The sequence below is a fragment of the Salvelinus namaycush genome, chromosome 15 (assembly GCF_016432855.1).
Source record: "Salvelinus namaycush isolate Seneca chromosome 15, SaNama_1.0, whole genome shotgun sequence".
Classification (NCBI taxonomy): Eukaryota; Metazoa; Chordata; class Actinopteri; order Salmoniformes; family Salmonidae; genus Salvelinus; species Salvelinus namaycush.
This window is the reverse complement of record NC_052321.1, coordinates 599892-670552: the sequence shown is the minus strand read 5'-3', so window position 1 is coordinate 670552 and position 70661 is coordinate 599892. Positions and strand designations below refer to the sequence as shown.

Sequence of the window (70661 nt, the reverse complement as noted above, 5' to 3'; positions counted from 1 at the left end):
CATAAAACACGATTCTGGAGTCTCCATAAAACAGGATTCTGGAGTCTCCATAAAACAGGATTCTGGAGTCTCCATAAAACAGGATTCTGGAGTCTCCAAAAAACAGGATTCTGGAGTCACCATAAAACAGGATTCTGAAGGCTCCATAAAACAAATGAAATCCTATGTGTGAGTGATGTGCGAGGGTTGCCTTCCTTGCACCTGAACACAGGAGATAACAGTGTTCCTGCCACTGACTGTTTATCCCAGTTAAGTCCAGATTCATTCTTCTTTAACATCAAACTCCTCTCCCACAACCTAGTTATTAGGAAGTTGAACTGCCTTCCTATAATCTGGCGTATCTTTAATCTCTCTTGTTCAGATATGCCTGTATAAATGCCTTTATAAATCTCGGTATAAATGCCTGTATAAATACAGCGCCTTCGGAAAGTATTCAGACCCCTTGACTCTTTCAACATTTTGCTACGTTACAGCCTTATTCTAAAATGGATTAAATACATACTAATCCTCAGCAATCTACACACAATACCCCATAATGACAAAGCAAAAATTGTTTTTTAGAAATTGCTGCTAATTTATTTAAAATAAAAACAGATATACCTTATTTACATAAGTATTCAGACCCTTCACTATGAGAATCAAAATTGGCCTCAGGTGCATCCTGTTTCCATTGATCATCCTTGAGATGTTTCTACAACTTGATTGGGGTACACCTGTGGTAAATTCATTTGTTTGGACATGATTTGGAAAGGCACACACCTGTCTATATAAGGTCCCACAGTTACAGTGCATGTCAGAGCAAAAACCAAGCCACGAGGTCGAACGAATTGTCCGTAGAGGTCTGAGACAGGATGGTGCCAATGCACAGATCTGGGGAAGGGTACCACAACATGTCTGCAGCATTGAAGGTCCCCCAGAACACAGTAGCCTCCATCATTCTTAAATATAAGAAGTTTGGAACCACCAAAACTATTCCTAGAGCTGGCCACCCGGCAAAACTGAGCAATCAGAGGAGAAGAGCCTTGGTCAGGGAGGTGACAAAGAACCTGATGGTCAATCTGACAGAGCACCAGAGTTCCTTTGTGGAGATGGGAAAACCTTCCAGAAGGACAACCATCTCTGCAGCACTCCACCAATCAGGCCTTTACGGTAGAGTGGCCAGACGGAAGCCACTCCTCAGTAAAAAGAACATGACAGCCCACTTGGAGTTTGCCAAACAACAAATCTTTTATATCACACTTCATGTTGTAATGACTTTTGGTTCTAAGTGATACAGTACTTGACATATGTGTTCTTCATGAATGCCCTATAAAGCCATTATAATGTGTTTAGCATGAATGCCCTATAAAGCCATTATAATGTGTTTAGCATGAATGCCCTTTAAATCCATTATAATGTGTTTAGCATGAATGCCCTTTAAATCCATTATAATGTGTTTAGCATGAATGCCCTTTAAATCCATTATTATGTGTTTAGCATGAATCCTCTATAAAGACGTTATAATGTGTTGTTTGGCGTGATAGACTTTAAAATGTCCTGTCCCAGAACTCTATAATAACCAGCCTGTTCTGATTTAAAGCATCCTCCAATGGGTTACATTGTTATGAAAGGGAGAAGGATCTCAGCCAACCTCAACAGGGCCGACATCAAAACGATGACCAAACAATGGTTCACTCACTTACACGTGTTAACGGTGTGTCATTAAACAAGTCATAGTGCAACAGCACATTGGCTATGCTCAGTTGCATTTTATGACGGGCAGAATATATAGTCTGTGCACCGCCGTTCACTGTGCAGACATATTTGACCCACTTTGGTAATCCACAGTGTTGCATACATTTCCATTCATTAGTCTGTACAACAGACTAGGGTTGTTTCTCAAATGGCACCCTATTCCCTTTAGTGCACTACCCATAGGGCTCTGATCAGAAGTAGTGCACTACCCATAGGGCTCTGATCAGAAGTAGTGCACTACCCATAGGGCTCTGATCAGAAGTAGTACACTACTCATAGGGCTCTGATCAGAAGTAGTGCACTACCCATAGGGCTCTGATCAGAAGTAGTGCACTACCCATAGGGCTCTGATCAGAAGTAGTGCACTACCCATAGGGCTCTGATCAGAAGTAGTGCACTACCCATAGGGCTCTGATCAGAAGTAGTACACTACTCATAGGGCTCTGATCAGAAGTAGTGCACTACCCATAGGGCTCTGATCAGAAGTAGTACACTACTCATAGGGCTCTGATCAGAAGTAGTACACTACTCATAGGGCTCTGATCAGAAGTAGTACACTACTCATAGGGCTCTGATCAGAAGTAGTACACTACTCATAGGGCTCTGATCAGAAGTAGTACACTACTCATAGGGCTCTGATCAGAAGTAGTACACTACTCATAGGGCTCTGATCAGAAGTAGTACACTACTCATAGGGCTCTGATCAGAAGTAGTACACTACTCATAGGGCTCTGATCAGAAGTAGTACACTACTCATAGGGCTCTGATCAGAAGTAGTACACTACTCATAGGGCTCTGATCAGAAGTAGTGCACTACCCATAGGGCTCTGATCAGAAGTAGTGCACTACCCATAGGGCTCTGATCAGAAGTAGTACACTACTCATAGGGCTCTGATCAGAAGTAGTACACTACTCATAGGGCTCTGATCAGAAGTAGTACACTACTCATAGGGCTCTGATCAGAAGTAGTGCACTACCCATAGGGCTCTGATCAGAAGTAGTGCACTACCCATAGGGCTCTGATCAGAAGTAGTACACTACTCATAGGGCTCTGATCAGAAGTAGTGCACTACCCATAGGGCTCTGATCAGAAGTAGTGCACTACTCATAGGGCTCTGATCAGAAGTAGTGCACTACTCATAGGGCTCTGATCAGAAGTAGTGCACTACCCATAGGGCTCTGATCAGAAGTAGTGCACTATATAGAGGATAGGGTGCCATTTGGGACGTTGTCGTACTCGACCGAAAACGTGGGTCAAAGATAATCTCGTTGAGTAAAATGGTGTTATCTTACAATGGCAGCCATTTCCTGAACTACCTGGGCAGAGAAGAGAGTGACTCAGGTTATCCCCAAATGTAAACAAACGACAGAGCTAAAACCAATGACGTGCCTTCAGATAGTATTCACACCCCTTGATTTGTTCCACAATTTGTTGTCTTACAGCCTGAATTCAAAATGGATTAAATCGTTTTTTTTCTCTCACCCATCTACCCCATAATGACAAAGGAAAGCATGTTTTTAGAGATGTTTGCACGTTTATTGAAATTGAAACACAGAAATATCGATTTTACATAAGTATTCACACCCCTGAGTCAATACTTTGTAGAAGCACCTTTGATGCCGATTACAGCTGTGAGTCTTTTTGGATAACCTGGATTATTCTTTTTTAAATTCTTCAATCTCTGTCAAGTTGATTGTTGGTCATTGCTAGACAGCCATTTCAGGTCTTGCTGTAGATGTTCAAGCAGATTTAATTAAAAACTGTAACTAGGCCACTCAGGAATGTTCAATGTTGTCTTGGTAAGCAACTCCAGTGTAGATTATTTATTTATTTATTATTTTTGTTTATTTCACCTTTATTTAACCGGGTAGGCTAGTTGAGATACAAGATAAAGCAAAGCAGTGCGACACAAACAACAACACAGAGTTACACATGGAATAAACAAATATATAGTCAATAACACAATAGGAAAAACAGTCTATATACAGTGTGTGCAATCGAGGTAAGATAAGAGAGGTTAGGCAAATTTGGCCTTGTGTTTTAGGTTATTGTACTGCTGAAAGGTGAATTTGTCTCCCAGTGTCTGTTGGAAAGCAGACTGAACCAGGTTTTCCTCTAGGATGTTGCTTGTGCTTATAGCTGTATTCGGTTTCTTTTTATTCTAAAAAAAACTCCCTCGAGTGCCTTATTGCAAACAGGATGCATGTTTTGGAATATTTTTATTCTGTACAGGCTTCATTCTTTTCCCTCTGTCGTTTAGGTTAGTATTCTGGAGTAACTATAATGTTGTTGATCCATCCTCAGTTTTCTCATATCACAACCATTAAACTCTGTAACTGTTTTAAAACCACCTTCGGCCTCACGGTGAAATCCCTGAGCAGTTTTCTTCCTCTTGGAAACTGAGGAAGGACGACTGTATCTTTGTAGCAACTGGGTGTATCTACCAATCAGTGCCTTTCTTTGTGAGGCATCGAAAAACCTCCCTGGTCTTTGTGGTTGAATCTATGCTTGAAATTCACTACTCGATTGAGGTACCTTGTGTGGGGTAGACATTCAAAAATCACGTTAACCACTGTATGTCACGTCCGTCGTTGGAATGAGACCAAGGCGCAGCGTGGTAAGCGTACATCTTTCTTTATTGATGAACACCAAAAAACAACAAATTATAAACTAGCGTAACGTTCTGCAGGCTACACAGTAACTGTGCAAATAAACAAGATCCCACAAACTCAGGGGGAAAACAGGCTGCCTAAGTATGATCCCCAATCAGAGACAACGATAGACAGCTGCCTCTGATTGGGGAACCATACCCGGCCAACAAAGAAATAGAACACATAGATTTGCCCACCCAAATCACACCCTGACCTAACCAAATAGAGAATAAAAAAGGCTCTCTAAGGTCAGGGCGTGACACTGTAATTGAACACGGAATGAATCCATGCAACTTATTATGCAATTTGTTGAGCACATGTTTTTGTCTTGAACTTAATTAGGCTTACCATAGCAACGGAATTGAATACTTATTGACTTAAGACATAAAAATTCTCTACAAACAAAATTAAATTTTTACATTATGGGGTATTGTGTGTAGATCAGTGAAACAAAATCTACCTTTAATACATTTTAAATTCAGGCTGTAACACAACAAAGAAGCTATGAATGCATTACTACGCATGAGGAATTTATCATGAAAGGACATTTCTTGAATTAATGTTAACATATGGATTGCAGTCATGTTGCCAAGTTTGTGGTTATGGTTGGCCTTCAATCAGGAGCTTAACTGGCAGGTATACCTTCCTTGGACTATAGCAGAAGAATCTCACACCATCCTCTCTAGAGCCACATTTACACCATGGGCTAACATGTGTTTCCTGATCTGATCAATATGATACAATCCCTATCTGATCAAGGTTTGTTGTGTCTACACGTTGTATTAAAATGTGTCTCTTATCCATCCACTGTGTCAACATCGTGACCTGATAAGTTGGTGCCTCTGTAACAGTATAACTTTAAACCGTCCCCTCGCCCCGACACGGGCGCGAACCAGGGACCTTCTGCACACATCAACAACGGTCGCCCACGAAGCATCGTTACCCATCGCGCCACAAAGGCCGCGGCCCTTGCAGAGCAAGGGGAAACCCTACATCTAGGTTTCAGAGCAAGTGACGTAACTGATTGAAACGCTACTAGCGCGTACCCGCTAACTAGCTAGCCATTTCACATCCGTTACACTCACCCCCCTTTCAACCTCCTCCTTTTCCGCAGCAACCAGTGATCCGGGTCAACAGCATCAATGTAACAGTATAACTTTACGTCGTCCCCTCGCCCCGACACGGGCGCGAACCAGGGACCCTCTGCACACATCAACAACGGTCGCCCACGAAGCATCGTTACCCATCGCTCCACAAAGGCCACGGCCCTTGCAGAGCAAGGGGAAACCCTACATCTAGGTTTCAGAGCAAGTGACGTAACTGATTGAAACGCTACTAGCGCGTACCCGCTAACTAGCTAGCCATTTCACATCCGTTACACCTCCCTGCACTGATGTAGACAAGTCACTAAACCTTGAGTCAAGTCCCAAGTCCCTAGTGTTCGAGTCTGAGTCCAAGTCCTTTATACTTGAGTCACAAGTCGAGTCACGAGTCCCTTGGTAGTGCTAAAAGTTGTTGTCCAACCAAGGTGAATTTCATCAGAGTGTTGCACAGGTAAATAGATAATACAGCTATCTAACATTAGCTGCTTCAGCTAGCTAGCATGTTGAACTATGCAAAAGAGAGATTTCTAGTAACACAAGTGTCAGAGTCGTGTGCAGGGAAGTCAGGCGCAGGAGAGTCAAACGGAGTGTAAATGGAGTCTTTTAATATATGTCCACTTAACATGCTCCAAACACGAAAATGTACATACATAAAATAAACATGGGTACGAGGACCCGTCGCGCACCTATACAGCAAGAAACAACACTGACATAAAACAATCTCTGACAAAGACATGAGGGGAAACAGAGGGTTAAATACACAAGAGGTAATGGATGGGATTGAAAACAGGTGTGTGGGAAGACAAGACAAAACCAATGGAAAAATGAAAAATGGATCGATGATGGCTAGAAGACCGGTGACGTCGACCGCCGAGCACCGCCTGAACAAGGAGAGGCAACGACTTCGACAGAAGTCGTGACAACAAGTTACAACTGGTCGGGGGTTTCGAGTCCAAGTCCGATTCCCCGGTGGTCAAGTCCAAGTCGAGTCATGAAAGTCTGAGTCCTGGACTCAAGTACCATAACACTGCCTCTCCTGTATGCAAATTGTTTTACAAATATTATTTATTTATTTTATGACAATTACTGATGTCATAAGTAAATGGTGCTACCTGTCAATGATTTTAGAGGCCAGTACAATGATGATTTAAACAGTCGCCAATCCAAGATCTGTTTATACTTGGATCTGGATTCAATCTGTACCGCAGAAGTTCAGCGTTACAGCGTGATTGAAATTGAAAGGAAATGTTCCCACGTTAGAGGAGACTGCACTCACAGTAAACGCTGTTGGCTCAATCGGAAACGCTTCAGTGATACAGATTGAATCGAGCCCTTGATTGATATCCAGACACAATGCGACTTCCTCCGGAGGTGGTCAGGAAAATCTCATTTCTTTTGACACAACTCCTCTTCCATTTGACTGGTTCGTACAATATGTAACCTACTGAACTTTGACTGTGCAACAGGAATACTGCCATTTTGGGGACACAGGTCACACACATAGTAACCCCTTTCATGAATATCTCAGTCCACAGCCAGATATTCAATGTTTGTTTCTTTTTACAATCATGTAGTATGAAAAATGAATAACAGAAGTCGTGAGGCTTCACCAACACAAGAAGCTAGTGTAGCATTCACACCAGAAAACAAATAAAGCATTTGTTTCTCAGTCATGCTTACTTTCTAATGATGTCTGATGTTTGATCTGAGCACTCTGAATGATTATTCCTGCCCTGTCTTGAGAGTACTTTTTTTTTTCAAATTACACAAAATGAATAATGTATCACGTCAAATATTATCACAAACATTTGTTGGAGCAAGGTGTATTATATTTATAAAGAAGTCCATCATACATATGTCCTTCTGTTCATCTCCTTCTGTTCATCTCCCAGAGGAGGATACTATTAGAACCTAAATTCAGATGAATTATAATTTATTAATTGTATTTCTCCACGCTTTGAGTGAGTTATGAAATAGGAATGCTGTCTCTTTGTATTTAAGGGTCTTTACCCCAACATTCCTATCCTCCAGTACAGGCTTAGAAAAAAAGTGCGATATACAACCTCAAAGGGGTTTTCAGCTGGTTCCAGGTAGAACCCTATTGGGTTCCACGAAGAACCCTTTCCACAGAGAGTTCTACATGAAACCCAAAAGGGTTCTACCTAGAACTAAAAAGGGTTATCCTATGAAGACAGCTGAAGAACCCTTTTCAAACCCTTTATTCTAAGAGTGGGGTGCTCTACTCCAGGGCTGTGCACAGACCTTTCAGGGGGCAGATGTGTAAAAATGTACTGCTGTACTGTTGATATTTAAAATAGTTAGCTTGATACACACACTCGACCTGTGACCGCATCTCAAGCCATGCGTGTTTGGATACCGGGCGCGCGCAATCTCTGTACAGGGCAGACTGGGTAAAAGGCACAACCGGGCGCACGTGTGCTCCGTACAGGGCAGACCAACGGACTGGGAGGGTTGAGAACTTGACAATGTCACAACGACTTGCGGGTTCAGAACAACGACAAAAACTGTATACAATTTTGTTTTTATAATACCACCATCCAAGCCCAAAAGGGCACGTGGCGAGTGAAAGAGAGAAGAGGCAGGTAGGCTCATTATCTCTCAACTCTGCCAAGCTATCTTTCGCAGTTCCTTCAACGAGTAGGCTACAACTCTAAGAACAAATTGGGTACGACAATGATAACATGACCAACAGTATCCATTACAAAGACAAATAAATTGATAAACCAATGAAATGCCATTTCTATGTTATCATGAGTTTCCAGCACTTCACAATCAAAATAAGAATGGATACTGTCAGTAGGCCTTTAGCGAGCCATCCGCGTGCATACAAACAAGGCTCATAGATTATTTAAGCCTTATTTATAGTGTTCTGAATTACAAATGTAAGTAATGCATCATATTTGTAAAGTACATTGGAAGCTATCCTCACACAAAGCACTCTGCCACTTTGCATTTGTATTCCGTTGCATGTTTGTGTAAGCATTTTAGTGGTGGTGCAATACTTCTCAGTCTGAACTCAAAAAACATTATTAAATACAGTATGGTACAGGCACATAGGTTAGCGATGCTATAGTTAAATGCTGAATATTTCAAACTATTATGCCTTAATTTGTCCGATATATTATTTATGTTCAAATCAATTGGCGGTCCGAAAATAATCATTAATTGCCTAACGGAATAGTGCCATATAGCCACTTTAATGCTCTTGACTGGTAAATCGCCCAACAATGGCCAGAAGCCTCTTTTTCCATAGGCCTACTTCTGTTTACACTTTGAACAAACTTTAATGTAGAAACATTAACGTTAGATTGGGAAGTATTCAAAGTATCCTCAACAGATTAATATGACATACTAGCATGTTCTATTTGTGTATATATGGGAGAACATTTTGTATTTTATCTAAAGCTTTAGAAATCAGTCATTCTGGGATTGTTTGCAGTCTGTATTTGTTTGGTTTGGCACCAGTTTGGTTTAGCACCACGTCATTGTGTACATCGTTCCTCTGGGATTGTTAAACCCAGCTCTGCATCCACACCACAGGTGGCCAGAATAAAGTGGATGAAAATATTTGAAGAAAAAAACGAATGACTAAATGACCATCACAAAAAAACTAAGGTTTCTCCCATATATGCACAAATAGAAATTATACTATTATAAAATATATTGGTTGTGCCTTGTGAATTATGAACATATTTAGTGACTGAAGAAAACGGAAATTGATAAGCAGTTAATTTAGTTGATGGGCAGTCCTTTGTTGCCAACAATGGAACTATTTGCACATTTGAATTTTGCTATTGTTGATTTCTATAAGTTGGAAGTTGCCTCGCTGTGAAGATGATTGAACAAATTGCTTGTGCCAAATTCTTCACTTATATTTGAGCTATACATTTAGTATTTTAGAATGTATTAATTAATGATGCTCATATTGTCAGATTTTCAAGCTTGTGCTGCAAATTATCTGTGACCTTGTTGAAAATATTTATGTCTGTGTTAATGTTGTCTTTTAAAGAGCTCAAAATGCGAAACAAATTGCAGAATAAGGCCAATAAAATGAACTGATAAATCAGATGTGTGGGCTTATCTGAACGAGTCATTTCTGTTCTCTCCTGTGCCTCATGTTGTGAAGACATTTTGTCTCGGTGACTACCCCACAGTGTGATGGATGGTTTGACCTTGCTGAATGCTAGATATTTCAGAGCTTCAATAAACCGTGAAACTCAGAGGGGATTGTGCCACATTACATTCAACCCCTGTGAAACAAAAACTAACTAACCTTTACAATGAACTTTGAACTTTTTTTTAACAAAGACGTGGAGAGAGTAGAAGCCCATCTGAAGAGGGCGTTCATCTTCTGAGTTTGCATTTAACAGCACGGTGCTTGTTTCCTTCTATCAAACTGAGTGGAACTACACATTTCAGACAAGATTGTAGGTGCAATTCAAGGTTATGGGTTGAATTCCTACAGGGATCACAGACACATACTAAAGATGTATGCACCATTTGCTAAGTGGTAAACATTAGTGTTATACGATGATTCTAAACAGCCTGAGAGCAACATTGCATTCTAAAAGAGCGTCAGTCCTTTATGACCAAATAGTCAGAATGACGAGTGCACGCTACAGGTAAATACGTCCCAACTTCTGATCACAATGGCACGTTGTGGGAGGGTGAACTACCCGATAAACTACACATCTGTGGGTGACAACAAAGGTATCGAAATGAGAAGTGTGCATACATTTGTTCTTCATTTCACTTGTCAAGGCACTTCCTAATTCAATTCAACACAGGTAGGATATGTGGAGGGGTATGCAGCTTTTGAAATGCAACTCTCTGGACCATCACAAAGTTAGCAATGCACAGTGCTCCAACAGGCAACAGGAAGTTATTGACAGACCGACTCTTTGCCATGTGTTTACTGCCCTCTTGAGGCAACACAGTAGAAGACGGCATGAGGTAACAATCACTGGAGACTCAACACATCAATTCAATAGTAGTTGTGTTCAACAAGAGAGAGCTTTCAGTATTTCAACTGTAACATGTTTCTTTAATCAATCATAAAACTGATAAGCTAATTGTATTTATCAAAAAAAGTTGTTTTTGTACACAATCATTTATTCTGTTTAACCCAATCAAGGGTACACAACAGATTCAAACAAAAAGTATGGCATAAAATGGCTGTTCCTGTGTTATGAACTGTTTGTTGTTTTGCTCTATACAAAGAGTCTGACTACTGACCTCAGAAGTATTGACTTACCAAACGTCCTCATAATTTCAGCTGTTTCCTTATTTTGCATCAGCCAAGTTGGCATCGCAAACGTACCTCAAATGATGAGCAAGCAGTTTTGTATAATTTCAAATGTTAAACATGTGCTGTTGAAAACATGGTGAACAGTCTACCAGTGTTCACTTCCTCTTAGTCGTAATGTTAGTAGTGAGTACAGTAGCAGGTTGTGGGATCTCTCGGGCCCAGAGAATGGATGATTTGGGTTCTGTGGTTGGTCAGGACCTGCAGCTTGCGGATCAGCTGCAGAAGGTGCGGACTAAGACTGTGTGCATCAAGGATCTCCAACTGCTCCAAATGCTTCAACTGTTGGAGGCTCAAGAACTCCCTCTCTGGTACATTATAGTGTCTGAAAGAGTGGAATAGAAAAGTATGTCAGTATATCTGCTTGGCTTAGATTAATGAGTCAAACCTTTGGAAAATGTGCACATTAGTCACTTAACATGTAGACACTTAATTAGGAGTTCACCAGTAACTTATTACTACATCTGGGTTCATACCACAACACAGAAGTCAGATGTTAATATCTCACCGCATTTTAAGGGTCATGAGCTGGGGGAATAGTTTGGTGATCTCTCCGATGCTGCTGTTATAGCTGCATGGATCAAAGTGCAGATACAAGAGGCCTGAAGCCTGTTTCCCTAGAGCCTTCATGTCCATCTGCTCCACCATCACCTGCTGCAGAGTTAAACTGGTCACTGTGTTGGGAATGGAGTGAGCATAAGCACTGACGGGATGGCCTTCTGGAAAACAAAACATAGGACAGTCAAACATCTCCAAATGTAGCCACAGGACAGTCAGGACTCCATACTGCTGCCCCGTAACCCCACCAACTGTCAGACTCCATACTGCTGCCCCGTAACCCCACCAACTGTCAGACTCCATACTGCTGCCCCGTAACCCCACCAACTGTCAGACTCCATACTGCTGCCCCGTAACCCCACCAACTGTCAGACTCCATACTGCTGCCCCGTAACCCCACCAACTGTCAGACTCCATACTGCTGCCCCGTAACCCCACCAACTGTCAGACTCGTAACCCCACCAACTGTCAGACTCATAACCCCACCAACTGTCAGACTCGTAACCCCACCAACTGTCAGACTCGTAACCCCACCAACTGTCAGACTCATAACCCCACCAACTGTCAGACTCATAACCCCACCAACTGTCAGACTCGTAGCCCCACCAACTGTCAGACTCGTAGCCCCACCAACTGTCAGACTCGTAGCCCCACCAACTGTCAGACTCGTAGCCCCACCAACTGTCAAGACTCGTAGCCCCACCAACTGTCAAGACTCCATACTGCTGCCTCGTAACCCCACCAACTGTCCGACTCGTAGCCCCACCAACTGTCAGACTCGTAACCCCACCAACTGTCAGACTCGTAGCCCCACCAACTGTCTGACTCGTAGCCCCACCAACTGTCTGACTCGTAGCCCCACCAACTGTCTGACTCGTAGCCCCACCAACTGTCTGACTCGTAGCCCCACCAACTGTCAGACTCCATATTGCTGCCCTGTAACCCCACCAACTGTCCGACTCGTAGCCCCACCAACTGTCAAGACTCCATACTGCTGCCCCGTAACCCCACCAACTGTCCGACTCGTAGCCCCACCAACTGTCCGACTCGTAGCCCCACCAACTGTCAAGACTCCATAGTGCTGCCTCGTAACCCCACCAACTGTCCGACTCGTAGCCCCACCAACTGTCCGACTCGTAGCCCCACCAACTGTCAGACTCGTAGCCCCACCAACTGTCAGACTCCATATTGCTGCCCTGTAACCCCATCAACTGTCCGACTCGTAGCCCCACCAACTGTCCGACTCGTAGCCCCACCAACTGTCAAGACTCCATACTGCTGCCCCGTAGCCCCACCAACTGTCCGACTCGTAGCCCCACCAACTGTCAAGACTCCATACTGCTGCCCTGTAACCCCACAAACTGTCAAACTCGTAGCCACACCAACTGTCAGACTCCATACTGCTGCCTCGTAACCCCACCAACTGTGTAACCCCACCAACAGTGCATGACATGGAAAATGCTAGTTTGGCAGCTGGCGAATCACATACTTGCAATGTTGAGAATTGCCAGTTGAGGGAGTTCCCTCAGCCATGTTTTCAGGTGGCACCTGCTGGGATCCACATCCCTGTCTCTGTAGTCCACAGCTAGACTCTGCAGGGAGGGGAGGCACTTCAGCGCCTCTTCAGGTAAGGTGGGGTCCATGTAGTCAAGAAGCTCCAGACTGGTCAAGCCAGGTTGGCCGACCTGCGGATCTTCTAAAGACAGATTTTGTCATTGCTGAATTTAATAACTTAAAATGTATGATGATATAGGCTAGTACAGACATGTAACCATATATCAACATGGACTTCACACACTAGCTAGAACATAGGCCTATGGAGTAGCCTAATCAGCTTGTGAAAACCATGTGGTAGGCTATGCTTAGCTAATCATTCACTGTTTCACCAATGTTTTGTATGAGTAGTAAAAAGAAACTCAGGTACTGTACAATCAAAAGCTGTTGTCTTGCGTTGTAACTTTGCAAAGTGCCTCACCTGGAAAGCCATTTGTTTTAGAAATATTAAAATAATCATCTGGGAGAGAGCCATGTTGTGTTCCCATTTTCAAAGACAGATGCTTCAGATGTGGCAAGCGGTTAAGCATTAGGTGGAATATCTGTCTTGGGATAGGATGATTGCCTTCGTGATAGAGTAGAGACGTCAGATGGGAGAGCTTTGAGACAGCACTAATAATATCTGATCTTGGAGCACAGTGCATCTCGCACACACTAAAATGAGTCACTTGCTGCAGAGGCACAATTGCATCAGACAGTCCCTGGCCATAGCGACACCTGCGAATAGCCAGCCTCTTCAAGTTATGAAATTGCTTGAGAATTTCAAAGGCTTTCACGTCGAAACAATGCTCCACGGCTATTGTGGTGAGCCAAGGGAGTGATAGGGCAAGCTGTTTCCATTCTTTCAAACTTGCCTTCTGTACAACAACTGAGCTGATTTTCCTGCGGCGAAGAGTTGTCCAGAACTGCGAGGTGTAGGCACACAGCTTTTTAAGCACCACTGTGTTGCCTTTCCAAAGGGACCAGTGGTCAACCATCTTTTTGAAATATTTGCAGCATGATCTAATGTTTAGTTTGTCTGTCGTTGACAGATATCCAAACACGTGGACCCATACCTCCGAAGGTAGTTGTGCATCTCCAACCGTACGAAATGCCATATCTAAGCAATTGCTTCAATGTTGTTCTTCTTTCCTGCAGGCATTCGCAGGAAAAATCGTTTAACAGTAAACATCCCACTACATTATACAACTATATGCGCACATTTTGTTTTTCTTTTTGGCAGCACGTTCTAAGGCCATCTCGGTGAACGGAAGTTGTTTGCGGAAGTGACGCATTTGAAATCGCCGTCCAATCACAGGACATTCGAGGGAAGTTCAAATTATGGATCTCTGCGGTGAGTAACGTTAGTTAGCGATTTTACAGTTTATAATCAATGCATACATTCACAAATAGTATGTAATATAGAATACATATTGAGTAAATCCGGAGTAAGCGCCAACCAAATAATTTACCTTTGAAACGGCATATGTCATTTTAGCAGCAAGCTGGCTAACGTTGTTAGCTGGTTATCTAGTCGTAGGCTTTCAGTTTTTAGCTAACGTTAGCTAGCTAGTTAGTAGCTTGCTGGGTAAACTAGCTGCTGGTCACTTTGTTACTACCTCGTAATTCAACGACACTACGATGTAAGCTATAGCAGCCAGCTAGCCTAGTATAACCAGATTCCAGCAAATAAATAATTATCTTCTGTTTCCCCCCCATAGAAACCAGCAATCAATGGACCATTTTGAAATGATCAGATCGTGGTTGCATATAGTTAGCTAGTTTACTTCAGTGGCTCCAGTTGACATTCCTCTACATATCGTAAAAAACCGATGGTGAAAAACATGTTTACTCCGTCAAGACACAACAGAGAAGCAACTTATTTTCATGAAGAAGATCCAGTTGGTAGAGACCGAATTATTTTCCCTGCATTGAAGGCTTTTGGGACAAGCGAGCTGATATCCAGGGAACCCGTTGAAAGCCCAGCCAAGGTATTTGCGAGGATGAAAGCTAGAGTACAGGCAGAGATAATACCGGTTGAGAACGAGAAGACCAAAACGCCTAACCCCGTGAGAGAAAAACATGTCAGAGAAAAGCGAATCCAAGAAGAACATGGTGGAGTAATAAGCTCGCCTAGAAAACGACATCAGCATTGGGTGAACTATGAACAAAAGGAAACCGAGGACCTTGAATTCACTTATGAGGCAGAGGCTCTGACCCTTTCACCTTTTCAATCGCCAAGCAAGGGTTTGACACATTCACACTTTATGGTCCACCCACAAGACCTTCAACGACAGTCACCGTTGAAAGACATGGGTAGTAGTGCGTTCAAGCCAACCAACATAAATGCACAAAAGCAAGGCCCAGCTCTGGATGCTTTCTCAACAAAGTCCCAAAGGAAAGCTTTGTCATACCCGCACACTCTGCTCAGCTCAAATGACACCCAACAACCAGCACCCCTCAAAGACTTCAAACATGCCTCCCAGACAACCAACATAACTACACCAGTGAAAAGGTTGAATTCAATGGAAAAATTGGAATTTGGGGCACACAACATTGTACACGATGAATCAGTTTTAAGTAAGTTGTTTCAATTATCCTAAATTATTGTGTCAATCAAGGTTGCTTGGTTGTCAGAATACTTTAATTTATGACTTTGAGAAGTAAAATGATTTGTTTCTGTTTTCTGCCCAGGGTCCGAAGTTGTTTTGGATAGACTGCCATGCCTGGATTCTAGAGCAAAAACGTTTGCTCTTCTGAAAGAGAGAAGACTAAAAAGGGACCAACAAGACGGCTATCAAGTGAGCAGCCTGCAGGATCCCATGAAAGGTGACAGCTAGAAATGTAGAGTAGGGACTGTTATTCTGATTCTAATGACTCAAGCACCATAAGTGAACTGTTATCAACCTGTGATGTCGACTCAACAAACAAAATATCAACCTCTTTACAGGATGTGAGCGCAGCGTGTCGACCCCTGCACAACCCGCCGGGGGCACCGGAGAGGACACCAGTGTGAACGTGACCTGTAGTGTGCCCACTGGTCTATCAGAGACCAGCATTCCATCGAGGCCAGATGCCGGCCTCAGTCAGTGTGAGGTTTACCGTGACAAGCCTCCCCCCAGGCCCTTCCCAGACCTGGTGCACGACCCCCTCCTGCAGGTCTCACCGAAGATATCCATCCCCAAGAAGCAGGAGGCTGTATTCCAAGCCAAGCACATAGCAGAGTCCACTGGATCCAATGTAAGTAGATGGTTTTGATGATGCTGCTTCCTTTGGATTTGTAGGCTGATGACTGATGCTGTTTCCTCTGAGTTCATTGCTTTTAGCTTTGTATTTTTGCTGGGAGGTAATGTTTTCTTGTATGGCACTTAAGTTTTCTATCAGGACTTGCATAACCATAGATATCTACCTATATAACTATTTAATGTCTATTGCTTGATAGGTTACAGGGATTCACCTTAGACACTGGCTCCTGAAGAGTAGGAACGACATGTTTTATGTGGATGGTGTCCGTGAGTAAGTAGAATTTGTTTCTCGGAATCATATGAAGTTCACTAACACATTATTTTTGTAAAAGCAAACATTGATTCACTTACTTAGTATGCCTCTATGCTTTCCACCAAGGGACAACAAGATGCCCTGGCACAGCAACCTTATTGCAAAGCGAATCTCAACAAAACACCTGAAGACTACTTCTGGCAACATTTACGTCCTGGTGGGAAAGATGACCCCGGATTTCAGCGGAACTGGTAAGTCAGAAATAATCCGCCATTTTGGAATATTGGGAAAGTGAGACTCCAGAAATATTGGGAAAGTGAGACTCCAGAAATATTGGGAAAATGAGAAGACTCCAGAAATATTGGGAAAGTGAGACTCCAGAAATATTGGGAAAGTGAGACTCCAGAAATATTGGGAAAGTGAGACTCCAGAAATATTGGGAAAATGAGAAGACTCCAGAAATATTGGGAAAATGAGAAGACTCCAGAAATATTGGGAAAGTGAGACTCCAGAAATATTGGGAAAGTGAGACTCCAGAAATATTGGGAAAGTGAGACTCCAGAAATATTGGGAAAGTGAGACTCCAGAAATATTGGGACAGTGAGACTCCAGAAATATTGGGACAGTGAGACTCCAGAAATATTGGGAAAATGAGACTCCAGAAATATTGGGAAAATGAAACTCCAGAAATATTGGGAAAATGAGACTCCAGAAATATTGGGAAAATGAGACTCCAGAAATATTGGGAAAATGAGACTCCAGAAATATTGGGAAAGTGAGACTCCAGAAATATTGGGAAAGTGAGACTCCAGAAATATCGGGAAAGTGAGACTTCAGAAATATCGGGAAAAGGAGACTCCAGAAATATTGGGAAAGTGAGACTCCAGAAATATTGGGAAAGTGAGACTCCAGAAATATTGGGAAAATGAGACTCCAGAAATATTGGGACAGTGAGACTCCAGAAATATTGGGAAAATGAGACTCCAGAAATATTGGGAAAGTGAGACTCCAGAAATATTGGGAAAGTGAGACTCCAGAAATATCGGGAAAGTGAGACTTCAGAAATATCGGGAAAAGGAGACTCCAGAAATATTGGGAAAGTGAGACTCCAGAAATATTGGGAAAGTGAGACTCCAGAAATATTGGGAAAATGAGACTCCAGAAATATTGGGACAGTGAGACTCCAGAAATATTGGGACAGTGAGACTCCAGATATATTGGGAAAGTGAGACTCCAGAAATATTGGGAAAATGAGACTCCAGAAATATTGGGAAAGTGAGACTCCAGAAATATTGGGAAAGTGAGACTCCAGAAATATCGGGAAAGTGAGACTTCAGAAATATCGGGAAAAGGAGACTCCAGAAATATTGGGAAAGTGAGACTCCAGAAATATTGGGAAAGTGAGACTCCAGAAATATTGGGAAAATGAGACTCCAGAAATATTGGGACAGTGAGACTCCAGAAATATTGGGACAGTGAGACTCCAGATATATTGGGACAGTGAGACTCCAGATATATTGGGAAAGTGAGACTCCAGAAATATTGGGAAAGTGAGACTCCAGAAATATTGGGAAAGTGAGACTCCAGAAATATTGGGAAAATGAGACTCCAGAAATATTGGGAAAATGAGACCAGAAATATTGGGAAAGTGAGACTCCAGAAATATTGGGAAAGTGAGACTCCAGAAATATCGGGAAAGTGAGACTCCAGAAATATCGGGAAAGTGAGACTTCAGAAATATCGGGAAAAGGAGACTCCAGAAATATTGGGAAAGTGAGACTCCAGAAATATTGGGAAAATGAGACTCCAGAAATATTGGGACAGTGAGACTCCAGAAATATTGGGACAGTGAGACTCCAGAAATATTGGGACAGTGAGACTCCAGAAATATTGGGAAAGTGAGACTCCAGAAATATTGGGAAAGTGAGACTCCAGAAATATTGGGACAGTGAGACTCCAGAAATATCGGGAAAAGGAGACTCCAGAAATATTGGGAAAGTGAGACTCCAGAAATATTGGGAAAGTGAGACTCCAGAAATATTGGGAAAATGAGACTCCAGAAATATTGGGACAGTGAGACTCCAGAAATATTGGGACAGTGAGACTCCAGAAATATTGGGAAAGTGAGACTCCAGAAATATTGGGACAGTGACACTTCAGAAATATCGGGAAAAGGAGACTCCAGAAATATTGGGAAAGTGAGACTCCAGAAATATTGGGAAAATGAGACTCCAGAAATATTGGGACAGTGAGACTCCAGAAATATTGGAACAGTGAGACTCCAGAAATATTGGGAAAGTGAGACTCCAGAAATATTGGGACAGTGAGACTCCAGAAATATTGGGACAGTGACACTTTTTTTTTTTTTGGTTCTGTACTCCGGCACTTTGGATTTGAAATGAGATCATGACTATGAGGTTAATGTGCAAGCTCAGCTTTCATTTTGGGGTATTCTCATCCATATTGGATGAACCATTTAGAAATTATAGCCATTTTTGTACATAGTCTCCTAGTTTTAGGAGACCAAAAGTATTGGGACAAATTCACTTATGTGTATTAAAGTAGTCAAAAGTTTAGTATTTGGTCCCATATTCCTATCAGGCAATTACATCAAGCTTGTGACTCTACAAACTTGTTGGATGCATTTGCTGTTTGTTTTGGTTGTGTTTCAGATTATTTTGTGCCCAATAGAAATTAATGGTAAATAATATATTGTGTCATTTTGGAGTCACTTTTATTGTAAACTGAACAAAAATATAAACAATATGTAAATTGTTGCTCCCATGGTTCATGAGCTGAAGTGAAAGATCCCCAGAAATGTTCCATCATCGATGAAAGATGAGGTGTTGAAATCCTAAAATGGTGTCCAGAAGAAATAGGTGGGATGAGCCGAGGGATAAAATTACAATCAAAAATAAACATTAAAAAAATGATGTCACTAAAAAGGAAGGGTGTTACATCCAATGCCTGTTTGGGGTATTTTGTGTCGATGCCCCATATGCTGATGCCACGGAAGCGCTCACACACACACATGTAAAAATAGTGGCACACACAGTTAGCCTTGCTGTTTTAATTTGATTGATCTTTGATGGCTTTTGTTTTATATTGTTATTTTGTTGTTCTTGCCTATTTCTCTCTCTTTTACTGGTGGTTGGCACATCAGGTGGGTAGTTTGTTTGGGTGGTGATGGTGGTTCGGAGGGGGACAATACAGTGAGCTCCAAAAGTATTGGGACAGTGACACGTGTTGTTGTTTTGGCTCTGTACTCCAGCTCTTTGGATTTGAAATGACACAATGACTAAGAAGTTAAAGTGCAGACTGTCAGCTTTCATTTGAGGTACATTTTTGTCCGTCTCGGGTGAACCGTTTAGAAATTACAGCACTTTTTATACATAGTCCCTAATTCGAATCTATCTAATCGAATATAATCCGCTGATTCTAAATTGAAGATAAATACTTTTGCTAAGAGTATTAATATATTATCGATTTACTGACCAGTCTCTCCAAATCTCCTAACAAAGCTATTTCGAGGGTTAATTTTTATATTAATGTAATGCTTTTTCAGCCATTCCTGAACCTGAGACCAGAAGCAGGCTACCTGAGGGCAATACCAGAACAAATGGTCTATTGATTCTGTATCCTCACAACAAAATCTGCAGAGCTGCGATGTTTGTATTTGAGTTGAAAAGCATAGTGTGAAATCTTGCGTCGTTTTATATATCAGCAGATACAGTATTCATACCCCCTTGACTTTTACCAAATGTAAAAATAAATTTTTATTTTATTTATTTAACAAGGCAAGTCAGTTAAGAACAAATTCTTATTCACAATGATGGACGACGCTGGGCCAATTGTGCGCCGCCCTATGGGACTCCCAATCACGTCCGGATGTGACTCAGCCTGGAATCGAACCAGGGACTGTAGTGATGCCTCTAGCACTGAGATGCAGTGCCTTAGATCGCTGTGCCACCTGGGAGCCCGTTGTTGCATTAGTCTCAATTCAAAATGGATTAAATCAAGTTTTTTTTTTTTTTACTCATCTACACACAATACCCCATAGTGACAAAGTGAAAACATGTTTCACTTTTGGCAACGATTACAGCTTTTTGGGTAAGTCTCTAAGAGCTTTGCACATCTGGATTGTACAATATTTTATTTTTCCAAATTCTTCAAGCTCTGGCAAGTTGGTTGTTGACCATTGCTAGACAGCCATTTTTAAGTCTTGCCATAGATCAACATTTTAAGAATAAAGTCGGAGTTATATTTCAAGATTAAAGTAGGGGATTTGGTTAACTGTATGCCTCCCTGGCTCCCTGTTGCTGTGTGTGCCACCATTTGAAATGCCTGCAGTTAGATGACCTGGTGAAACTATACTTTAGAATTGGCTTTACTTTCTCTTCTAGCACAAAATAACCATATTATTAGAGGTAGGACTATTAGGACCTGGAAGAGGTTGTACCACTGATTATTTTCAGGAGGAGGAACCACACGGATGAGGTAGAGACAGGTTGCTTTTGTATGTATGTGGTTGGTGGGGTCTAATACACTTGTTCAAACAGGTGTCACACACATACACTGTATCCCCAAAGCAATACCGTTCTAACAGCCATGGTGCGTTGTCAGACTGCAAAGAGACATGGAGTTAAGTGTATCAGTGTTATGTGCCCTTCGAATTCGCTACAATGTTATCCTCAATCCCCTGCATATGCCAACACCGTGCATAGTGTATTTGAGAGAGTAACTGCTAGGACAACGAAAGGTTAACTTATAAATGTGTGCGTAATGGCATGGTGTTTTTATATAGGCTCCACCTCCAATGAAGCAGTGTTAGAGGCCTGTGATTTATTATCTTGTTAATGTAGGTCACGGATTGTGTAGAGAAGGATTGGTGCGTCGCCGTCGGGCTCAAGGGCTGCACCCAAACCCCAGTCATGCACTTTCCATACGCACGGGGCAGGGGTTTGGGTAAAGCCCCGCCCGAGTCGGGTTATAATCATGAAATGATTATGACTAATAAAATGACTAACAGGCAACTGGTCTAGCCACTAGCCTCCTATAAGGTGAACCAGTGGTAGCCTAAATTAGTGGTATAGCAGAGACAAATAGCCTAGAACGGAGACGATGCCCCTGTTTTGGGATATGCATCCTTGAAGACATCACTGATAGATGGATAGTGAAAGGAGATATTAGGCTTGGCTACCAACCAAGTTAAGTCAGATCAGTGATTTATTTCTTTATAGCCTATCATCATTTATCTAATAGGCTTATATTTAGACCAATGACTATTTCAGGAACGGGAGAATCCATCCATGAATATATTCAAACAGCGTCTCAGATTAGCTGGTTTGCGCATGCAGGAGTGGTCCTTGAGTTGCCTTCTCCCACAGTCACTTGTGTAAAACCCTTGTTCGTTCCTCCTGCAGCGGTTGGATAGGTACTTTCACTTGACCGCTGTAACGTAAGATTAGCCTACAGGTTAAGGTACTCAATCGAGTGGTCTGCTATAGGTTTATAGTGGTGTTTAAGTGAATCTGGAGAGCAGTTTGACATGGGACACATACAGTTAAAGTCAGAAGTTTACATACACCTTAGCCAAATACATTTAATCTCCGTTTTTCACAATTCCTGACATTTATTCAGAGTAAAAATGTCCTGTCTTAGGTCAGTTAGGAACACCACTTTATTTAAAGAATGTGAAATGTCAGAATAATAGTAGAGAGAATGATATATTTCAGCTTTTATTTATATCATCACATTCCCAGTGGGTCAGAAGTTTACATACACTCAATTAGTATTTGGTAGCATTGCCTTTAAACAATTTAAACTTGGGTCAAATGTTTCGGGTAGCCTTCCACAATAAGTTGGGTGAATTGTGGCCCATTCCTCCTGGCAGAGCTGGTGTAACTGAGTCAGGTTTGTAGGCCTCCTTGGTCACACACGCTTTTTAAGTTCTTCCCACAAATTTTCTGTAGGATTGAGGTCAGGGCTTTGTGATGGCCACTCCAATACCTTGACTTTGTTGTCCTTAAGCCGTTTTGCCACAACTTTGGAAGTATGCTTGGGGTCATTGTCCATTTGGAAGACCCATTTGCGACCAAGCTTTAACTTCCTGACTGATGTTGCTTCAATATATCCACATAATTTTCCTCCATGATGCCATCTATTTTGTGAAGTGCACCAGTCTCTCCTGCAGCAAAGCACCCCCACAACATGATGCTGCCACCCCCATGCTTCACGGTTGGGATGGTGTTCTTCAGCTTGCAAGCATCCCGGTTTTTCCTCCAAACATATTGATGGTCATTATGGCCAAACGGTTCTATTTTTGTTTCATCAGACAAGAGGATATTTCCCCAAAAAGTACGATCTTTGTCCCCATGTGCAGTTGCAAACCGTACTATGGCGGTTTTGGAGCAGTGGCTTCTTCCTTGCTGAGCGGCCTTACAGGTTACGTCGATATAGGACTAGTTTTACTGTGGATATAGATACTTTTGTACCTGTTTCCTCCAGTATCTTCACAAGGTCCTTTGCTGTTGTTCTGGGATTGATTTGCACTTTTCGCACCATAGTACGTTCATCTCTAGGAGACGAACGCGTCTCCTTCCTGAGCGGTATGATGGCTGCGTGGTCCCATGGTGTTTATACTTACGTACTAAATACCTTCAGGCGTTTGGAAATTGATCCCAAGGATGAACCAGACTTGTGGAGGTCTACATTTTTTTTCTGCAGTCTTGGCTGATTTCTTTTGATTTTCCCATGATGTCAAGCAAAGAGGCACTGAGTTTGATGGTAGGCCTTGAAATACATCCACAGGTACACCTCCAATTGACTCAAATGATGTCAATTAGCCTATCAGAAGCTTCTAAAGCCATGTCATAATTTTCTGGAATTTTACAAGCTGTTTAAAGGCACAGTCAACTTAGTGTATGTAAACTTCACACCCACTGGAATTGTGATACAGTGAAATAATCTGTCTGTAAACAATTGTTGGAAGAATTACTTGTCATGCACAAAGTAGATGTCCTAACCGACTTGCCAAAACTATATGAGTTTTAATGACTCCATCCTAAGTGTATGTAAACTTCTGACTTCAACTGTACACATGGTCTCCAGGATCCCAAGAGAATTTCCATTATGCACAGATTTTTTGCAAGGTGATCGTCTAGGCTACACAGCAGAGCGTTGTAGTGAATTCTGAGGACAGACTGACAGTGACTCCTGTTTGAACCAGTTTATTAGATCATTACATTGTTGGCCATGTTTGTTTTGCTCCTACTTTTTACCCCTTTTGAAAAAGTCGAGGGGTATGAATACTTTCTTTAGGCACTGTACACACTGTGCCATGGAATCGGTATATCAAAAATCTATTTTTTTTCAATCAGTGTGGCGCAGCTGTAAACATCCTGATCCTCAAAGGAAACTGGTATACTTTCTATTTATGGTATTTTTATTCCTCAGCCAGTTTTGATCCTTTATATTGTACAGACAGACCTGTTCCCTGCTTCCTCCCCCTGCCACTTGCCTCCTCCATTTTTGGGGTAGTGCTGTAACCAAATGGTTGTAATCTTGGATTGAGCAGACCCTCCCAAACATTTCCGATAACTCCATGTAAGACATAACTCTACCATTCCAATTTACAATTTTAATTTAAAAACTAAGTATCCTTCTCAAGCATATTTTCCATAAATACAGGTCTTTCATCAAACACTACATTTGAGTTCAACCATAATATTAGTATTTTCTGGGTGATTACATTTTAATTGTAACCAACTCTGTATTGCCTGTTTCAGAAAGAGATACTTTAAACGAGGTTTCATTTTCAATGAACCCGAAAATGAGAACTGTCAATCTGCATAAATGCTTTCTTGTTTTTTGTGCCTTTCTCCTTGACCAGAACTTCCAAAATGGCTGTTGAATAAGTTTCTCTTTGGCTTTCCAAAGGATTGGAAGAAATACCTTGAGCGCTTTTTGTCAGAGCCGAAAGGGTAAGTTGTGTCACTGTGTTCCGGGCCGTTTGTATCAAGCGTCTCAGAGGACAAGTGCCGATCTAGGATCTGGTCCCCCTGTGACCGAAAAGGTAAAACTGATCCTAGATCAACACTCCTCCTCTGAGACGCTTTATACAAATGGCTAATGATGGGGGGGGGGGATAGGTAAGTTACTTATGATATTGTTTTCAACTGTATCCACTATTATTTTTGCGCTAGTCAGCTGTACCTGCACCAAAACTGTGAGTAAGACCATTAAATAGGTCAACATTCACAAATCCCAGGACCAGACAGATTACCAGGATGTGTACTCAGAGCATGTAGTAAGACCTTTAAACATGTCAACATTCACAAAGCCCCAGGACCAGACGGATTACCAGGATGTGTACTCCGAGCATGCACTGACAATTTTTAAGCTCTCCCTGAGCCAGTCTTTAAAACCTATATGTTTCAAGCAGACAACCATAGTCCCTGTGCCCAGGAACGCCAAGGTAACCTGTCTAAATGACTATCGCCCCGTAGCACTCACACCTGTAGCCATGAAATGCTTTGAAAGACTTGTCATGGCTCACCTCAACACCATCCCAGAGACCATGGACCCACTCAAATTCAGATACCGCACCAAAAGATATTAGCAAGACAAAGGAGCTGATCGTGGACTACAGGAAACGGAGGACCGATGTGTTGTTACCTACCCTTACCACGGGAGCTTCAAGTTCCTTAGTGTCCACATCACTAAGGTCCTATCATGGTCCAAACACACCAACAGTCGTGAAGAGGGCATGGCAATGCCTATTTCCCTCTCAGGAGGCTGAAAAGATTTGTCATGGGACCTCAGATTCTCAAAAGGTTCTACAGCTGAACCATTGAACATCCTGACTGGTTGCATCACAGCCTGGGATGGCAACTGCTCGGCAAAATTGTCAAAATCCAGCCACCCAAGTCATACACTGTTCCCTCTGCTACCGCACGGCAAGCGGTACCAGAGCGTCAAGTCTGGGACCAACAGGATCCTGAACAGCTTCTACCCCCAAGCCATAAGACTGCTGAACAGTTCATCAAATGGCTATTTGATGGCTATTTACATTGACCCCCTTATTTTATTATTTTTTGCACAGGCTCAATGTACACTCACTGGATTCTAACCACACACACTCACTGGATTCTAACCACACACACTCACTGGATTCTAACCACACACACTCACTGGATTCTAACCACACACACTCACTGGATTCTAACCACACACACTCACTGGATTCTAACCACACACACTCACTGGATTCTAACCACACACCCTCACTGGATTCTAACCACACACACTCACTGGATTCTAACCACACACACTCACTGGATTCTAACCACACACTCACTGGATTCTAACCACACACACTCACTGGATTCTAACCACACACACTCACTGGATTCTAACCACACACACTCACTGGATTCTAACCACACACACTCACTGGATTCTAACCACACACACTCACTGATACTTCAACACACACATGGACACACACATTCACATTCCTTCACACTCTTCATACTCTGCTGCTACTATGCATAGTCATATTAGCTCGACCTACATGTACATATTACCTCGACTAACCGGTGCCCCCGCACATTGACTCAGTACTGGTACCCCTTGTGTATAGCCTTGTTATTGTTATTTTATTGTGTTACTATTTTTCCTTTTAGTTTATTTAGCACATTTTTCATACTTAAAAAAAAAAACTCTACATTGTTTAAGGGCTTGTAAGGAAGCATTTCACGGGAAGGTCTACACCTGTTGTATTCGGCGCATGTGACAAATACATTTAATTTAATTTGAAAGCTCCTTTTCTTTCATAGCTTGTTCTCCATTTTATTTTAAAAGCAAATCTTCTCCCTTCGGGCTACTCAGGTTTAACACTGTAGTCATATCTGTTAACATCCAGTCTTTCTGTTGGGTCTTCAAATGCAGTTCAGAAGGTAAAAAGGGGAGCAAGGGCCTGATAACACCCCGGAACCAAAACCACCTCTCCACCAAGACACAGGACAACACATCCCAAAAGCCAAATGCCACTAAGAGACGTGAGTCCAAAAGTTGGCATCACAAATGCTCACTGTATTTATACTGGTAGTACATGTCTGTTGTTTTCATCAAGATTCGATTCATTGGTATTTCTCTGTAGAGACTTTCTTCCTGTTTCTTTAATCTTCCTGTTAATGTTTAATCTTCCTTGTCCTGCAGCTACTCGTTGCAGTGCCACCGGTGCGGTGAGCAGTGCTAATGTTTCCCGGAGTGGCCGCCTTATCAAAACCCCTCTGGAGTACTGGAAAGGGGCCAGAGTCATCTTGGATTGCGACATGAACGTCACCATTCATGCGGGTTATGACAATTCGTCTATGCTTTACTCTGTAAGCTGCTGTTCCATGGTCTTTTGCTTCAATTAGTCTTCTGTTGTAGAGCACCGTATCCCCAGCCATTCCACCTATTCCATGTATTGCTGTTCTAACACACCTGAGTCCACTAATCACCAAGCCCCTTCATTAGTTGAATCAGGTGTTCTAGTTGTGGAATACATTCAACACGTGGAACAGCTGGGTGTAATCAGGTTGGTCCTGGTCGGTTCCTGGATGAGGGCCAGTAGGAGGCACTCTTTCCTCTGGTCTAAAAAAAAAAATCCCAATGCCCCAGGGCAGTGATTGGGGACATTGCCCTGTGTAGGGTGCCGTCTTTCGGATGGGACATTAAACAGGTGTCCTGGCACTTAGTGTAAAAGCAGGGGTGTTAACCCCGGTGTCCTGGTTAAATTCCCAATCTGGCCCTCATACCATCACGGTCACCTAATCATCCCCAGCTTCCAATTGGTTAATTCACCTCCCCTCCTCTCCCCTGTAACTATTCTCCATGTCGTTGCTGTACATGAGAATGTGTTCTCAGTCAACTTACCTTGTAAAATAATTCATTGATATGCCATTTCCCTACTTTCTCAGCAAGTCAGCACACCTGTAGCCAGAGTACTGTTAGACGGATCACCAAAACCGGCCAAGGTTTTCTTACCTCCAACGAAAGGTATGTTTAAAAATATATATATTTATACATAAGCCTTAGGAATGCATTTATCCTCATATTCCAGCTGCAACAAAGATGGGGACTACATTGTATTTGACAGTGTTATGTTGTGTTCTACAGAGCGGCTGCGAGGTGACACTAGTGAAGAGGAGACCATGCCTCTGAGAAAGGTGAAGGCTTATCACAGGCCTTCGAGGTCGAAGCCAGAGGAGAGCTCCCCTCACAGGGCCCTCGAGTCTCGGTGGTGTAAGGCTGAAGACAACGCCCTTTCCAGGGTCCCCAAAAGGCCCAAGAAAGCCAGCCCAGAGCCTCACAAGTCCATGTCTTTGGAAAAACCCTCTCACAGGAACCGAGGAAGACCCAAGAAAGCCAGTCCAAACTCTCAGTGGTCTAAGCCTGAGAACCCCTCCACCAAGGGTGCAGGCAGGCCCAAGAGGGTCAGCCCAGCATCTCAGAGGTCCAAGTCTGAAGTGATCCTCTCTCCCAAGCTCCAGGGATGGCCCAGGAAGACCGGCCAAAGATCTTGGAGTGCCACAGCGCCGGCCACGTACGCAGACCGTGCCCCACAATCCCCGACCCCTCCACATCGCTATCTCCAGGGCGCTAACAAACAGCGCAATGACGACTCGGACAACGCCAATACATCCTCAGAGCTGTTACCAGGGAAACAAGTCAAGCGTTCAGAAAAAGTAGACCCTCCGAGAGTGCTTGATTTTCCAAAGACGAGGGTCCATCGTCAGATGCTCCCAGCGAAAATCCGGGATGACATTGTGATGGCGAGGAAAGATACGGGAAAACCTGCACCCACCAAGACCAACCCACAGAGGCTGACGCGGAATAGGAACGCTCAGTACAATGGTCATAGTACTGCCGGAGAGTCCCAGTCTGATGACGACTTCACACAGAAGATAAAGCCCAAGGCAGTCAAAACGGGACCCATAAAGCCACGGCGTACGATGACACGTGGAAGGGTTCCGGAAGATTCTCAGACAGCATCGGGTGGTTCGTCGACTTCCCAGGACGACTGTGAGAGGAAATTGAGTAAAAGGGACGGCCCACGGACACTGAGAGGAAAGGGCAGCAAGTTCCTCAGGGTTCAGCAGAGAGAAAAGGAAGAAAATGGAGATCAGTGGACAGAGGCAGAACTGTTGAGACTACATGAGTAAGTTTGCTACAGTTATCTACATAGTGGTATTATGTACAAACATATGGCAGTAAAGCAGCCAAATGACTATAATATAGTAGACGAGAAAGTATGTACTCAACTGAAAGTATGTACTCAACTCTGGTTAAACAATAGTCTCCTTTTATAATGTACAATGTTGAAGAAAAGTTTGAAATTAGCTAGCATGTTTAAAATGTGTGCAACGTGCCTTGTTTATACAGAAACGTGTATGTCAACTTCCTGTGTGTACGTTTGGCTTTCAGGGCTGTGACGTCACTTCCTAAACACAGTTCTGACTTCTGGGTGAACGTTGCCATGGAGGTGGGCAGCCGTTCAGCTGAGGACTGCCAGAAGCAGTACAATGTCCAGGCCCCCACTTTCTTGGCACCTTCCAAGGCCACCAAGAAAAGAGAAGTTCTGCAGAAGAGGGAGCCATGTAAGTTACCTTGTCTACCATTTTTATCCTTAATAAATCAATCAAGGCATCTTGATGTGTATTAGTGTAGGTTTCCCATCCCAGCTATAACCATGACAACCCCTGCTTAGCTTCTGTGATTTACACATTTATTTTTAAATGTTAAATCACAATCTATACAATCTGTCCATTCAATAAGAATTACAGAGAATGTATGTATTTGTATTTATTACGGATCCCCACTCTTCCTGGGGTCCAGCATAATTAAGGCAGTTATACAATTTTAAAACATTACAATACATTCACAACAGATTTTACAAACACATTAAGTGTGTGTTTTCAAGCCCCTATTCTACTACCACATATCTACAACACAAAATCCGTGTGTATGTTATTTTGTGTTTGTATGCATGTGCCTATGTTTGTTGCTTCACAGTCCCCGCTGTGACAATGTCATTATATTATATTTGAACTGTAGTGGTGGAACCACCCCGGATAACCGCAAGGAAGGGCACACTGAAGCGGAAGCAGCAGGTGCGAAACCTCCTGGACCACATGCCCAAAGACGACCACGATGACATCTTCAACAGCTCGCCCATGCAGAACAAGCGGGTGAAGGTGTGTTTCCGCCTGGGGTGCACCATTTCAACCACTCAGCAATGTTGTCGTTTATTGAAGTTCTTTTGGAAAATATTGCTTATATGCACATTATGTGGTGCTGGAGGTCAAAGAATACATTCAACAAAATTCAAAGAAGTCTCTGCACACATTGTAGAAAAATAGTGAAGACATCAAAACTATGAAATAACACATGGAATCATGTAGTAACCAAAAAAAGTGTTATACAAATAAAAATATATTTGAGATTCAAATAGCCTTTGCCTTGATGACAGCTTTGCACACTCTTGACATTCTCTCAACCAGCTTCACCTGGAATGCTTTTCCAACAGTCTTGAAGGAGTTCCCACATATGCTGAGCACTTGTTGGCTGCTTTTCCTTCACTCTGCAGTCCGACTCATCCCAAACCATCTCAAAGTCGGGGGATTGTGGAGGCCCGGTCATCTGATGCAGCACTCCATCACTCTAATTTTTGGTAAAATAGCCCTTGCACAGCCTGGAGGTGTGTTGGGTCATTGTCCTGTTGATAAACAAATGATAGTCCCACTAAGCCCAAACCAGATGGGATGGCGTATCGCTGCAGAATGCTGTGGTAGCCATGCTGGTTCAGTCTGCGTTTCATTCTAAATAAATCAGTGTCACCCGCAAAGCACCCCCACACCATAACACCACCTCCTCCATGCTTTACGGTGGGAAATACACATGCGGAGATCATCCGTACCGCGTGTCACAAAGACACGATGGTTGGAACCAAAAACTCAAATTTGGACTCATCAGACCAAAGGACAAATTTCCACCGGCCTAATGTCCATTGCTCATGTTTCTTGGCACAAGCAAGTCTCTTCTTATTGGTGTCCTTTAGTAATGGTTTCTTGGCGGCAATTCGACCATGAAGGCCTGATTCACGCAGTCTCCTCTGAACATGAGATGTGTCCGTTACTTGAACTCTGTGAAGCATTTATTTGGCCTGCAATTTCTGAGGCTGGTAACTCTAATGAACGTATCCTCTGCAGCAGAGGTAACTCTGGGTCTTCCATTCCTGTGGCGGTCCTCGAGAGCCAGTTTCATCATTGCGCTTGATGATTTTTGAGACTACATTTGAAGAAATGTTCAAAGTTCTTGAAATTTTCCGTATTGACTGACCTTCATGTCTTTTACTAAAGTAATGATCAACTGTCGTTTCTCTTAGCTTATTTGAGCTGTTCTTGCGATTTAATATGGACTTGGTCTTTTACCAAATAGGGATATCTTTTGTATACCACCCCTACCGTGTCACAACAAAACTGATTGGCTCAAACGCATTAAGAAGGAATGAAATTCCACAAATTGAATTTTAACAAGGCACACCTGTTAATTTAAATGCATTCCAGGTGACTACCTCATGAAGCTGGTTGAGAGAATGTCAAGTGTGCAAAGCTGTCAAAGCAAAGGGTGGCTATTTCATTCTCAAATATAAAATATATTTTGATTTGTTTAACACTTTTTTTGGGTTACTACATGAAGCAGCCAACAAGTGCTCAGCATATGTGGGAACTCCTTCAAGACTGTTGGAAAAGCATTCCAGATGAAGCTGGTTGAGAGAATGCCAAGAGTCTGCAAAGCTGTCATCATGGCAAAGGGTGGCTACTTTGAAGAATCTCAAATATATTTTGATTTGTTTAACGCTTTGGGTTACTACATGATTCCATATGTGTTATTTCATAGTTTTGATGTCTTCACTATTATTCTACAATGTAGAAAATTTAAAAAAAAATAAAGAAAAACCCTTGAACAAGTAGGTGTTATAAAACCTTTTACCGGTAGTGTAGAGAAAGATTGTCATGTTGCTTTCATGTGCAAAATGTATATTTAACAGCAGCTGATAGATTGCTTGTGTACCAAATTGATATTTCAAGACAGCCGACAGCTTAACAGAAATCTTGTAGCAGTCAGAAATGGAGTGCCAGAACTGAATGTGCCCTCTTGTGAATTAGTTGCCCACAGTGTCTCCCAATGGGAAAGAAGATGTGTTCATGGACTCTGAGCACGACCCACAAACCCCCAGCTCATCAAGATTCCCATCAATGAAAACTCCTCAGTGTCTCCACATCACCCCCGGCATGATGGGCTCTGTGAACAGGTAAATGCTCAGTTGGTATAGCATGGTGACCTTGGCCTGATGGGCTTGGTGAACACAGTGGTGACACGGTGGTGCTCATCTGGTAGAGCATGGCCCTTGCAATGCCAGGGTAGTGGGTTCGACACATCGGAAATCAGGCTACCCGATGGGACTTTTTGATAAATGTAGAAAATCGCCAATCAAAATAAACGTTCTACCACAGTGACCATGTTATTTTTGCGAAGCCTATTTGATTCTTTACGTTTATGTGAAAACTATTTCTAAGATGCGTACTTTGTTTTTCCGAACTCACTTCACTTGCGCATAAACACGGAGTGTACAAAACATTAGAAACGCCTGCTCTTTCCATGAGACTGACCCGCTGAAAACAATGATCCCTTATTGATGTCACTTGTTAAATCCACTTCAATCAGTGTAGATGAAGGGGAGGAGACAGGTTAAAGAAGGTTTAAGCCTTGAGACAAAGAAGGTTTAAGCCTTGAGACAACTGAGACATGGATTGTGTATATGTGCCATTCAGAGTGAATGGGAAAGAAAAATATATAAGTGCTTTTGAACGATGCATCGTAGTAGGTGCCAGGTGCACCGGTTTGTGTCAAGAACGGCAACGCTGCTGGGTTTTTCACGCTCAACAGTTTCCCTTGTGTATCAAGAATGGTCCACCACCCCAAGGACATCCAGCCAACTTTGACTGTGGGAAGCATTGGAGTCAATATGGGCCAGGATCCCTGTGGAATGCTTTGGACACCTTGTAGAGACCATGCCCTGATTAATTGGGGCGGGGGGGTGCGCAACTCAATATTAGGAAGGTGTTATTAATGTTTTGTACACTCGGTGTAGAGACAGGCTTCTGCTACTGGCGCTGGGACATGTGCTGATCAAATACACTGCTGGATCGCCGATTTAAGCTGTTTACGTGTACTAATAGTTTGATAGATTGCTCAGAAAACCAGATGTTTCAATCTGCGTATGCTCACTTTGATTTGTACTTTTCGCCAATTTTAAGATAAGTAGAATAAGGTGTTTACATTACTTTTCCCATACAAGGCCTTCTGCCATAATCAGTTTAATGTTGAATTATTAGTGTGCATGTAAATGTACTCATTGACATGTTTTTGTTTTTAAATCAGTCACTCATAGTAGCCTGTTATTACAAGAGAGGTGATACTATGGGTAAATAAATTAATGATTGTTGGTTTTCTCACCATTTGTAAAATCAGAAACTTTTCATCAATTTTTTTCAGAGACAACGATGACAAGTATATCTACCAACTTCAAAAAAGAATGAAAAAAGGCCAAGCGAAGCTGTGTAAATTGGGGGCCGCTTCAAAGGTAGGCTGTTTTGAAAGGAATATTTCTGAGGAGCTTATCGACCAAAGAAGGGCCTGGTTCAGTCACATATATATATATATATATATATATATACTGTATTTCTGGGGCCATTGTGAAAATGAACTCGTCTCAAGGATGCCAGGAACAGCTGTCTAGTGTAGTGCTCTGGGGAAAATGTGAGTCAGGAGAGGAGACCTTTTTAAAGTCATTCAGTCATATGAATATGCCAATAGATTTCTTATTGTTAAACAGGATGTATATACCACAGGAGGTTGGTGGCACCTTAATTGGGAAGGACGGGCTCGTGGGAATGATTTGAATGATATCAAACACATGGTTTCCATTTAATTCGCTCCGTTAGAGCCATTATTATGAGCCGTTCTCCCCTGCGCAGCCTCCACTTGTATATATATATATACAGAATTTTATTCAATGTTTTTCTGCATTTTCCATCTAGTACACGCCAACGCCATCAGCCAAACGTGTTTTGAAAAGATGCAATACCGGTAAGTGTTCTTTTGAATTAAGATTTTGTCTTGATGTATTTTACACTTGCATAACTTGAGAATTTGGCAACTTTATTCACTCAATAATATGTTTTACTTGTGTTTCAGCGGAGAATGATTCTTTTGTGGTCTGGGAAATGTTCCCTGACAAGGAGGACCATTCAGTGGAAAGTGGGGAAGAAGAGGATTATTATTTTATGGATGATGACTGAGCTGCAGATTCACCATGGGTCTCTTTACTAGACTCCAAGCAGGCCGAAAAGGGGAGGGACCTACCTGAGTTTATCTAATAAGAAACGCTAGTTTTCGTTGCAAAACGTTTAGCTATCGTTTGTACTAATGAATACACCCTGTTTGGATTATTACGTTTTAAAACAGGAAATGAAATGCTGTAACATTGTCAAAAGTTATACATATACACTGTATAGTTGTCAATTACGTTCTGTGATTCAATCCCCACTGCTGTTTTAAAATGGGTTTAAAATGTTTTGTTTATATATTGTGCCACTGAATGCAGAGGATTTTTACAATAAATGTTAATTCTAGTTCTTTGCACGACTCCAATAAATGTGGACTTCTTTTTACTTGTTAGCAAAACTATTTTAGAGGTATTTGTTTGGTGCTGAGAATTATTTGGTTGGGGGGGGGGGGCAAAACATTTTTGCCCTTGCTACAGCCTGCTATATCGGTCTGCTAGTACAGGACTAGCAAAGGACCAGTGCACTACTTTTGTGATTCTTTAAAAATATATATATATTATTCAGATTTTTTCAGGGGGTGCTGCAGTACCCCAACTTCCCACAGCTATGGCACCTCTGTGTCCTGATATGCAGCTCAGACTGATCAAGACATTTTGTGAGCAAACAATTCTATTGTTGCAGAACCAATGAGAAAAATAAGAGCTTTTTCTACACACAAAATTATATTGTCAACAACCCAATTTGTAAGTCGCTCTGGATAAGAGCGTCTGCTAAATGACTTAAATGTAAATGTATACCACCTTTACATATTACTGAACAACATATAATTTTGGTATATTACAAATTATAGAGTATTTCCATCATGCAACAGCTCATCACATAATCTATTTTCAGGACACCAGAAGACAGGGCTCATGTAGGCACGATTGGCCCCACAGAGAGGTTGGAGCCAACATTTGCTTTGAGGCAGCAGAATGTGGACAAACTGGAAGACCTGTTGCTACTGGTGTTGGAGCCAGAGTCTGCACAATATGGTAGAAATCGTTGTCATGCTTAAAATGGCAAACATTTTAAGCCATTTCTGGCTTCACTTAAACAATCTAGTAGATTCTAAGATGAAACTTTAGCTAACTAGATTCTGAGATGAAACTTTAGCTACTTTTATCCCCTTGTATCATTGTTGTATTACCATGTACTCTCATATAAGGCCTTTATAGCACTGTCAATTCTGTCTGTTTTAGGCAAGCACCTGACTAGAGGACGCGTGAGCAACTTTGAGAGAAAAAAAAAACAACTTTTTATTGCATTTGTGCCTGGCTGTCAGTTACCACAGCCACAATCATAAACCCTGCCTATTTCAACAATTTATCTAATTAAAATGTGATTTTAAACCTAACGTTAACCACACTGTTAACATAAAATTAAAGTCAAAAAGCACGTTTTTGTTTTCATCCATTTTTACGACATAGACCATTTTGACTTTGTGGAAACCGTTGTGCCTGGTGAATCACACGCGTGTCTGCCCTCTAATTGGCCAGAATAGTACCACCTGATCTTGCCGCTCCTCCTGACTGCCCTGCATTTTTGAAGACATTTATTTTCATTGTTAGTGGCCACTAGAGTATCAGGTTAATTTAATGGATAATCTGTGACCATCCTTACTCCAGGACTTCCTCCAATGTACCATGACTCACTCACACAAGTTCCTTAACAACAAAGTTGCTCAGTGTGGAGAATGTAACGTCTTTCATTTAAATAAACCCAGTCCAATTCTCAAAGGATTGGGTGAAATCATTATTTTCGGTTAAAACATCAGGGCCACATTTAGTTGGCACAACGTTTTGAAACGTTACAGATTGAAATGTCATGAATAGGCATGCTTGTTCTACATAATATATTTATATCTGAACGTTCCACATCGCTATTCACTGATGGCTAAGACTTAACCACCCATGTCTGGTCCCAAGCAAATCTAACCCTAGATCAGCATTCCTTCTCTGCGATGCTTTATGAACACAGACCTCAGCTGCCACAGAGAGTGAGGCTTTCTTCGTCTCCTGTTTTCAAGAGTGGCACAGGCAACTGCTTCCAGGCAGCGAGTTTCACCACTTCGTGAGAAATGGCCACTCCCCTAGGGAGGTGATCGTCTGCATACACGGTGCACAAGGATGTTCTCCAGCATCTTGACTTCAGTGAACACCTAGTTCATCATCACCATGTCTGAGGTTGTGAAAGAAATACAACTGACATCTGATGATTTTTATTTTATTTTTATTTCATGATAGCTATAGTCTTGTCAGTGAGGCTGTAGGTAGCTAGTACAGTTATAGGTAAGTAGCTAGTATGGTTAAATGTAGGTAGGTAGCTAGTATGGCAATAGGTAGGTAGCTGTAGGTAGCTAGTACAGTAATCGGTAGGTAGCTAGTACAGTTATCTGTAGGTAGCTAGTACGGTTATAGGTAAGTAGCTAGTATGGTTAAATGTAGGTAGGTAGCTAGTATGGCAATAGGTAGGTAGCTAGTATGGTTATAGCTAGGTAGCTAGTACGGTTATAGGTAGGTAGCTAGTACGGGTATAGGTAGGTAGGTAGCTAGTACAGTTATAGGTAGGTAGCAAGTATAGTTATAGGTAGGTAGCTAGTATGGTTATAGGTAGGTAGCTGTAGGTAGCTAGTACAGTAATCGGTAGGTAGCTAGTACAGTTATCTGTAGGTAGCTAGTACGGTAATAAGAGGTAGCTGTAGGTAGCTAGTACGGTAATGGGTAGGTAGCTGTAGGTAGCTAGTACGGTAATGAGTAGGTAGCTAGTACAGTTATAGGTAGGTAGCTAGTACAGTTATAGGTAGGTAGCAAGTATAGTTATAGGTAGGTAGCTGTAGGTAGCTAGTACAGTAATCGGTAGGTAGCTAGTACAGTTATCTGTAGGTAGCTAGTACGGTAATAAGAGGTAGCTGTAGGTAGCTAGTACGGTAATGGGTAGGTAGCTGTAGGTAGCTAGTACGGTAATGAGTAGGTAGCTAGTACAGTAATAGGTAGGTAGCTGTAGGTAGCTACTATGGTAATGGGTAGGTAGCTAGTACAGTTATAGGTAGGTAGCTAGTACAGTTATAGGTAGGTAGCTGTAGGTAGCTAGTATGGTTACAGGTAGGTAGCTGTAGGTAGTATGGTTATAGGTAGGTAGCTCTAGGTAGCTAGTACGGTTATAGGTAGGTAGCTAGTACGGTAATAGTTTAAGCAAAAACTCACAGGAAGTACCAGGGACGCGCTCAATACAGAAGTGGTCTGATGAAGTGGATGCTAAACTACTGGACTGTTTCGCTAGCACAGACTAGCGAAACACTATGTTCCGAGATTCATCCGAGGTAAACCCAACAGTAAACTGTCCAGTGGCGCGAGCCTACCGGACGAACTAAATACCTTCTATGTTGCATCGAGGCTAGCAACACTGAACCATGCATGAGAGCACCAGCTGTTCTGGATGACCATAGTCCCTGTACCCAGGAACACCAAGGTAACCTGTCTAAATTACTATCGCCCTGTAGCACTTGACAAGGCATTTTCCCCCTCAGGAGGCTGAAAAGATTTGGCATGCGCCATCAGTTCGTCAAAAAGTTATACAGCTGCACCATCCAGCATCTTGACTGGCTGCATCACCACTTGGTATGGTAACTGCTTGGCATCCGACCGCAAGGCGCTACAGAGGGTTGTGCGTACAGCCCAATACAACTCCAGCCACCCTTTCTCTCTGCTACCGCACGGCAAGCGGTACTGATGCATGGTTAACTATTTAACTATCTGCATTGAAACCTTTTGCACTAACTCTATTGATTCATCACATAGGCTGCTGTTACTGTTTTATCTATCCTTTTGACTAGTAACTTTATCCCTGCCCATATGTACATAACTACCTCATTTACCTCGTACTCCTGCACATCAACTCAGTACTAGTAGCCCAAGGTATCATTACTCATTGTGTATTTATTCCTTGTGTTATTCATTTTCATTTTTTTCTCTAACATTAGTGGGAAGGGCCTGTTAGTCTACAGCTGTTGTTTATAAATATTGAGACAAATAAAATGTGATTTGATGGTTGTAACCTGAGCTATCTGGACGAGCAAGTCATGGGTGTCTTTTTATTTATTTAACCCTTATTTTACCAGGTAACAGAAGTGGGTGTATGGAAAGCAAATCCGCTAATTGGGCAGATTTGTTGCCACTTAAGACCGTTTTGCGTTGCTGATTGGGCTGCACGACAAGTCGATTGTTGACAACTGTAGCATTTTAGCTAAGTCGAACCCTTTTCCTAACCTTAACCTCGTTCTCTAACCTGCTACATTGGTTCTCTTAACCTGCTATGTAAACATTAAGCTGACCCGCGGTGCACCTGGCTATGGCCTATCTAACCAGTAATGGAGCACTGGTGTTACACCAATCGCTGTTAATACGCCCACTTTCAGACATGCCAAGTATGCAGTTACCCATACTCGGAGTGAGCAGGTCCAGAGGAAGGTTTCTGCGCGGCACCCAGTCACCAGATGGGGCAAGCCTAACTTCCCTGCTCTGCTGGCTGCGCTGGTAGTGGAGAAAATAACACCTGGGGCTCTGTTTAGACATGGGGAACACCGAACGCCTAACTTCCCTGCTCTGCTGGCTGCGCTGGTAGTGGAGAAAATAACACCTGGGGCTGTTTAGACATGGGGAACGCCTAACTTCCCTGCTCTGCTGGCGGCGCTGGTAGTGGAGAAAATAACACCTGGGGCTCTGTTTAGACATGGGGAACGCCTAACTTCCCTGCTCTGCTGGCGGCGCTGGTAGTGGAGAAAATAACACCTGGGGCTCTGTTTAGACATGGGGAACGCCTAACTTCCCTGCTCTGCTGGCGGCGCTGGTAGTGGAGAAAATAACACCTGGGGCTCTGTTTAGACATGGGGAACGCCTAACTTCCCTGCTCTGCTGGCGGCGCTGGTAGTGGAGAAAATAACACCTGGGGCTCTGTTTAGACATGGGGAACGCCTAACTTCCCTGCTCTGCTGGCTGCGCTGGTAGTGGAGAAAATAACACCTGGGGCTCTGTTTAGACATGGGGAACGCCTAACTTCCCTGCTCTGCTGGCTGCGCTGGTAGTGGAGAAAATAACACCTGGGGCTCTGTTTAGACAAACAGAACATTGTTCAGATAGAAATATAGCATCAGCCGCTATTCGCTACACTTCTATCTGCAACGTTCTGAACACACATCTGCAGCTGCCTGCTGATATGGTGCAAGCAAAGTCTCCTTTCTCCCATTGTAAATTACACCAGACAGATGTTTTTTTTTTTTTTTAAGGTTGTTTGGTCAATTATATAAAATGTACGTTAATTTCCAGTTACAAGTTAATCATTCAGCCATATGATCGTAACTAGCTCTGGTGGGGTGATCAATGGCAAGGTACTCTGGTGGGGTAATCAATGGCAAGGTACTCTGGTGGGGTAATCACTGGCAAGGTACTCTGGTGGGGTAATCAATGGCAAGGTACTCTGGTGGGGTAATCACTGGCAAGGTACTCTGGTGGGGTAATCACTGGCAAGGTATGTAGGTAAAACAGGGATTAACATTTATCTCATTTTTGCATGCATGTTCTGAAAAATATTTCTGCTCAAAGGGTGGTAAAGCCTGTGCTCTACATTTCTTATCGGAATCTTGGGACAAAGAGTTTTGCACGAGGAGAAGAAACAGTTCCCATGGTGTAATCATGTTCTAGTGTTCTGCTGTGGTTGCACATAGGCCTATACTAAATACTTACCGAATAATCTTGATGTGCTCATTGAGTAGGCAAATCTCTACCGACCAGCATTGTTGCACTTGTTTTACTTTAATAGATTTTAGGGGAATTATCCATGCATTGTATTAGACTGAAAAAACTTTGCATTGATTGTAAACATTGAATAGAGTTGGATTTTTATTTTTAAATATAGGGTCCAGTCTTCCTGTCAATATTTAACTTGAATTTGATTGTCTTTAGGAAATTAACTATATACTGGTGGGGATATTTGATTTACTTTCCATATTGGCTGTACAGAATTGACATTAAACTAATTGAATGATATGACCAAGCACAAAGGGATGGACATCGGACTAAAGAGCAAAAAATCCACACGGACCAGTTACCTGTAAATACCGGTCATATATTTTAACATATTCCTATCAACCAACAAGTTCCTATCAACCATTTTATTAAAATGTTAATACCAATTTTGAACAGTCCCTACCAATAGTAAATGTCACATTCAAAATGACTTTTATCCGTTACAACCGTTAACACTACATAAACTAGGAATTCTGAAACAAAATTCTAATAAGTGCTTGCTAATGGGCAGGTTTGTATTGGCAACTTATTGGGGAGGTACATTTTAGCAAAAGGTAATGCAGCCTGTACAATACATTCTAATGATGCAACTGAGCACCACTTCTGGTTGTATTGTGTGTTAAACTAAACAAAGGACTTGATGGACATGACACGATGTGTTGCTCTCTGGCCGTGCGGGGGGGGGGGGGGGGGGGGGGGAAGAAAACGGTTTTAATCAGTTAACACTACTTAAATCACATTGCTATTATCTACACAACTCCAATATAGCTGTACGTTTCAATTATACAAAATTAGTCTAAAGAATACCCCCCAAATAAACATTTTACAAGAGGAAAAGCTGGGAGGTACAATAAACAGCAAATTCTCCAAGAAGGGTTACCACAGATTTCTCAGGGAAAACACACAAAACAGCTCAGCCAGAGAAAAAAAAGAAAAGTGTACAACATGCACACTTAGAAAAAGGTACAAAATTAAAAAGCAATTACTTCGCTATGCTGATGGAGAATAACTTTAAATGTCAATTCTTTGTCTTTGGGTGCTGCAGTATAAATAACTTTTCTTTTCGAGTGCAGGTCCAAGAAATCAACATTTTCACAAGGAGAAACTTTATGCTTTTCCTTGGGGATCGTGTCAAGATGAAGGTGAGGGGGGGGTGAAGCGTCTTTAGAGTTCGTCGTTTTCATCTCTGTACATATCAAAAAGTCAGTAAGGTCATTCTCTCAAAACATTTCCCTAGAAACAATACAAAGGGGATTTCATAGCTCTTAGGGGGTGTGACGCTTCTGCCGTGGTGAAGATATGTGTTGGTTCACAGTCACTGATTGTTTTTAGCTTTAGCGTGTGTGAGGATGTGAGACTTGAGGTTGGTGGATTGGGCAAACTTCTTGTTGCAACCGTCAAACGGACAGACGTAGGGTCGGTCTCCAGTGTGAATCCGCACGTGCGTGCGTAAGTTAAAGTCCAGGGAGAACCGCTTTCCGCAGCCCTCAAATGTGCACTAGAAGAAAGAGAGTAGACTTTATTACAAGGCTGCATTGCTGGGCCCCTATGGGTGTATGGTCATATACGTGCCATGTAGGACATTAAGCTGTAAGTGTTGTGATTCAAACTAAATGTATACAGTGATATTGTAGAAGTAGATCTCTCATTAAGAAGCCATTTTGAAGGGGCTGGGGGAAACATACTTGGAAAGGCTTCTCGCCGGTATGAACAAGTTGATGCCTCTTCAGTTTGGAGCTTTCGACAAAGGCCTTTCCACATTCGGCGCAGACGTGAACACGTGGTCCGTGGGTGTGCAGGTGCTTCCTCATTGCAGAGTTATCCCTGAACATTTTACTGCATCCCTGCAGAGGCAAAAGGTAGCAATTACTCATAGTGTAACTTCAGAAATGACAAAACCAAATTGGTCCACATCAGAGCATCTAAAAATCTAATAAGCTATAGGCATCCACAGAGCATAGCGGCTAGTTGACTACCATTATTCACACAAACAACTGTGCTAGTCGTACCATGGCGTTCTAGTGGCTGTCGTACCATGGCGTTCTAGTGGCTGTCGTACCATGGCGTTCTAGTGGCTGTCGTACCATGGCGTTCTAGTGGCTGTCGTACCATGGCGTTCTAGTGGCTGTCGTACCATGGCGTTCTAGTGGCTGTCGTACCATGGCGTTCTAGTGGCTGTCTTACCATGGCGTTCTAGTGGCTCTCTTACCATGGTGTTCTAGTGGCTCTCTTACCATGGTGTTCTAGTGGCTGTCTTACCATGGTGTTCTAGTGGCTGTCTTACCATGGTGTTCTAGTGGCTGTCTTACCATGGTGTTCTAGTGGCTGTCGTACCATGGTGTTCTAGTGGCTGTCGTACCATGGTGTTCTAGTGGCTGTCTTACCATTCTCTCTCTAATACCAGTTAGACTAGTAGAGCACACGTACTTTGTGGGGGCAAGCTATCGTCCTGGGAGAGTCGTCCTCCTTGACTTTCCGTGGCTTCATCCTGCAAGACATGACAGATCGTGGTCCACTGTAGTTGGATGAGCATGGCGCTTGTAACACCAGGATAGTGGGTTTGATTCCTGGGACCACCAGTACGTAAAATCTATGCATGACTAAGTCACTTTGGATAAAAGTGTCTGCTAAATGGCAAAAATTATACACTATGTATAAAATCGAGCACACAGCCATGCAACCTCCATATACAAACGTTTGGCTGAAATAGCCAAATCCACTAATTTGAAGGGGTGTCCACATACTTTTGTATATAGTGAAGACGTGTGTCTGTATGTCTCATATCAATGCAGACAGAGTACTCCTTTTACTTTATTGTCCTAGGTAGTCACCCATTGAAGTGTCCTGGAGTAAGGAATGTTTTGGGGGGATTTTCAAGCTGTACTAAAGCGCATTTGGGAACGCATTCTTTCCATACCTGCGGAGTTCAACGGGAAACAGTTCTAATAGTACATAGGGACGCAACAGAAAAAACATTTTAAATATATGCCTTCCACAACCATAAGACCCACTAATCATTTAACTATATTACCTAAATAGTTTAACCTGTGTTTTTTTTTGTTGCAATAATTACTGATCTGGCTTTCTGTCTATGAAAACTGCATTTTTGTTACAAATTTAACCAGAACCATGCATAATGCACATTCACTTCTCGTAGCAGGCACTATAGAAAATGAACACAGGTCTTATCAACCATCTCTCAAGCACAAGCCCACGTGCTAGTGATTAGTCAGCTAATGTTTTTATTTCAAGTTTAGCCAACTTGGATCTATTTGCTAACAAGGCAGTTGAATTGTTATGAACACACCCTTCTATCCATCTCCAACTGTTTGAACAGCACGTTAGCCTGTCCACTTTGTTAAGATGCCTACCTTATTTCTCAGAATGAGAACGAGTTGCCAATTCCTTATATAAAATTGTGTTTTATGCTTACTGAACATTTATAAAACACATACTAAACTGCTAGTATAACAGTGTTTGGCTAAAATACTGCTAGCGGTAACCCCAATGCCACACACGACAAACTGAGCATACATTTTCCAGAATCAATGTTAATTGATACTCCCGTTTTAGAAATAACTGCTCAAATTGTGCACAGAGCAGACAATTCATGAAAAGGATATCGGTAGAAAAGGTAACTTCTCTATTACAGTAAAATAATGTCTCGATGTGTTTCGATGTCCATATTTGTCTGATTCTGTTGGACCAAACCTGAAATGCAAATAGCGAGTTGAAACCTCTTGTCAAAGAGGAAGAAGTGATCTCTCATCTTTGTTGTCTGAGTGTCAGGGGGAGGGGCTTAGTGATTGGGGGAGGGGTTCGGTGTGTGTGTAAACAGAGAGGAGGCAAAGTCAGAGGTTTCACTCTTGACAAAATTTCTATGGACTTATTTTGGACCTAAGCTTGTTGCCTGCCTTCCCGCCTTTGGGACAACGACTCCTTAACAATGGGAGGAGACATGAGCACCTTGGCATACACCGATCTCTGGTGTATATAGGAAGGTGCACACAGTACAGACAAAGCGAAGGAGATGAGACCAAAAATACAACATGAGAACAAGCGGACAAACACTCATAAAAAATGATTATTACGATACAGGCATTTGGAATATCACACAAATACACATGGGACGGTTTTATGCAATAATATTGAGATTATCTGACAGTTTAATGCTGAAATAGTGCAGTGATTGGTCAAATTTGCAAGCCTTTGCATTATATGCGGGGAATAGTCGATTTTGATACATTTTTTGAGATTACAGAATCCTGGAGTGACTGACTAATGAACATGTCTGTAACTCACCTAGCGAACTCTGCCAGCTGTTTGGGGTCTGACAGGTCGATCCCTGGAATGCCCCCGGGCGGGAGCTTCTTCCCTGTCATGTACTCGGAGTAATCGGGAGGAGAATTATCCCCAATGACATGCTCCTCTACCATAGTGTCATGGTCAACATCCTTCTTGTCATCTGAGACAGAGCACAGGAGCAGAGTTAAAACAGACGCACAGGTATATGTTTTGTGATGTCTGGCCCAAATTGGCCATTAGAATACCAATCAACAAAGAATGTGACAGCATTTCAACCACGCTGCACAACCACCAGGAAAATATATAAAGGCTGTGGAGCTTCATTGTGTTAATGCTGCTGGTGAACAGCTGAACATAAAGTGAATGTACATTTTGGCTAGTTCCATTTGAAGGGCCCTATGTTTTATAGAATGTGTGGAATAGCCGTATATTTGTATTGAAAAAAAGGTTTTTATGTGATCTTGGTACTCCAGTCCACCCACTAGTTGCTACTGAAATCCATCGTTAATCGTTGAGTTGGCTAATTTAGAAAGCTAGCTAAATAACAGGTCAATAAACGTAGTAACCATTTAATACCAATTCTAGTCGCTAAATTGCAAGACTAGTCGCCGCTCAACACCATAGTAAATTGTTGAGTTTAGTCGGCTACAGACTGTCAGTATAGCTAAACAAATTAGCTAGCTAGCTAACGTTAACTGTCTGACGAAAGCCAATCTAAGGGTGGTCTGTATCAAAAATGCAACAATGCAAACGTTGCTAAAAATGTAATGATTAAAATATCAAACTATTGAGATGCCATTATTGTAACCACAAGATTTGAAAGCTAACTAGCAGTAGCACATCCACACAGTCTTGTGACATCTTGCTAGTCGCTACCCTCCCCCGCTCTTGACGAGAGCTTCGAGCCGAGGCCCTGTGCTGAACTGCGCCACAGCGGCCTACTCCGGGGCCAGCAGCAGCGCACTCGCTCCCACCCGCCGCCATCTTTCCCCGGACAAATCAACGCCATTTTTTCGGTCCGCCATACTGGTCCAGGGGAACATGGCGGCGCCCATCAACACATAAAACATGGCTTCCCATAAAAACAAAAACATTTCAAATACACTGCACGCAATTCGGACGTGAAAAACAGTGCAGAATTCTACTGAAATTAGCCAGAGGCCAGCGTCCGTACGAGGCCTAGTTCCAGGGAATGCACAGTGAGAACAATGCAGGTGGCAAGCTTGCAAGAACACACTTTCGACAGAACTCGAAACTTACCCGATGCCCACATCGTCACTGAAAACTCTCCTTCCAAAGTCTTTATCTGGACTTGTTTCTGTTCCCATTTTCTACCACTGGACTCCGGTGCACCCAAGTAGTTCTTTTTATTTCTCTTCCCGCTTCCCCCCTTCTTCGTCCGCCCCGAGCTCTTCCCAGCGACAGTCACCAGAGTCTGTTCGATGTATTCCTCTTCGGCGGCAGGGACTGGGACAGGTATAAGAATTTGGTCCTCGTAATCATCGTCCCCGTGCATGTCCGAATCATCTTCACCAACCACCTCTTCTCGGGTTTGCACCAATATTACCTCCTGATGATGGTGATGCATTGAGTGTGGATCATCTGAGTCGAGGGGCTGTAAAGCGATCATAGGCTGTTCATCGTCGTCCTCTCCAACAACTGTTGTCTCGATGGTCTCCACTTCGATTTCATGGAGTTCCACTATTTCTGATGGCATCTCCGAGCCGTCCGTTTCGATGTACAGGGTATCACCTGATGCCATATTGAAAACCCTAAATTCCTCACAGTTATGTTTTCTATAGCAGTTCCCCCCCTCTACACTGCCTTCCTCCTTCTTCGACAACAAACTCCACTCTGTTCTACTCCCGTCGCCACTACGCTTTGGCTACATAGTCTCGCGAGACTTCATGGGTTACAGATTTATTCCGCGTTCTTGTCATGTCGAAAACTCGGAATTTATGACTGGCTAACCTAGGAGGTAGAGTCGGATCTCGAGTTTCTCAATTGGGAGGTACCAGAATCGACCAATATGACTACGCAAATAATTTACGTTCATTTGAACTTTGAGGTCCCGATTTTCTGACATGACGGAACGCGGCATTAGGTCGGGTTCCCCTGCTCAGACGTTGCATGCATCGTCAACCAATTGTTGCGTGCAACGTCATCGATTGACAGATTGCTATAACATATGTGGTTAGCTGATATTTAAAATACCTATCCAGGCGTTGTAAGATCTGACAAGCATCAGCAACTCCTGGGCAGAAGAGCTTGTACGACATTGCAGATGATCAGCGCAGGTGAATGCCGACTGACTGATGTACAATCCCCTTGCATCATAAATAACTACTATTATTTGTAGATCAGTCAGTCATTCAACATTTACCCACTATGCATCATATACACAAACAAATTGACATTGAATATAGTTTAATTTATTGTCACAATATCGATAAGGCTCCTTAACAGCTTCTACCCCCAAGCCATAAGACTGCTGAACAATTAATCAAATGGACACCGGACTATTTACATTGACAACCCCTCCCGCCCCCCTCCATTTGTTTTGTACACTGCTGCTATTCGCTGTTTATTATCTATGCATAGTCACTTCACCCCCCCCCCCCCCCCCCCCCCATACACACACATTGACTCGATACCGGTACCCCCTGTATATAGCCTCGTTATTGTTATTTTATTGTGTTACTTTTTATAATTTTTTACTATTAGTTTATTTGGTTAAGGGCCTGTAAAGTAACCATTTCATGGTAAGGTCTACACATGTATTCGGCGCATGTGACAAATAAAGTTTGATTTGATCTGATTTGATGTCACTGTATTGGGTTGTTTATGTGTTTGTTTGTGCAATAAAGGATTCGTGAAAATGTATTAAAATCAATGTGTATAATCAACTCATGCATCTTGTTGAGATTAATTTACAAAGTTATGCAACAATATTCTGTTATATCTATAATTGAAGGAGTTTAAAATAAATAAAAGCTATTAGCCTAATGTCACAGGCTATCATTGATATGGAAGGGTTTTGCTGTGGAACCCCTTTAAACACTGAAAACTAAACATGGGTAGTTAATATAACCTTGCCTTTTCCTCAAAGCCTATGCTTGTATTCTTTGTAAATCCTTGCTGTTCTGTGTTTTTGGTTTATGGGTATAGATTAATATTGCCTACTGAATTCGATCACCTCAGTGTATTAACGTTTATTTAAACTTGAAAAACACAGGAATTACTCGGCTGGGGAGGAGCTTTTTTTGGTCGCACACCTTTCACCTTTACCTTTGAGAGGGTGTGTTTTTAAAGGAGTGTGTGTAGGTGAGGCACACATTGCCACTGCGCTCCCGCGGGTATGAAGAGCATCGAAATGGATAAGACAGGTGAACGGGGAGACTTTGAATGGGTCTACAGTGATCAGCCTCATACTTCACGAAGAAAAGAAATATTAGGTAAGCTGTTGTCTTAAAACGTAAACGAAATAACTACGGTTTAAAGTAAAGTTGTACTGCTAATACAAAGTTCCTGTCTTCTTTTAAAATTGTATCCGGTTTTACCTGTTTTCAAATGAACAGCTTACGTCTTACCTGTCAGAAATGTCGCAACCATTTCTGGGGCTCCCGAGTGGCGCAGCGGTCTAAGCCACTGCATCTCAGGGTTTGATGCGTCACTACAGACATCCTGGTTTGATTCCAGGCTGTATAACAACCGGCCGTGTTTGGGAGTCCCATAGGGCGGCGCACAATTGGCACAGCGTCGTCTGAGTTTGGCAGGTGTATGCCGTCATTGTAAATAAGAATTTGTTCTTAACTGACTTACCTAGTTAAATAAAGGTTACACAACCACTCATGCAGTGAAACTGGTTTAACACCCTGGCAGCATATGATTTATTGGAGTAGCCCAACTCATTCACCATGATGTACCGCAGAGATAGCCTACAGTACTAGGCTATGTCACGTTCCTGACCTGTTTTCTGTTGTTTGGTATGTGTTTATTGGTCAGGGCGTGAGTTTTGGGTGGGCAGTCTATGTTTTCTGTTTCTATGTTGGTTTTGGGTTGCCTGGTATGGCTCTCAATTAGAGGCAGGTGTTTGACGTTTCCTCTGATTGAGAGTCATATTAAGGTAGGTTGTTCTCACTGTTTGTTTGTGGGTGATTGTTCCTGTGTCTGTGTAATCCACATGGGACTGTTTCGTTTGTTCGTTCGTTTTAGGTAGTCTGTTCCTGTTCTTGCGTCCTTCGTCTATATGTAAGTTCGTTTGTTTCAGGTCTGTTGCCTTCGTTTATTGTTTTGTAGTTTGTTCTAGTGTTTTGTCAGTGTTTCGTCTGTTTTGAAATAAATCGTTATGTATTCATCACCCGCTGCGCCTTGGTCCGTTCATACACCACCAGACGAACGTTACAGGCTATTTGCCAATGCTGAAACTTAAGGGAATATGGACTCTCAATTTTTTTCACAAGAAAAAAAGCAGCCTACTAGATTTGCAAAACAAAACCACCTGTCCTACTTTTAGTTTCTTATGTTTTCATAATGTAATATTATCTTGTGTAATAAAACTGCTTACACAATAGAGATGTGTGTGTGTGATGACAAGCACAATGAAAGCAAAGGAATGGCAGTATTGTCATTATGATACTTGAAAAATCGAAGCTGACAGTGATCTCTTTCTTAATTAAGACCCTAAACAAATGAAGTTATATAAAACGGTTGACAATCGGAGGGTGGTGTCCTCCCGTTCATATGTAAACCAGTGGAGGTTGCTGAGGGGAGGACGGCTCATAATAATGGCTGGAACGGAGTGAATGGAACGGCATCAAACACATGGAAACCATGGAAACTACATGTTTGATGTATTTGATATTATTCTGTTCCAGCCATTAGCGCAAGCCGTTTCCCCCAATTAAGATGCAGCTAGCCTCCTGTGATGTAAACCGATTCCCTGTTTTATCTTTTTGACATGTAGAACAATGGGCAACATGGTGATAATAACAGGTGCAGCTGACTAAGCCCATTGGCTTTGCTAGGTAACAAGACACATTTCTCTTTAATGGCCCACTGTCAAAGACTGATGCAAAGGATAGCATGATAGTCACCAACCATTAAGTCACAGGGTCAGACCCTCAGACGAGCCATAAAGAGAATAATTAGTCATTATATTTTCTATTCGTTCCATCCAGAATGCAGATGGTATGTTCTATCATTATACAACAGCTGTAATGCCCACACTGTGGTAATGTTTCAGGCACCACCAATCTGGCTTTTCAAGAGGGTCAATTCCTATGTCATTTGAGCAAGCCATGACATCCCACATCTCAGATTGTTCTGAAATCGTTTCTGTATTTAGAAAGAGATAGGATTAGCATTCCTGCAACATTATTTAGTTGAAATATAATTTTATATCTGAGAAATGAAGGTAATTGATTTCACCCAAATTGGCAATTTTTTACTTCTAGGATTCATATAATATTCAAACAATATACTACCTTACATCCGATTTGGACCAATGAGTAAGACGAGACACGAGGAATCCAAATAAATTGTAAAAGTTAGCATTTGAAATAGTGGCCAAGAAAACCAAAGCATGGGTTGTTGTCACACCTTGTCGATAGATTACAAGGTAAGGAAACCAACCACAATTTTGTAATTTAGATCAACTATCTCTTTAACATGGGGGGGGGTCTTCAAACGTTTTTTCACCTAATAGCAGGAACAGAACTGTCTATTGGTTGGAATCTGAATACAGGATGGGACTTAACCTCAATGACTCACTTCTTTGAACAGGGAGAAAAGCATCACCCAATACCCACTGGGAATACATTACATATAGGATGTGTATATATATAATACCCGCAGATCCATTCTACTTGTCAGAGGGGGGGGGGGGAGATACTCATCTTATCTGTTTCTAACAACATAAATGATTTCAGTACAATCTGAGATGGTGGGTGTCAATTCTCTTTCTTGTGCTTTTTGAGGTGGAACGAGACCCAATACATACTTTTATTATTGTGTCTTACTTGGTCTAATATCTGAGCAATCAACATTTTCTCGAGCTCATCCTTGAAGTCGTCTAACGTAAACACATTTTTTTTGCAATGATTCATATGTGTATTTAAAGGGGCATGTTCCCCTTTATCGTTCCATTGGCGTGAATGAAAAGACAAAATCGTGATCCGTTGCTTGGTTCCTACATTATTAAAATATTTTGTTTTTATGATACCCTGTGCTGTCCAGCAGGACTTTAGACTGAGGAAATTAGGCTCACAATGAGAGAGGTGGCCAGCCGGCTGGTGGTGGTATTGTATTTTAGCCAGGGTGTTTTGGCTCCATCACACCATACTGTTACGTACATACATGCATTCATAGACGTACTTTTCTGTTTCATGAATTTATTTTGTTTATCGACCAACCTCTCATTTGGGTATTTATTGAAATTTTGCTTGTCTCATGGTTTCAAGTATTTTGAAAAGTCATGTTTTTAAATTTAATCAAGTTTACTTCCAAATCTGGGCCCGGTTTCCCAATAGTGATTTAAGGCTTAAGAGTGTTTTTTAACAATGCGTCTTCCTGCAATGGTCGACTGTGTAACATGCGTTTCCCAATACACTACGCAGAGAAAACGGTCGCTTCGTTGGAGCGTGTGATACTGATAGGATCGAAAGAACGGGAGCTTTGCTCTCGGATCAGCTTTCTTCATTCAAATCTTACCTTAACATTTGAATTATTTCACAATACTGACTACAGATCCGCTCCTAGACAAATATTACCACCAACGACTGCAAATATTGACAAGGCATATTCTAATGCTTACCCAATAAAATGCCTAAAATCACCGATTTGGCACATCATGTTTGGCTACACATTATGACAAATTATAGACAGTAGCCTAGCCTAAAAGTAGCAAAATAGAACTCAATTGATTTTTTTATTTAACCAGGTAGGCTAGTTGAGAACAAGTTCTCATTTGCAACTGCGACCTGGCCAAGATAAAGCATAGCAGTGTGAACAGACAACAACACAGAGTTACACATGGAGTAAACAATAAACAAGCCAATAACACAATAAACAAGTCAGTGACACAGTAGAAAAAAAGAAAGTCTATATACATTGTGTGCAAAAGGCATGAGGAGGTAGGCAATAAATAGGCCATAGGAGCGAATAATTACAATTTAGCAGATTAACACTGGAGTGATAAATGAGCAGATGATGACGTGCAAGTAGAGATACTGGTGTGCAAAAGAGCAGAAAAGTAAATCAAATAAAAACAGTATGGGGATGAGGTAGGTAGATTGGGTGGGCTATTTACAGATGGACTATGTGCAGCAATCGGTTAGCTGCTCAGATAGCTGATGTTTAAAGTTGGTGAGGGAAATAAAAGTCTGGATTGAAAGTCTTGATTGAACATGAAATGTTTTTAAATATGATTAAAATAGGCCTATATAGCCTACGGTTTATATTTTAATGCAGTCATCTTGGTTTAAATTTTAATCATATTTTTATTTGTTGCTTGTTTATCAATTTATCAATATTACCCATATACTGTATATGCACTGAGTGTACAAAACATTATGAACACCTGCTCTCTCCATGACACTGACCAGGTGAATCCAGGTGAAAGCTGTGATCCCTTACTGATGTCCCCTGTTAAATCCACTTCAATCAGTGTAGATGAAGGGGAAGAGACAGGTTAAAGAAGGATTTTTAAGCCTTGAGACAATTGAGACATAGATTGTGTATGTGTGCCATTCAGAGGGTGAATGGATAACAGAAGAATTGTGCCTTTGAACGGGGTATGGTAGTAGGTGCCATGTGCACTGGTTTGTGTCTGGCAAGAACTGCAACGCTGTTGGGTTTTTCATGCTCAACAGTTTGGTCCACAACCCAAAGGGCATCCAGCCAACTTCACACAACTGTGGGAAGCATTAGAGTCAACATGGGCCAGCATCCCTGTGGAACGCTTTGGACACCTTGAGTCCATGCCTCAACGTATTGAGGCTGTTCTGAGGGCAAAAGAGGTGCAACTTTTTTACAATTGTATTGCAGTAGGGAAATGCATTAGTTTTGCCCCAACATTATGATTTCCCATATTCTGTAATACACTTTTAGAGTATAACTCCGCTAGACAGTGGTAAAGGTTGTATTTTGCATTTAAAACAAATCACAGGTGGCTAGTTGAAGGGTCATTGGACCAATGAATGCAGGAAATGTAAAACTTGCCGTCACATCATCAAAGGGCTTCTGAGAACCTGTTCACCCAAAAATTGTGAATAATTTGATTTCCCAGACAAATAATATAAATTGTAAGTTGTCAAATGGAAGGGAGAACTGTAGGTAGGTGAGACTATGGGTTTACTATGACATCATGTACAGTGTCTTCAGAAAGTATTCCCACCCCTTGACATTTGTTACATTTTGTTGGGTTACATCCTGAATTTAAAATGGATTAAATGTAGATTTTGTGTCACTGATCTACACACAATACCCCATAATGTCAAAGCGGAATCATGTTTTTAGATATTTTTTACAAATGTTAGAATAAATGAAAAGCTGAAATGTCTTGAGTCCGTATTCAACCCCTATTAATTTCAAGCCTAAAATAAATTCAGGGGTAAAAATGTGCTTAACAGTCAGATAAGTTGCATGATGTGTGCAATAATGGTGTTTAACATAATTTTTGAATGACTACCTCATCTCTGTACCCCACACATACAATCATCTGTAAATGTCCCTCACTCGAGTAGTGAATTTCAAACACAGATTCAACTACAAAGACCAGGGAGATTTTCCAATGTCTCGCAAAGAAGGGCACCTATTGGTAGATGGGTAAAAAAAAGCAGACATTGAATGTTCCTTTGAGCATGATGAAGTTATTAATGACAATTTGGATGGTGTATCAATACACCCAGTCACTACAAAGATACAGGAGTCCTTCCTAACTCAGTTGACCAACAGGAAGGAAACCGCTCAGGGACTTCACCACGAGGCCAATGGTGACTTTAAAACCAGTTAGAATTATTATGAGTTTAATGGCTGTGATAAGAGAACTGAGGATGGATCAACACTATTGTAGTTACTCCACAATACTAACCTAAATAACAGAGTGAAAAGGAAACCTGGACAGAATAAAAAATATTCCAAAACACGCATCCTGTTTGCAACAAGGCACTAAAGTAAAACTGCAAAAAATATGGCAAAGAAATTAACTTTTTGTTCTGACACACCAACACAACACACCATTGAGTATCACTCTACATATTTTCAAGCATGGTGGTGGCCTGCATCATGTTATGAGTATGCTTGTCATCGGGAAGGGAGTTTTTTTATGATGAAAAGAAATGGAATAGAAGTAAGTGTAACGGATGTGAAATGGCTAGTTAGTTAGCGGGTACGCGCTAGTAGCGTTTCAATCAGTTACGTCACTTGCTCTGAAACCTAGATGTAGTGTTGCCCCTTGCTCTGCAAGGGCCGCAGCTTTTGTGGAGCGATGGGTAACGACGCTTCGTGGGTGTCAGTTGTTGATGTGTGCAGAAGGTCCCTGGTTCGCGCCCGTGTCGGGGCGAGGGGACGGTTTAAAGTTATACTGTTACATAAGCACAGGCAAAATCCTAGAGGAAAAACTGGTTCAGTCTGCTTTCCATCAGACACTGGGAGATACTGAGTGGCCTACTGTAGTTACCGTTTTGAATTAAAATCGGCTTGAAAATCTATGGGAAGACTTGGAAATGTCTGTCTAGCAATGTTCAATAACTAACTTGATAGAGCTTGAAGAATTTTTTAAAAGAATAATGTGCAAATATTGTACAATCCAGAGACTTATCCAGAAAGACTCACAGCTGTGGTTGCTGCCAAATGTGATTGTAATATGTATTGACTCAGGGGGTTGAGTACTTACAGTTGAAGTTTACATACACTTAGGATGGAGTCATTAAAACTCGTTTTTCAACCACTCCACACATTTCTTGTTAACAAACTTTAGTTTTGGCAAGTCAGTTAGGACATCTACTTTGTGCATGACACAAGTAATTTTTTCCAATAATTGTTTACAGACAGATTATTTCACTTATCATTCACTATCACAATTCCAGTGGGTCAGATGTTTACATACACTAAGTTGACAGTGCCTTTTTAAACAGCTTGGAAAATTCCAGAAAATTATGTTATGGCTTTAGAAGCTTCTTATAAGCTAATTGACATAATTTTAGTCAATTGGAGGTGTACCTGTGGATGTATTTCAAGGCCTATCTTCAAACTCAGTGCCTCTTTGCTTGACATCATGGGAAAATCAAAAGAAATCAGCCAAGACCTCAGAAAACATTGTAGACCTCCACAAGTCTGGTTCATCCTTGGGAGCAATTTCCAAAAGCCTGAAGGTACCACGTTCATCTGTACAAACAATAGTACGCAAGTATAAACACCATGGGACCACGCAGCCGTCATACCGCTCAGGAAGGAGGCGTGTTCTGTCTCCTAGAGATGAACGTACTTTTGTGCGAAAAGTGCAAATCAATCCCAGTACAACAGCAAAGGACCTTGTGAAGATGCTGGAGGAAACAGGTACAGAAGTATCTTTATCCACAGTAAAACGAGTCCTATATCGACATAACCTGAAAGGCCACTCAGCAAGGAAGAAGCCACTGCTCCAAAACCGCCATAAAAAAGCCAGACTACGGTGTGCAACTGCACATGGGGACAAAGATCGTACTTTTTGGAGAAATGTCCTCTGGTCTGATGAAACAGAAATAGAACTGTTTGGCCATAATGACCATCATTATGTTTGAAGGAAAAAGGGGGATGCTTGCAAGCTGAGGAACACCATCCCAACCGTGAAGCACGGGGGTGGCAGCATCATGTTGTAGGGGTGCTTTGCTGCAGGAGGGACTGGTGCACTTCACAAAATAGATGGCATCATGAGAATGGAAAATTATGTGGATATATTGAAGCAACATCTCAAGACATCAGTCACGAAGTTAAAGCTTGGTCGCAATCGGGTCTTCCAAATGGACAATGACCCCAAGCATACTTCCAAAGTTGTGGAAAAATGGCTTAAGGACAACAAAGTCAAGGTATTGGAGTGGCCATCACAAAGCCCTGACCTCAATCCTATAGACAATTTGTGGGCAAAACTGAAAAAGCGTGTGCGAGCAAGGAGGCCTACAAACGTGACTCAGTTACACCAGCTCTGTCAGGAGGAATGGGCCAAAATTCACCCAACTTATTGTGGGAAGCTTGTGGAAGGCTACCCAAAACGTTTGACCCAATTTTTAAACAATTTACAGGCAATGCTACCAAATACTAATTGAGAGTATGTAAACTTCTCACCCACTGGGAATGTGATGAAAGAAATAAAAGCTGATATAATTCTCTCTACTATTATTCTGACATTTCACATTATTAAAATAAGGTGGTGATCCTAACTGATCTATGTCGGGGAATTTTTACTAGGATTAAATGACAGGAATTGTGAAACACCTTAGCCAAATACATTTAAACTCAGTTCATGTAAACTCCTGACTTCAACTGTATCTAACCAAACTATATTATATTTGTATTCATTAAAAATAAAACACATCTTTCTTCCACTTTGACATTTAAGTATTTTGTGTAGATCTTTGGAAAAAAAGACAATTCATTTTAACCCCACTTTGTTACACAACTGTGGGAAAAAATCAAGGGGTTTAAATACTTTCTGAAGGCACTATACAATATTGTTTTCCAGAGTTTCCTTGCCCTTCGCATCCTGTCTGGTTGCATCACTACCTGGTATGGCAACTGCTCGGCCTCTGACCACAAGGCACTACAGAGGGTAGTGTGTATGGCCCAGAACGTCACTGGGGCCAAGCTTCCTGCCATCCAGGCGGTGTCAGAGGAAGGCCCTAAAAATGGTCAGACTCCAGCCACCCTAGTCATAGACTTTTCTCTCTGCTACCGCATGGCAAGCGGTACCGGAGCACCAAGTCTAGGTCCAAGAGGCTTCTAAACAGCTTCTACTCCCAAGCCATAAGACTCCTGAACACCTAGTCAAATAGCTACCCAGACTAATTGCATTGTCCCCCATCCCACTCTTTTACACCACTGCTACTCTCTTTTGTTACCATCTATGCATAGTCACTTTAATAACTCTACCTTCATATACATATTACCTCAACAAACATCTGCCCCCGCACATTGACTCTGTGCCCCCCTGTATATAGTCTCGCTATTGTTATTTTACTGCTGCTCTTTAATTACTTGCTACTTTTATTACTTATTCTTATATTTTTTTAAACTGCATTGTTGGTTAGGGGCTCGTAAGTAAGCATTTCACTGTAAGGTCTACACGTGTTGTATTCGGCGCATGTGACTAATAAAATTTGATTCAGAACAGTTTGCATGCTGATGTTATGCAAATGTAGTGAAAGCAATGTGGCAGACCAAATTTGCATTAGCCAATGGGCTCCTCCAATTCCTAACAGTAGAAAATAAGTGTACGAACCAATCTGATGTCTATCCTCGAATCAACTTGTGTGAGAGAAAAAAAAACGATATAGAAACTGTTACAATGCAGCGAAACTGACCAGGGTCAGTTGAATGTGTTAACTTTGAATGAGTCTCATCTTGTGACTTATTTTTCATTTTTTTGTGTCCTCCTAAGCAAAATACCCAGAGATCAAGTCCCTGATGGGGCCTGACCCCCAGTTGAAGTGGGTGGTGACAGGGATGGTCCTCACCCAGCTTCTGGCCTGCTACATGGTCCACGACCTCCCCTGGAAGTGGGTGGTGTTCTGGTCATACGGCTTCGGCGGCTGCATCAACCACTCGCTGACCCTCGCCATTCACGATATCTCCCACAACGTTGCGTTCGGCAACAAGCTGGCGCGCCTCAACCGCTGGTTCGCCATATGGGCCAACCTCCCCATCGGACTGCCCTACTCGGCCTCATTCAAGAAGTACCACATCGACCACCACCGCTACCTGGGTGGCGACGGCCTAGATGTGGACATCCCCACAGACGTGGAGGGCTGGTTCTTCTGCACACCCCTGCGGAAGGTCCTGTGGCTCTTCCTCCAGCCGTTGTTCTACGCACTGCGCCCTCTAGTGGTGAACCCCAAGCCAGTCTCTAGACTAGAGATGATGAATGCCGCTGTTCAATTTGCAGTGAACTTTGTGATATTCTACCTATGGGGGCTGAAGCCAATTGTTTACCTCATAGCCGGGTCCATTTTATGCATGGGCCTACATCCCATCTCTGGACACTTTATAGCGGAGCACTACATGTTCCTGAAGGGCCACGAGACATACTCCTACTACGGCCCACTGAACTGGATCACCTTCAATGTGGGTTACCACATGGAGCACCATGACTTCCCCAGTATACCTGGCAGTAAGCTGCCTCAGGTGAGTTGAAATCTCAAACACAGTGTTGATAGCGGACCACAATTTTTAGGTCAACTATGATTTTAGGTAAATCCAATCTGAAATCTCAATGGACTACCATGATTTTAGGTCTGATATTAAATCTCAATATTGTACCATGATTTTAGGTCAACCAATCCCCCCCCACCCAAAAAAGTTTTGTACCCCTGTATGTGGCTTACTTGATCAGTGGCTAAGGGAAATGATCACTGGTTTCAGATGTCTGTCTCAAGATAATGCTCTTAACAATGTCCCCAATGGGAGAGTCATCAGATAGCAGATGAGAGAGGCGTTCCAACCGCAGGAGGTTGGTGGCACCTTAATTGGAGAGGACGGACTCGTGGTAATGCCCGGTGGCGGAATGAGTAGAATAGTATCAAACACATAGTTTGAGGCCGTTCCATTGGCTCCGTTCCAGCCATTTATTATGAGCAGTCCTCCCCCCCAGCAGCCTCCACTGGTTTCAACTGGAAGTATTGCTTAAAAGACTGGCCTGAATTTATAACTCATTAACTATTGGTGTAATGCCTGAGACAAATAGGATCTTTTTACACTTTCTAACCTCTACAAACAAGCACTCTAAAGTCAACTGTTGTGGGTGTTTTTCTTTGTCCTCAGAAAATTCCAGAAATTGTGTGCACGTCCTATAAATTTGGTCAGTTGTGGGGAAAGATGATGATTCTCCTTCTAAATGACAAGCCCTAGTGATATTTGCTGTTACCTTGGAATTACAAGTCATTATCAACCTCAAATAATAAACGGACATGTTTCAGTCTGACATTACTTATGTTGGCTCCTCGTGCTGACAGAGGTCCCCTCTAACTGATCTGTTATCTGTGCCAGGTGAAGAAGATGGCAGCAGAGTACTACGACTCCCTACCACAGCACACTTCCTGGATCCGGGTGTTGTGGGACTTTGTCTTTGATGACAGCATCGGTCCCTACACCAGGATCAAGCGGGAATATAAGCTGGTCAAGCAGGAGTAGGTGCCACATCAAAACACTTTCCCCAATATTCACTGCTACTGATTGTCATAGTGAAACATTGGTTTCAGACAGTGGCACTCCAGGCTCCTTTTCACCTCGTTTTATCATGTGATTTACTTGACAATAGCACACGTGGGCAGGCAAAAGACAATGTCAATAATTAGGTTTACCATACTGTGAGTGTGCAGAACAGTGCAGAGAATGAAACATTAAAACTTACCTTGCAGGCTGTATTTCAGTGAAGCTCTGTTTGATGCTCACCACACAAAAGTTGTTTTTAATCAAGAAAATAAATAGATAATATTGTTAACAATGTTTCTAACAGAAATGTAATTTAATAAAAAGTTATGTTATTACATGTGTGAGGTTTCTGTGTGTGAATATAAATCTGTAATGCTAGAACTATGTAACAGGTATTTCTTTACAAGAGCTATTTTAAAGAACAAAAGCACAACTTCTATATCAGGTTTTGTATAGCCTACACTGTACGTGTACATTGTATTTTTTTTTGTTACTATTGTAACATCTGATGGAAAATGTTTTTTTTTATTGTCATAATAATTGATGAATGAAACACACCATACTGTAGACAGGAGACAGGTCTATGGTTTGGTTTAAATTCATTTACTTTCCGATTTTTGAAATTTAATTCAGAACTTAGTCAAAGTGAATATGTCACAACCGATATTCAATCATATTTTCCTGCAATATTTTTTTTCTCCTTTCATCACAAATAACATTTGCACTGATTTTATGTATACTTTTAATTTTGCAACTGGCTCCATTTTCACATATCAAATTCAAGTTCAACCTTAAAGTAACTGTCCAGTGAAAATCTCACTTTTAAATGTCCATATTCTGTTAAATCATACCCAAATAATGTTGATGACTCATCCTACACTCGTATGTGGCCAAAGCATAAATTGGAGGGAAAAAAACACTTCAAAAACTCCACCTCAAACTTGTATCTCAAACAGATTGTTTAAAAAATGTTATTTCCTCAGAGAATGATGTCATCCTGCCTCATTGGCTGAGCTGGCCAATCAGCGGTTTACTCGCGTGAATATTTTTAATGATCGGTATACACCCACACCATTCTGTTAAGATACGCCCACACCATTCCAACACAGAAAAGCTGCTTTTTAACATGCTTTTTGTAATTTAAGTATTTCATTCATATTGTAATTATAGGTCATATTTCATTGAAAACTGGACAGTTACTTTAAATCGCAAGGAGGATATTCACAAAAAAACAAACCACCATTGTAAATGTACCACCATTTTTGAAACCCAATTAAAAAATAAATGCATGGTTAATACACCGGACCAAACCATATAGACCAGGGGTGTCAAACATATGGTCCGTGAGGGGTGGTTTGAGTAAAAACAAATAATTATTTTTTTGCATATTACATTTTTTTTTAAATATAAAATGATTAAAACCAAGTTGAAACTGTGTATAAATGATAATGGACCTCCATTCATACAGTTTCTTGACTGTGTCCAACTCGCTAATAATCACCAAAATGAAAGCTAGACAATCGGGCAGCATCGAAGTCCCTAAACGATAGACAGACCATTTTTTGGGGGGGGGGGGTGCAAATTTTGACAGCAAGGAAATATAACTAATTTTCAGTGCTACCCTCCGGACCTTGTTGAAGACCGCGTTTGACACCTCTGATATAGACTACTGTATAGATCCTCTGGGTTTCGTAGGGGCAGCCTAGGGATCATTTGATCTATTTTGGGAATACGTAGATGGTGAATTTACAGTTGTTGGTACGTTTTGTGAATGATCCCCAAATTACAGTGATTTTTTTATACACCGGGGTTGTGTTTTATTAGGGCACAAAATGGAACATATTTTTAAAAACTTTTTTCAATGGAGAACGGTAGTCTCTCCCTGTTTGTCAGTTTTCTTCCATTTGGGGCCCAATGAACACTGCCCTGTTACTGGTAAATAGATAAAAAGCTTTTTAAAAACTAAGGTCAGGTGACTAAAGCATAGTATGTGCCATACGTGCTGGTCAAACACCCAAGGATAAAGTAAATCATATAAAATATAAAAGGCTGATGTAATTGGTGTGTAAGTTTCCTCTAGAACCCGCCAAAGTAGAACAACAGTTTGTCTTTTGTCTCTCTCTCTCTATATATATAATGGTATGAATAATAAAATAATCACAGTTTAAAAAAAAAAATACAACAATAAAACGGTAAAAACTTAGAAAACAAAAATATTTTCTTTTGTAAGACTTAGAACAGACTGAGAGCTGCAAACTGGACTGTCTCGAAATGCACAGAAATGGGAGATTTTTTTTTTTTAAAAGGTGCAAGCTTCCGTCCATCCTTCCGTCCGCACATCCTTTGTTCATTTAACCATTATTTTTCTCTCTCAGTCACTTTCTTTCTCCAACTTATTTTTTCTTCTTCACCTTTCTGTTCTGCACAGCAGACTCCATGTTGGCTCAACCTTTCTGCAGCGTCACAGCAATATTTTCACAGCGTCACAGAAACGTTGAGAACATTCCTTTCCAGCACATCTTCTTATCCTTCATACTCCAGCACTTCCTGTTGTCCACAGATTAACATGTATGGATTCGACCAATTTCTTGTCTAATGGCTAAAAGAGAAGACAACATGGAGAAAATAGTGCCTTGTTATTGTGTGTGTGTGCGTGTGCATGTGTTGAGTAGACAGAGGATGGGGGGGATGGCATTATCACTGAACCTTTGTCTATTTCAAAAGGAACGGGGATTACTATGAATTAGTAAACAGATCAACTGCATGCCTACCATCCTCTTAGGACATACTTCATTAGGATACCTTTGTTAATTAGGATACCTTTGTTAATTAGGATAGCTTTGTTAATTAGGATAGCTTTGTTAATTAGGATAGCTTTGTTGTTTTGATACCTTTGTTAATTAGGATAGCTTTGTTAATTAGGATAGCTTTGTTTGCTGTAACCAAAACTAAATTGGACTATACAAAGTGTATAAAAAATGAATAAGAATGACCTTAGTTGGTTTGCAGGTTAATTGCACACTGAAGCAATACGTGCCTTTTTTGAGTAACATAACCCAATGCGTTAACACTCTGTCACCTACCATTAATGATCTCATCTTTCACCTTCTGCAATTCACGTACAACTTCATCCAAGATTTCCTGTGGGGGTAAAAAAACAAAACTTTTTACATGTTCTGTTTCTTCCACAATACTTTTCTTTCATGAACAATTGAAGAACAGTTTTGAAATGAGCTTCATACCTGCTTCATCCTGTCAAAGTCTAGTTCTCCCTCACTAGTGCTGCCCACTGGTCGCACCCTGCAAAACCACATAAACAACAGGGACGATTTTAAATGATCGATAAATAGAAATTTGTTAGAACTTTCAGAGTAAACTAACCAAAATATACAGTACATAAAGTGTATATATATTTTTATATATAAAATATACAGTACATAAAGTATATATTTTTTTATATATAAAATATAGAGTAGATAGTTATGTTTTCTCCAGCTAATGACAGTGACATCAACCTTCATGATTGATTATTAGATGGACAGTATCTTATCTATATTACATGGTGGGGTTCACATTGTCAGGAAGCCATCCATTCACTGTCAGGCAGCCACCCATTCACTGTTTACTACTGCCATTAAGCTGTTAAAGTTACTGTATCACAAGCTTCCTCAATGCAATAAGCAAACACTCCCACGGTTTCTGTTTTCCCCTGATTAGGCTGATGATTCACTAAAATATACCTATGGGGTGTGCTTTATCTCTGTATTTAACTATGTCCATGATTCATTTGCCAAGCCTTTATCTTATCACCAAATGGCCATTGCTATTTCTGGTTTCCCACCCAATTGGGCGCCTTTTGGGTAGTGTAATTTGGTGAAGGAAAAACTATTTATTTTACATTTTAACATTATGTCATAAAGAGCACATGGTCAACTTCATAAAAACAAGTTTTCCCATCTCAAAGTAAAAATAAATAAATAATGACTATAGCAAGTGCCAAATAAAGTAACAGGCTTGAATATTTCTTAAATCATCCATAAATCCATCCTTTTTTTGACAGGGGGAATGGAAGCTTGTGTGCAACAGGGAAGGGCAATTGAACGCAAGCTTCACCCCCAAAAAGTATTTGTTTAGGTAAACATTTCTAGCCTGTCTATCTATGGGTTATGCTCAACCCGTTCAGTTTTCCACCAAAAAATGTCCAAAAAGAGTAGAAGCAGCTCACCTGCTTTTACATTATGATTTCACCATTTAGGAATTCATTTAATATAACAGGCTTTTAAAATTCAATATTGGTGCACAATTTCTACTTTAAATATCAAAAGGGACGCAAAAGGCACTCTTTGGTGGAAAGACCCAGCTGGTAGTTGAATACAATCATCAATGACAACAGGGTTGATAAGCCAAACAGCCATGACTTTACTTCTAGAACATATCATATTTCCTCATCTCAGAGAACAGAATGCTTTGTACTATCATATGTAATATGAACCCCTCAATATATCACCAATATTTAATAGTAGTGTTAGCCTGGTCCCAGATCAGTTTGTGCTTTTTAGCAAACAACTGCTATAGGAGTTGGCTAAACTACACAAACTGATCCAGAACCAAGTTAAACAGTTACCATACCTCAGATGAGTAAATATATATCCCATATATATATATATATATATATATATATATATATATATATATATATATATATATATATATATATATATATATATATATATATCCCATATACCCCTTACATCCCTTCTCATTGTGCCACTTACAGCCAGGTTTCAATTCAGACAGTGAAAGAATCAAGGCCTTAAAAGGTCATTTTAAATTGAGCCGACATTTGAATTGTTTACTTTGAATGCGATCTCCGTGACAACTGCAACAACCGAAAAAGGGCAATCGGATAGATTTTTTTTTTAAAGTTTGGGAGCATCTAGGAAGAGTAGCTAATGGGGATCCATAATAAATACAAATAAATACAAAAACAGATGATGTTCACCTTGATACCAGTGAGGTCTTGTCTACAGAGTTTGCTCGGTCCCATGGATTCTTCCCTGCATCTAGAGAGAAAGTGATAGAGAAAAAGCAAGAGAGAGCATCACAATTATAAGAGATACACTTTATAAAGCACCCTGGCTCAATGCAGCCAATAACAAAGATAATGGTCAGAAAAAGAGTGTGTTTACCTGTGGAGTTCTGCCCTGGCTTGGGATCCTCCTGTAATGGAAAATCAAAATGGATTATCTGTGTGTGTGTGTGTGTGTGTGTGTGTGTGTGTGTGTGTGTGTGTGTGTGTGTGTGTGTGTGTGTGTGTGTGTGTGTGTGTGTGTGTGTGTGTGTGTGTGTGTGTGTGTGTAATCATCTTTAGATTGATTGAATGCAATTATTGTAGCTGGATAGACCCATCCAGTTGAACTTTATAATTGATATTTTTCATTACCTCTTCAGGTTTCTCTGAGGCTTTCCGTCTGCAGGAAAAGCAAATTCAGGCAATTAGAGATGATACAAAGCTAATGGAGAAGACAACTCCAGTCATGTTGCAAATCACTAGTGGTATTTCACAGGCTAGTAGCCTATCACATCAAGTAATACCTTCTTTGTGATAATCGTCAATGAAAATCCTCAACTCCAGAATATTCTTTATTAAAATGATACACAGGTCTTGTGCTGTGATCGTTAGGATAGGGATTTTCAGTTAAATTAAAATTCGATTTCATCGTTCTTTCACACACAGTTGTGTTCCTCTCACCTGCGTGCTAGAAGAGCGTTCATTTCCTGCATTAGCCCCTCCCCTCCACTGGAGCGGTTGCCATCGTTCTTGGCTACACCTGTTCCTGGCGGACTGTTCTCATCCTGAGGACACAACAATGGCCGCCATATAAGTTCCCTCTTTATAGAAGCCAACCAACAGGTAATGTGTATACGTAATGGTTTGAATGTCCAAGCAGTTTCCACATAGATATGAGTGGTCTTGTTCAGTGGGGTACACCATAGCAAAACATTTTAAAATGTATTGGAAAGGTTAACAAAAATGAATGTTTCTTATCGGACATGTTCAGGTAGTACCTCCCCGTTTCAAAATGTTTTATTTCTACTCACCACGATCCGAGTCTAAGCTGAGATACTAACCCTTGCAACTTTGCGGAGTTTGGCTCCAGCCAGGGCAGCAGCCAGTCCTGAGAGTGGCTGCGCCAACTCGTTCCCTGCCCCCTCTAAATGAGGCCCCCCGTGCCCTCCACCAACCGGTAGTGGGGGGGGCATGGGCGGTGGCACTGTGGCCGGAGGCGGGGGGCCCGGTGGAGGAGGTGGGGCCATAGGTGCCATAGGGGCAGGGGGGGCCACCGGTGGGGCCACAGCGAGCATGGCGGGGAGAGAAACCGGACCTGGGAAGAAACCAATAGACAGCATAGGTTCAGACTCCTCCTTGGCTAACACTGCTGGCCAGCTCTTACTGGATAAACAGTCCTCAGATAAGAGCCATTGGATTTAAAGTGAATCAAAAAGCAAAAGTACAGTAGCAGTTATGGGGACTGTTATTGTAGCAGATGGCTGAATATGGGGACTGTTAGTGTAGCAGATGGATGAATATGGGGACTGTTATTGTAGCAGATGGCTGAATATGGGGACTGTTATTGTAGCAGATGGCTGAATATGGGGACTGTTATTGTAGCAGATGGCTGAATATGGGGACTGTTATTGTAGCAGATGGCTGAATATGGGGACTGTTATTGTAGCAGATGGCTGAATATGGGGATTGTTAGTGTAGCAGATGGCTGAATATGGGGACTGTTAGTGTAGCAGATGGCTGAATATGGGGACTGTTATTGTAGCAGATGGCTCAATATGGGGACTGTTATTGTAGCAGATGGCTGAATATGGGGACTGTTATTGTAGCAGATGGCTGAATATGGGGACTGTTATTGTAGCAGATGGCTGAATATGGGGACTGTTATTGTAGCAGATGGCTGAATATGGGGACTGTTATTGTAGCAGATGGCTGAATATGGGGACTGTTATTGTAGCAGATGGCTGAATATGGGGACTGTTATTGTAGCAGATGGCTGAATATGGTGACTGTTAGTGTAGCAGATGGCTGAATATGGGGACTGTTATTGTAGCAAATGGCTGAATATGGGGATTGTTAGTGTAGCAGATGGCTGAATATGGTGACTGTTAGTGTAGCAGATGGCTGAATATGGGGACTGTTATTATAGCAGATGGCTGAATATGGGGACTGTTATTGGATTCATAATAGGTATATACTTCCATCCACATAAGCCAGTGGAGTCCCCCCATTGTTGTCCAAGTGCCTTGCTCTTTGAGCTCTGCATGTACTTACTGCAGGTTGCCGTGGCAGCCTGAGAGACGGGAGAGGGTGTCTGCTTGGGTGAGCCCCACTCTGATGGGGCTAGGGTGTATGGGGGGGGAGAGAATTGGGCTGCTGGTGGTGGTGGCGCGGCCTGGGACATCTGTTGCTGGGGGTTGAATGAGGAGGGGTACTGGGGTTGGTTGGAGGAGACTGGGACATGGCCCTGCGCAGACTGACCAATCAGAGGGGGCAAGGAGGAAGCCTCGCAGTAACCTAGCTGCTGCTGTTGCTGCTGAGCGAGGTTATAATAGTCCTCTGATTGGCCATTGGCGTGGGGGAGGTGGGGCGGGATATGGGGTTGGCCGGCCTGGTCCAGGGAGTGGGGCTTGACCCGGCTGTGGCGGGGCGGCAGAGGGAGGGCCACTGGGAGGACAGGCTGGGGTACGGGGGGCATGTGCACGGGGCCGTATATGTGGGTGTGGGAGGTGGACCAGGTGCCGTGTTTGGGGAGCAGCACAGGGTCCTGCTGGGGGAGGGACTTGGTGTGGTGGAGAGCCCGCGCCGTGGGGGGAGAGAGGGGGATCTGGCGCACCTGCCGGGTCAGGGCCGTGGGCAACCCTGGCTGCACGGGGGAGAAGGCCGAGACCAGGGAAGTGGAGAGCTGGGAGAGCTGGGAGGAGTTGTCACCAGCCCGTCCGCCCGCCACCTCTCTCTCCTGGGAGGAGGAAGAGGAAGAGGAGGAAGGGGAGGAGTTGGAGGCCACTCGGGCATAGGAGGGCGGCAGTGTGGCGGCCCGATAGTGTCTATACTCAAAAGGGGTGTTGGAGGGGTGAGAGGGAGGGGAGGACACCTTATATTGGAGGGTGGAAACAACTATAACACACCACAGAGGAGGGGGGGGGGGGACAGAGGAGAAGGGACACCACAGAGGAGGGGGAGACACCACAGAGGAGGGGGGACACCCCAGAGGAGGGGGGAGGGGACAGAGGAGGGGGGGGGGGACAGAGGAGGAGGGACACCACAGAGGAGGGGAGACACCACAGAGGAGGGGGAGACACCACAGAGGAGGGGGAGACACCACAGAGGAGGGGGAGACACCACAGAGGAGGGGGAGACACCACAGAGGAGGGGGGGACACGACAGAGGAGGGGGAGACACCACAGAGGAGGGGGAGACACGACAGAGGAGGGGGGACACCCCAGAGGAGGGGGGAGGGGACAGAGGAGGGGGGAGGGGACAGAGGAGGAGGGACACCACAGAGGAGGGGAGACACCACAGAGGAGGAGGAGACACCACAGAGGAGGGGGAGACACCACAGAGGAGGGGGAGACACCACAGAGGAGGGGGGGACACCACAGAGGAGGGGGAGACACGACAGAGGAGGGGGAGACACCACAGAGGAGGGGGAGACACCACAGAGGAGGAGGGACACCACAGAGGAGGGGGAGACACCACAGAGGAGGGGGAGACACCGCAGAGGAGGGGGAGACACCACAGAGGAGGGGGAGACACCACAGAGGAGGGGGAGACACCGCAGAGGAGGGGGAGACACCACAGAGGAGGGGGAGACACCACAGAGGAGGGGGAGACACCACAGAGGAGGGGGAGACACCACAGAGGAGGGGGGACACCACAGAGGAGGAGGAGACACCACAGAGGAGGGGGAGACACCACAGAGGAGGAGGAGACACCACAGAGGAGGGGGAGACACCACAGAGGAGGGGGAGACACCACAGAGGAGGGGGGGACACGACAGAGGAGGAGGGGGGGACACGACAGAGGAGGAGGGGGGGACACGACAGAGGAGGAGGGGGACACGACAGAGGAGGAGGAGACACCACAGAGGAGGAGGGGGACACGACAGAGGAGGGGGTGGGGACACGACAGAGGAGGAGGGGGGGACACGACAGAGGAGGGGGTGGGGACACGACAGAGGAGGAGGGGGGGACACGACAGAGGAGGGGGTGGGGACACGACAGAGGGGGACACCACAGAGGAAGGGGGGACACAACACACACAAAAAAAAGAGAGAGAGAGAATAATGAGAAACCAAGCGAAAATTATAAATCAAAAACTGAGAACAAAGATGATAAATCAGAAACTGAGAACAAAGATGATAAATCAGAAACTGAGAACAAATATGATAAATCCGAAACTGAGAACAAAATCACAGAGAAGAAAAAGAAGCTGAATGCAACATGACCAAACACTTAGGAAAGCAGCATGTCCCATTGTCACCCAGCTGCCAGTAGCACACTTGCAGAATGAGTGTTTCTATGGCGCTGGGGAATGTTTGTGTATGGATAAGCATGAGTAAACGGAGGGGAGGGGGATTCAACACAAACACAGATGTGTCCGAGCTAGCGCTTTCGCTATGGTTGTAGTCATTAGGGCACACTGTAGCAAAACGTTTTGCAACCGAAAACAATAATGAGCGTATCTTATTGGCCAAGTTCAGGTAGTCCCTCCTTGTTTCAGTCAGTTTTCTTCCATTTGGTGCCTAATGAACACAACCAACATGTGCTACACTGGGCTGTTTGGTTACCGTGATTGCCATACTATCCCCATGGAGAGAATAGCATCCTGAGACGTTATCTGTGAGATGGTGTATTGACATGGACGAAACGTATTGTGGCTTGTGTGTTGACAGACCCGGCATTGTCTTGACATGGTAGTAGAGTCTGTCCACAGTACATCTGCAGGCCTTACCTGAGCCAGACGGGCCTTACCTGAGCCAGATGTCCGTCGCTCCCTCTCTTTGTGGGCCACTCCCTGCATCTGATGCGGCTCCATCATTTGCCTGCAGATACACAGAGGGCACAGACACATGTTATAGCCCCCACTGTAGCCTCTCCCTGTAGCCTCTCCCTGTAGCTTCTCCCTGTAGCTTCTCCCTGTAGCTTCTCCCTGTAGCTTCTCCCTGTAGCTTCTCCCTGTAGCTTCTCCCTGTAGCTTCTCCCTGTAGCTTCTCCCTGTAGCTTCTCCCTGTAGCTTCTCCCTGTAGCCTCTCCCTGTAGCTTCTCCCTGTAGCTTCTCCCTGTAGCCTCTCCCTGTAGCCTCTACCTGTAGCCTCTCCCTGTAGCTTCTCCCTGTAGCTTCTCCCTGTAGCTTCTCCCTGTAGCTTCTCTCTATAGCCTCTCCCTGTAGCCTCTACCTGTAGCTTCTCCCTGTAGCTTCTCCCTGTAGCTTCTCTCTATAGCCTCTCCCTGTAGCCTCTACCTGTAGCTTCTCCCTGTAGCTTCTCCCTGTAGCTTCTCCCTGTAGCTTCTCTCTATAGCCTCTCCCTGTAGCCTCTACCTGTAGCTTCTCCCTGTAGCTTCTCCCTGTAGCTTCTCTCTATAGCCTCTCCCTGTAGCCTCTACCTGTAGCTTCTCCCTATAGCTTCTCCCTGTAGCTTCTACCTGTAGCTTCTCTCTATAGCCTCTCCCTGTAGCTTCTCCCTGTAGCTTCTCTCTGTAGCCTCTCCCTGTAGCCTCTACCTATAGCTTCTCCCTGTAGCTTCTAGCCTCTACCTGTAGCTTCTCCCTATAGCTTCTCTCTATAGCCTCTCCCTGTAGCTTCTCCCTGTAGCTTCTCCCTGTAGCCTCTACCTGTAGCTTCTCCCTATAGCTTCTCCCTGTAGCCTCTCCCTGTAGCTTCTCCCTGTATCTTCTCCCTATAGCCAGCCTTTCAATCTGTGCCCATTTAATACATTTCTGATTGACATTGCCTCTAATTTTCTACTGCTTGAGTACCGGCACCAATTATAAAAAAATATCCCAAAGCAAGATCAAAGAGGCGGCAGGTAGCCTAGTGGTTAGAGCGTTGGGCCAGGAACTGAAAGGTTGCTAGATCGAATACCAGAGCTGACAAGGTAAAAATCTGTCATTCTGTCCCTGAACAAGGCAGTTAACCCACTGTTCCACGGTAGGCCATCATTGTAAATAAGAATTTGTTCATAACTGACTTGCCTAGTTAAGAAAAAAAGAATTGTTAGCCAGCTAACATACTTCATTGTTCAGAAATAACTTCAAATATTTTAGGAATATATTTCTACAATGGACATGGATTGATTTAAATTGTTTCAACAAACAACCAATATTCAAGTATAGGTTCATTAATGAACCAGAAACTATTTTTCTTCTTTGAATGTTTATCAAAGTTAGCTGGCTAACTCATTGATTCTGCTTTGTAGTATACTGCTCTGGTGTGGTTAAATTAAAGTCAGTACCAGCACCATCAGTTTCTTTCATTCAACCTCAAGCTGCTTGACTGTACAGGAGTCTAGTACCTCAAGCTGCTTGACTAGTACAGGAGTCTAGTACCTCAAGCTGCTTGACTAGTACAGGAGTCTAGTACCTCAAGCTGCTTGACTAGTACAGGAGTCTAGTACCTCAAGCTGCTTGACTAGTACAGGAGTCTAGTACCTCAAGCTGCTTGACTAGTACCTCTTTCCACCACTAGAGTGGACTAAGAACACAGCAAGAGCCACTGGATATGTGGTAGACCTGATGTGGTAGGGTATATGTGGTAGAGGATATGTGGTAGAGGCTATGTTGTAGAGGCTATGTTGTAGAGGCTATGTGGTAGAGGCTATGTGGTAGAGGATATGTGGTAGACCTGATGTGGTAGGGTATATGTGGTAGACCTGATGTGGTAGGGTATATGTGGTAGAGGATATGTGGTAGGGTGTATGTGGTAGAGGCTATGTGGTAGGGTGTATGTGGTAGAGGCTATGTGGTAGGGGATATGTGGTAGGGGATATGTGGTAGGGGATATGTGGTAGGGGATATGTGGTAGAGGATATGTGGTAGGGGATATGTTGTAGGGGATATGTGGTAGGGGATATGTGGTAGGGGATATGTGGTAGGGGATATGTGGTAGGGGATATGTGGTGGAGGCTATGTTGTAGGGGATATGTGGTAGAGGCTATGTGGTAGGGGATATGTGGTAGGGGATATGTGGTGGAGGATATGTGGTAGGGGAAATGTGGTAGACCTGATGTGGTAGGGT

The 70661-nt window shown here is 42.6% G+C and overlaps 5 protein-coding genes across 5 annotated transcripts in view; 2 read left to right on the top strand and 3 right to left on the bottom strand.

Moving 5' to 3' along the window:
* Positions 1-10406: 10406 nt before the first annotated feature.
* On the bottom strand, positions 10407-14176 carry im:7136021. Its single transcript, XM_039008839.1, has 4 exons — positions 13349-14176; positions 12863-13069; positions 11324-11534; positions 10407-11140 (listed from the first exon to the last, which is right to left on the bottom strand). The coding sequence occupies exons 1-4, from the start codon at positions 14022-14024 to the stop codon at positions 10936-10938; spliced, it is 1299 nt and encodes a 432-aa protein (XP_038864767.1). The 5' UTR covers positions 14025-14176; the 3' UTR covers positions 10407-10935.
* Positions 14177-14216: 40 nt separating this feature from the next.
* Positions 14217-34170, top strand: mis18bp1 (MIS18 binding protein 1). Its single transcript, XM_039009158.1, has 17 exons — positions 14217-14260; positions 14628-15486; positions 15601-15735; positions 15857-16146; positions 16349-16422; positions 16531-16655; positions 24296-24386; positions 26356-26465; positions 26626-26792; positions 27372-27450; positions 27571-28612; positions 28879-29051; positions 29509-29648; positions 31623-31768; positions 33013-33100; positions 33558-33606; positions 33715-34170. The coding sequence occupies exons 2-17, from the start codon at positions 14739-14741 to the stop codon at positions 33816-33818; spliced, it is 3561 nt and encodes a 1186-aa protein (XP_038865086.1). The 5' UTR covers positions 14217-14260; positions 14628-14738; the 3' UTR covers positions 33819-34170.
* Positions 34171-39729: 5559 nt separating this feature from the next.
* LOC120060092 (transcriptional repressor protein YY1-like) lies at positions 39730-45846 on the bottom strand. Its single transcript, XM_039009157.1, has 5 exons — positions 45215-45846; positions 43952-44114; positions 42077-42137; positions 41335-41493; positions 39730-41147 (listed from the first exon to the last, which is right to left on the bottom strand). The coding sequence occupies exons 1-5, from the start codon at positions 45714-45716 to the stop codon at positions 40965-40967; spliced, it is 1068 nt and encodes a 355-aa protein (XP_038865085.1). The 5' UTR covers positions 45717-45846; the 3' UTR covers positions 39730-40964.
* A 1481-nt stretch (positions 45847-47327) lies between these two features.
* degs2 (delta(4)-desaturase, sphingolipid 2) lies at positions 47328-58336 on the top strand. The gene is made up of 3 exons (XM_039008838.1): positions 47328-47409; positions 56589-57331; positions 58193-58336. The coding sequence occupies exons 1-3, from the start codon at positions 47328-47330 to the stop codon at positions 58334-58336; spliced, it is 969 nt and encodes a 322-aa protein (XP_038864766.1).
* Positions 58337-60612: 2276 nt separating this feature from the next.
* The window catches only part of LOC120059713 (ena/VASP-like protein), a 34567-nt gene continuing 24518 nt past the window's right edge, over positions 60613-70661 (bottom strand). The window contains exons 4-12 of the mRNA XM_039008767.1: positions 68399-68469; positions 64490-64743; positions 64110-64213; positions 63801-63828; positions 63547-63577; positions 63360-63420; positions 61600-61657; positions 61441-61498; positions 60613-60956 (exon numbers count right to left, since the gene is read on the bottom strand). Coding sequence (XP_038864695.1) covers positions 60919-60956; positions 61441-61498; positions 61600-61657; positions 63360-63420; positions 63547-63577; positions 63801-63828; positions 64110-64213; positions 64490-64743; positions 68399-68469 — 703 coding nt within the window. The 3' untranslated portion in view covers positions 60613-60918. The remainder of the gene's footprint in view (positions 60957-61440; positions 61499-61599; positions 61658-63359; positions 63421-63546; positions 63578-63800; positions 63829-64109; positions 64214-64489; positions 64744-68398; positions 68470-70661) is intronic.

Excerpts from the sequence above, each read along its gene's own strand:
- im:7136021 (XM_039008839.1), bottom strand. The coding sequence starts at position 14,024 with ATGGCATTTCGTACGGTTGGAGATGCACAACTACCTTCGGAGGTATGG. Across the intron at positions 13,070-13,348 it reads TAAAACAAATGGCTTTCCAG|AAGATCCGCAGGTCGGCCAA; the intron begins GTGAGGCACTTT and ends ATCTGTCTTTAG. Across the intron at positions 11,535-12,862 it reads GGCAATTCTCAACATTGCAA|AAGGCCATCCCGTCAGTGCT; the intron begins GTATGTGATTCG and ends TTTGTTTTCCAG.
- mis18bp1 (XM_039009158.1), top strand. The coding sequence starts at position 14,739 with ATGGTGAAAAACATGTTTACTCCGTCAAGACACAACAGAGAAGCAACT. Across the intron at positions 16,147-16,348 it reads CAGAGTCCACTGGATCCAAT|GTTACAGGGATTCACCTTAG; the intron begins GTAAGTAGATGG and ends ATTGCTTGATAG. Across the intron at positions 16,423-16,530 it reads TATGTGGATGGTGTCCGTGA|GGACAACAAGATGCCCTGGC; the intron begins GTAAGTAGAATT and ends CTTTCCACCAAG.
- LOC120060092 (XM_039009157.1), bottom strand. The coding sequence starts at position 45,716 with ATGGCATCAGGTGATACCCTGTACATCGAAACGGACGGCTCGGAGATG. Across the intron at positions 44,115-45,214 it reads AGTGACGATGTGGGCATCGG|ATGACAAGAAGGATGTTGAC; the intron begins GTAAGTTTCGAG and ends GCTCTGTCTCAG. Across the intron at positions 41,494-42,076 it reads CGATAGCTTGCCCCCACAAA|GGATGCAGTAAAATGTTCAG; the intron begins GTACGTGTGCTC and ends TTGCCTCTGCAG.
- degs2 (XM_039008838.1), top strand. The coding sequence starts at position 47,328 with ATGGATAAGACAGGTGAACGGGGAGACTTTGAATGGGTCTACAGTGAT. Across the intron at positions 47,410-56,588 it reads ACGAAGAAAAGAAATATTAG|CAAAATACCCAGAGATCAAG; the intron begins GTAAGCTGTTGT and ends TGTCCTCCTAAG. Across the intron at positions 57,332-58,192 it reads CTGGCAGTAAGCTGCCTCAG|GTGAAGAAGATGGCAGCAGA; the intron begins GTGAGTTGAAAT and ends TATCTGTGCCAG.